General features: G+C 37.2%; 1 protein-coding gene and 1 non-coding gene across 2 annotated transcripts; both read right to left on the reverse strand.

Moving 5' to 3' along the window:
* Positions 1 to 7,452: 7,452 nt before the first annotated feature.
* LOC133813069 (small nucleolar RNA R71) lies at positions 7,453 to 7,559 on the reverse strand. The gene has a single exon (XR_009884114.1). It is a non-coding gene; the product is annotated as a small nucleolar RNA R71 (small nucleolar RNA).
* Positions 7,560 to 19,701: 12,142 nt separating this feature from the next.
* On the reverse strand, positions 19,702 to 24,908 carry LOC133802276 (mitogen-activated protein kinase kinase kinase 3). Its single transcript, XM_062240558.1, has 11 exons — positions 24,259 to 24,908; positions 23,055 to 23,372; positions 22,869 to 22,956; positions 22,508 to 22,570; positions 22,173 to 22,333; positions 22,005 to 22,080; positions 21,612 to 21,671; positions 21,376 to 21,483; positions 21,037 to 21,273; positions 20,428 to 20,477; positions 19,702 to 20,346 (listed from the first exon to the last, which is right to left on the reverse strand). Exons 1-11 carry the CDS (start codon positions 24,708 to 24,710, stop codon positions 20,049 to 20,051), a joined length of 1,911 nt encoding a protein of 636 aa, XP_062096542.1. The 5' UTR covers positions 24,711 to 24,908; the 3' UTR covers positions 19,702 to 20,048.
* Positions 24,909 to 72,089: the final 47,181 nt, after the last annotated feature.

The raw sequence follows: 72,089 nt of genomic DNA on the forward strand, positions 1-72,089 counted from the left end.
CTGCCTCTTCTTGGGCATTGGAGAAGTGGCGAGGGCCACACTTTATGGCAGTTAGTGGCGACTATCATGCCTTGGGGCTTTGTCTTGACATGTCATCATTTCGTGAGCTGTCACATGGAAGTGCCAAATTTTTGGTATAACACTATCAATTTTTTTTTAAGTTTTTTATTGCAAAAATACAACAAATGTATATGATACCAGACAAATAAGGAGCATATATTAAAAATATAGCAAATATCCACAAAAACTCAATATATACAAAAACCATAAAAATATATAATATAAAAACACGGAATTTTTTTCTCTTGTTTATAAAAACCGTAAAAGAATTATTTTTTTTATAAAAATTATGGTGCTCAAATTATATTATTGAGGAAATTACAAGAAATGTGGTTTTTTTTCATTAAGTTATATAAATATGGAGTTTTTAACCTTTTTTTTCAATTTTTATGGCTTTTTAGTATGATTATTTGCATTTTTATGGGTTTTTTCCTATATTAAGGTAATATTATTTGTGTTTACGATATTTTTTCGAATAAGTTTTTTAAATATAATGCGGTAGTAACTGGCTACCACTATTAATTTTTTATATAGTTTTTTAGTGATATAGTAGCAACCAGTTACCACCATCAAAATAATATTTATCTTTTAGAGATATGATAGTAACTGGTTACTTAACCATGTCTGAAAAAAGAAAAATACATATTAAAAAAATAAACTAAACTAATCGTGATGGTAACTTAACCAAGTCTGAAAAAGAAAAAAAAAATCAACCGTTCATGATGGTATCTGGTTACTTAGACACGTCTAAAAACCAAACAGATCTCAAAAACAAATAACAAAAACTAATCATGAAAAAAAAAATCAGTTCTAGACAAAAATATATATATAAACTAATCGTGATTGTAACTAATTACAGCTGGGTTTGAAGAAATTAATCCTCATGGTACCTGGTTACTTAGCCAAGTGTGAAAAGAAAAATCAGATCTAAACAAAAAAAATTTAACTGATTGATGACTAGTTATAACTATATCTGAAGAAAAACAAAATCATATCTAAAATGCAAAATCAGATGTGAAAAAACAAAGAAAAATCGCGATGGTAATTGATTACTTAGCCAAATCTTAAAATAAAAAGATTGATTTGAAAATTCAAAAATAGATATGAAAGAGAAAATCATATAAATCTGGAAAAAAAAATCATACAAATGTGAAAACAAAGAAGAAGAAAAAGAAGCATCAAAGTTTTGTTGAGAGATGGTGTCGTCGAAGGTGGCCGAAGTTCTGCCATTACCGAGAAAGAAAAGGGGGAGAGATGTGAAGGAGAGAGGAAAGACTAAGAGTGGGAGAGAGTTGTTTGTAATTGTTCATGGTAATCTATTTTTTATATTTTATAAAATTGTCATATTTTGAATTTTTTTATTGCAAAATTTATCATATTTTGTGGCATTTCATTTTAATCCATAAATATAAAAATTAGCTTAATTTTTACCATATTTTTGTAAACTTCTGATAATTAATTAGGTTGCACTAGACATTTACATATCTTATATTCTTTCGGGCTTAACCTTTACATTGAAAAATAATTACAAAAATGTTGTAGAAAACATAAGATACTTTAAAGTTTAATCATCTAAAATAATTACAGATTATGTATCATTGGATCTGAAAAAGAAGTATCTTACAAATTACTCTCCTAATATAACAACATATCCAAAATATCTTAAATAATTTATTTATGGAAAACATAATCAAAAACTCATAAATTGGTATATAATTCTAGTAACCCTAAAAGTCTAATTATATAAATAGAATTATAAAGACTTGAAATTATGTATTTTAGTCAGTTTTGAATATATATATATATATTGTAATAAAACTAAAAAAATTTATGATATTTGCCCCCAAAATATATATGTTAACGTTAATTTTAATATTTTTGCTTCCTCAAGGTTTTTATATTTCTCTTAAAATGCTGATACTATTTATATTGTTATAAATATTATATATTATATGGATATCTATAATAATGGAGAATTCCCTTAGTTAAATATCATAATTATGGAGAATTACTAGGATACCCAAAGTTAAATATCAGCATTAATTATTGATTGCATTTGTGGTACTTACTTGATTTTCCTAAATTATATTTATCTAAATAGGTTCAATCCTCATTGAAATAATACACAAGAGTTACACTCTCTCTTTACATCTCTCTATTACTATGCCTATTTATTTTCTTTAAACTTTATATTTCAGCAATCTTAATAGTTGTATAATATGTTATCAACACAATTTTCTAACTATAATTGTTTGTAGGTTCAAAATTTTATCATGGATCTCTAGCGATAATCATTCGTTGGAATTTGAAATTGATGATTCAGTCTTCAACCACTATCCCGTGTTGATACCAAAATTCATTATCAAGTCTCTAGTCATCATAGTTCATTGAGGTAAAAATCTTTTGTTGCGAAGGTATGTTTATATCATTATCATGTTGTATATTTTGATAATAAAACTTGTATATATGAGTTGTTATTTCACCATTGTGATTGTATGAGATGGTTTAATGTCTTGTACGTTAGCATATATATGATTATATTCATATGTATGTGTTCTTACTATCTCACATATTTAATATTGATTTCACTATTGTATTTATTTTATAGATATTTTTAATGTTTACATTAGAAATTGTAAAGTCTAATATCTATGACATATTGAGATGAAAAAAATATATTTATTATAGATCCTTGATGAGATCTTGCCTATATCCTGGAGATTATGCAAAATAAAAATGATATTATTCATTATAATTATTTATTAAGATAAATATTTGTGTTCTTTGACAATATTGAAAAAAATATATAACTACTAAAGATTTGTGAATTTTTAGCCAAATTTCCTGAGTGAATATTTCATATTTGTCAATTATATGAAATTTATGAACGCAATTAAAGAATATTGAAATTATTATGATTGATGCAATTAGAGACTCATTTTTGAAGTCCCAAATTTTTTTTTTAGAAAATTTCATCAAAACATTAAAATATGAAATGATGAGAATATAATTGAAGAAAAAGGAAAATTGATTCAATGAAAATACATTTGATTATTGAATTGAATATATGTTAATTGTACAACGAAGTTAACATGTATTTTAATTTCGTTGTAAATTTAAAATATTTAAATATCATTCCCATAAGAGAATGGTAGAAAATGAACTTTTATTTTAAAGAGTATCAATATTCCATATATTAGTAATATTATCATATATGTAATTTTTCTTGCTAAAAGTAAGTAATGTCTTTTTAATATTATTCCCTGAAGTGAATAATACTTAAATAATTATGGTGATAAGAAAAATATATAGTCACTACCTATGTTAATTATTTTTTCACATTCCCATAAGTGAATGTCTGAATTACTAGTATTATAGTAAACTTTATCATTGGCCAAATATATAATTATATTCCTCAAATTGTTAGAAAAGTTACAAAGATTATTTGAAAAGGTTCTTGATGAAACCTTAGCACAATTGTGAATGTGACAAAAAATGACTTATCATATGTATCAGTCATACATTTAACTATATATAATATATCAAGTCATAAGAATGAGGAATGATTTATTTCATTAATAAATTTGACCACTTTTTGGAAAGAAATGAGAAAAAAAATGAGTGACATATTCACATTATGATTATATATGTTTGGCTACAACAAATATGATTATTATCATTGTGTATTAACTTGAATGAATGATGAAGTTATTTATATTTCAAGAAAAAAAATGTGTTTTTAAGCATTGAATATAGAAAATGGTGAAATATAATGTTTGCTAAACTTTATATTACAAAAAGTTAGAGACTCTTGTAGAGTCAATACTCTTATATGTTTTGAAGAATATTAAAATTGTATCATTTTCTAGTTTAAAAAAAAATGAAACTTATAGCGGTTATATATATGTTGAACATTTTAGTGAAATACAAAGTATAATGAACTTGAAGTTCATTAATTGAATTGTTTTAACATGATCAATCATATGCAATAATTTTCCTAAATTTTAATGAAGAACCAGAAGATTTTTTTCATTATTAATTCGTATATGGTGCTCAAGAAAATATATATATATATTTCACGTGGAAAGTGAAAACAAATTTGAATATATTGTAATTTTAATAAGAAAAACATGTATATTTCAACTAGTTTTCAAATATTTTATTTTCTAAAAATAGTTTTAACTTATGCAATTTTATTATTAAATTTCTCATTATATATAATTTATAAAAGTGCAACCCATTAGAATGTTAATGCATTCATTTCTCAAACTTTTTCATAAATTTTTATAAGTTGATATTATATTTCTTCTAAAAATTATTTTGCCTATATAAATTATTTTACTATATTGTTATTCATCTTGTCCAAGATGTATGAGAAATTTTTTTATATTATTTTGATAACGAATGTTTAATTATATTCTCTTTGCATTGTTGGATTTTATTGCATAATTTCTTATCAATGTGATAAGATTGTATGATCATGAACTTACAAGAATTATAAGCTTGTATATTTTCACTTATACATATATATGACTCATTCTTGAAAATGAAATAAGTTCATAATTATGATTTAATGAACCTAAAATTCAATGACCAAATAATATATATGAGTTTGAGCAAATATTAATTTATTGTGATATATTGAAATCCCTACAAGTTGTATTAATTTTTAAAAATATTCTCTCGACCAAGGGGAGAAAAATGCAGTTGGATCGATGGATATTTTGAAAAATGAGTCTTGCACAAAATAAGAACTAGAAGTTCAGAATGATAAAAGCATACATATATGTATGTCGATAGCAAATCAATTTTATTTAAATTGAGTCGGAATGAGTTTAATAACGCTTGAAGCGTAAGTGAACAAAATAGAAATTATGAAAACAAATGTTCATTTGGTTCGTCTTGAAGATATTGTAAGCAAGAGGTACTCATGAAGATACCTTACTAATATGAAGAATTGATAATTTGAACATTAAATAAAGTACTCCAGAAGAGACTCCATAAACAAGTTATAGACATAACAAAGTTAATAATAATTAAAGCCATTGAAGTGGTTATATAGGTACATATAGATAATATACATGATTGACAAATATGTTGAAAATGATGAGATTTCTATAAGTTATGTCATTATGGGAAGAAATTATCATATTATAAATTATTGTCGACGATATTAAATATTTGCATATGCAATAAACTAATATGAGATAGCAAGGATCGTGATATTAAACTTGTCGAGAACAATCGATGTATATATAGTTTTGGCCAAAATCATATGACGCAATCCAGGCAGTATAAAATTTACTCACATAGAGTGAAGTAAAACCTGTAGTGGTTGATAAACGAGTTTTAGGCTCGTTTATGGTCTAGTTTTAGGTTGGTTTTCGTTAGCAGGATTATTTTATTGCAGTTTTATGCTCATTTGTTCATGTTTCAGGTTTTCCATGCTAAGTTGGTAAAAATAGTGAAAATGAGTGAAAGTGGAAGAAAATATAGTTAAGTTGGAGAAAATCATGTTTTTCGGGGTCGATATGTGCGAGTTTTGATGCTGTCAATAGCGCTACAGTGCTATTACAGTGCTATCAAAGGAGCTTCATAGCGCTAGGAAGGATATGAAGGGCTGTTGAATCTGTAAGTAGCGCCCCAACGCTACAAAGGCAGCGCTACAGTGCTATCAAGAAAAGCATAAGTGCCCCAGAGCTGCATGAAGGGCGCTACAGTCCTAGCGCACTAATTCGTAAGGACATTTGATTCTGACTATAGCGCTATAGCGCTTAAGACATGGCGCTACAGCGCTAGCAACGCGTTTTTCAAATTTTAAACCACTTTTTGAAGGGAAAAATGGTATTTTCACTTGGGAATCTTGGAAGACTATTTAAGGAACATTATTCTGCGATTTTGGAAGCAGTTTTAGTTTTAAAAACCCTAGACTAGAAGAGGTTGCTGTAATTAGTTTTCTTTTTCATCTGAATTCTTGAGGTTAATTTTTATGAACAATTATTTGAAGTTTATTTTCATCATGTTAGCCATGAACTAATTTCTTTTATATAGGGATTAATGTAGTCACTGGAATTTCTATTTAATTTTATTATGATATTCTATTCATACTTCTTCTCTATTCTCATCTATATGATGTTTGTTTAATGCTAGTAAATACTTGATCACTATTTAGTTTTGATTCAAAATTCGAAAGATGAGAATTGAATATGCTATCATTGTATAGACATAGGTTGCATATTGGACGAAAGTACCTGTATGACTTGTGTAGTAATTAGGTTTCCATGTTTAATGCCTTCTGTATGTTCAAGTTTATCACAGAATTGTAGAAAACCTGCATATAGATTGAGATCTTATATCTTGAAAAATAATAGGAATCGATTATATTAACCTGCTATTAGAATAGAAAGAAGAGATTTAGAATTGATTATTAAAATTAATAGAATGAACAGTTGATGAAATTAATTCCTAGGTTTTTTTTTATTATTGATTTTTGATTAGTTGATTCATTGTTTTGTTTCCAATTATTTGAATTATGTTCATAAGTTAAAGTTTTCACTTTAATTTTATTCTTTTCATCATAATTTTAATTCACCAAATAGAAAGTTAAAGAACAATTAGTGGTATTTGGAAAACAATCTTCATGGGATCAACACTCTACTTATCATATATTACTTGATTCGACCACGTATACTTGCGTGTTAATTTTCACAGATCAAGTTTTTGGCACTGTTGCCGGGGACTTAAATTCCAATATCACAGTTAATTGTTATTTGTTCTAATTTGGTTATTTTAATTTTTTATTTCTGTTTAACATTTATTTGGATCAAGGTTCTATTGTGTTTCAGGAATCGTTGGTATATGTGAAGCATTAGACAAAAGGAGATTATACCAATTGATCTGGAAATTGAAAGAACGTGCAGACAGAACCGGAAAACAAAGAGGAGATTGGAGTTTACTATGGCTAACAATTTTGGAAACGATGCTAATAATGGTCAAGGGGCTGCAGAGGTTCCAAGGGAGCAAGGACCAAGAACATTGAGAGATTATGTACTTCCTACTGTTACAGGAGTGCACTCATGCATCCGACCTCCAACCATTGCTGCAAACAATTTTGAGATTAAGCCAGCAATCCTTCAAATGGTCCAATCAACTGTTCAGTTTGGAGGTATGCCAACAGAGGACCCCAATTTACACGTAGCTAATTTTCTAAAGTTATGTGCTACATTCAAGATGAATGGGGTGAGTGATGATGCTATAAGATTGAGGCTATTCCCATTTTCACTAAGGGAAAGGGCGAAGAGTTGGTTGATATCCTCACAGGCGAATTCTATCACTACATGGGAGGAGTTATCTCAGAAGTTCCTTGCTAAGTTCTTTCCAGCGGAGGCTGCAAAGCTAAGGGGAGAGATCAATAATTTTTATCAGATGGAAGGAGAGTGACTGTATGATTCTTGGGAGCGATTTAAGGAGTTGTTAAGGAATTTTCCACACCATGGTATAGAAAAGTGGATGTTGGTGCATAATTTTTACGATGGGTTGAATGGAACAACTAGGAAAATTATAGATGCTGCGGCGGGAGGTGCTTTTATGAGTAAGAGTGCTAATGAGGATTATAAGCTATTAGAAGAGATGGCGATGAATAATTATCAATGGCCAACTGAAATGGGACAACCAAAGAAGGTGGCTAGAATGATGGAATTGGATGCTATATCCATGCTTGCAGCTCAAGTAGCAGCCTTGACAAAGCAACTACAAAAGACTACACTCCCATCTCAAGCTATGCAAGTTCACAACCTATATAAATTGTGTGGTACAACCCATCCACCCAACCAATGCCCTGCTCTAGATATGAATAACATGCCCATGGAAGAAGTACAAGCTATAGGAAATTACCCGAGACAACCTAATAATCCCAATTCCATGTCCTACAACCCAGGTTGGAAGAACCATCCTAATTTTTCTTGGTCCAATAATCAAAATACTCTACAACCTTACCCTCCACCTCAGCCACAATATCATCCTGCCCAAAATAAACCAGCGTATCCACAGCAACATGCACACCAACAACCTCCACCTAGATATTATCAACCACAAAATAGACCACAATAAATGCCAATGAAACCAGCTAAACCCCAACCTGATGTACTTAACCAATTTATGACTGAAACCAGGGTGTCCATAAGGAGTTTGGAGACTCAAATAGGGTAGTTGGCTACTTTAATGTCGAATAGAGCTCAAGGAAATCTTCCTAGCACTATAGAAGTTAATCCTAAAGAGTAGTGTAATGCAATATCCTTGAGGAGTGGGACTAAGTATGAGGGGCCTACAGTAGAAAGCAAGGGCAATAAGATAGAGGAGCAACATGTCACTAGTCCAGCACAAGAGGAGGTTACTAAAGACCTTCCAAAGAAAGAGAAGTCTAATGAAGAAAAGGTTACTGAAGACCTTAACAAGAAAGAAGTGGTACCACCAGTGAGGATTGACCATCATGTTAGAATTCCATATCCATAAAGGCTTCGCAAGCATAATCTGGATAAGTAGTTTGCAAAGCTTTTAGAGGTGTTCAAGAAGCTACATATTAATATACCATTCGCAAAAGCATTAGAATAGATGCCCAACTATGTGAAGTTTATGAAAGAAATCTTGTCAAGAAAGAGGAAATTAGAGGAATATGAGACGGTTTCGCTAACTAAAGAGTGCAGCGCAATACTGCAGAAGAAACTACCTCCAAAGCTTAAAGATCCTGGTAGTTTCAATATCCCATGTTCTATAGGGGTTTAGTAGGAATAAAGACTTTATGTGATTTAGGGGCCAGTGTAAATTTAATGCCTCTATCAATCTTTCAGAAGCTGAATTTGGGAGAAGCTCGGCCAACTACGGTATCTTTGCAGATGGAAAATAGATCAGTTAATCACCCTCATGGAGTGATTGAGGATGTATTGGTAAAAGTGGCTAAATTCATCTTTCCTGTGGACTTAATTGTATTAGATATGGAGGAAGATGAAAATATTCCCATAATACTTGGAAGGCCATTCTTAGCAACTGGTAGTGCTTTAATTGATGTACAGAAGGGTGAGTTAATGTTGCGAGTGCAAAAAGATAAAGTTATATTTAAAGTTTTTGCAGCAATTAAAATTCCAACTTGTTGTAGAGTTGAAGTGGTAAACCAAGAAGGGAACAAGTTGGAAGTCTCTAAGAAAAGCTCCATAGTTAAAACCGGAATGAGAAAGGGGCGTAACCGGTATAAAATACTTTAATGAAAGGATTCGAATGTTATATGAGCGAGGGAAAGTTCTGATAATTTCTAATCACAAGAAACGAGGGCCAACTCATGACACTATGTCTCTCAAGGATGTGAGGGGTGGACTTGATCCAAGTTGAATATGAAAGAAAATAAGAGTCCGGCTAAAAGACGTTAAAGACAATGCTCTTAGGAGGCATTCCTAAGTTTATTTTTTATTTCTCTTGTATTTTAAATTTATGATTTTTGTTTCTATTTGGTTTGGAACAATGTTTAGGGAATTTGTTTTAGTAATTATTTTTAGTTTTAATTAGAAATTTTTTGATGTATTGAATGAACTGTGAAAAACGTGAAAAAAAAATGCAAGATTTTGCAAGAAAAAGGTTAGAAAATGTTAATTTGTCAAGAAGTAGTGCTACAGCGCTTGGAAGGAGGTGCTATGGCACTAGTTACAGAGAAGATTGGAGGATTTTATTCGAGCACCAGCGCTACAACACTATGAATAGGGCGCTATGGTGCTTATCTCAGAGCCTCAGGATTTTTTTTTATTAGAAAGCAGCACTACAGCGTTGGTTTAGTAGCGCTATGGCGCTATTCTCATAACCGAAGGGCCCAGAAAACTCCGTATTAGCGCTACAGCACTCTATTACATTATTTTTTTAAAAAAGAGGGGGTTTCAAATGTCCTTTCCCCAAACCCTCATTTTTCCTTCTCCTTCCATGTTCTCTCAATCCCAACACCCCAAAGCCTCCATAGATCCTCCATTATAGCCTCTTTCTAGAAAATTTCACCATATCTTCCACTTATCTTCTTCATTTTCTTTTCTATCTCATCTCTCTTGTCCATTGTTCATATTTATACCTCTAAAATCAATTTCACTTTCCAAATTCCATTTTGAGCCCTAAAAATTCAGAGTTTCAAATTTCTTGTAGAAGGTTAAAATTTTAAAGGGGCTTTACTCAATCAAGCACAAGGGAGACCATTTCAAGGGTTAGTAAGTGTTTTCAATCCCTTTTATTCTAAGATTTTTTGCTGCATTTGGGATTGGGTTCCATTGTTGATTGTCTTTGGTGGATATTGATTTTTGTTGCTGTGCTTAGGAGAATTTGGGTTTTGTGTTTTGTGAAATTGAATTTATAGGGTGGTTGCGAAGAGGGAAAGTGTTTAATTTAAGGGGAGGTGTTGTCAAAAAATTTCTAGGTTGGTGTTATTGAGAGTGTAGATATTGGCTCCTAAAAGTAGAGCGGGAAGGAATAAGGATAAGGGGAAAGGCCAAGCTTCTGCTTCCCAACAAAGGGATGATAGCTCGGAGCAAGAGTATGATGAAACTAGGTTTATAATTTTCAGGCTCAAGAGTGTTATGAAAAGTTTGTTAGAAAAACATTGATTCCTGAACGTGAGGTGGAATATCAATCTGACCCTTTTGATCATCAGATTTTTTAATTAGTTAGAGCTAATCTCGCAGCTCAGAAGTGGGATAATTTTGTGACAAAATTGGCACAGGAAAACGTATCATTGGTGTATGAGTTTTATGCCAATTTAAGAAATAAACACAATGATAAAGTTTTTGTTAGAGGGAAGCAAGTCCCTTTCACTACGGAGTCTATTAATAAGGTTTTCAACATTCCACATATAAAAGAGCAAGAAGAGGAATATACAAGATTTTTGAAGGGCTATATTGATTATAATGTTGTGGCTAAAAAATTATGTTTTGAAGGTGCTCCTTGGAACTTATCTGGCACTTTACCTAAAAGTATAGCGTCCTGTCAATTGAATATTGAGGCTAGATTTTGGGCTTTCTTTGTTTGTGCTCGGTTTACGCCAGTAAGTCAAGTATCTGACATGACTAAAGATCGAGAACTACTGATGTATGCGCTCATGATAGGAATGACTATTAATGTGGGTTCATGGATTAAGGAAAGCATTGAGTTCATTGAAAAGGGTCATACCACTAGAGGTTTGGGCCATGGATCTGTCATCACAATGTTGTGTTATAAGGCTGGTGTTCCGGAGTTTGTTACTGATATTTATCAGTCATTGCAACAACCTTTGTCGATTACTTTGATGAAGGACTATCCTGAGCCTGCTCTATATGTGCCACATATGAGAAAAAGGGTAAACGCCGTGTCGAAACGGAGGTGGAAGAAAAGGTTGATCCGGTGATGCCGAGAGGTAGTAGTGATCAGAGCATGAAGAACGTCAATGATAATTTGGATTATCTTATCCAGCAAAATCAATATATGGTTTAGCAGCAGCACATGATGAATCAATACATGGGCCAACGGTACGAATATGAGGTGAACCATGTGGCTCGCTTAAACAACCTGGTGAGTCGGTGGTCTTTAAATGAATCAGATCAAACTTATTTTGCTCCACCACCACCATGTCTGTCGTATTCTCCATTCTACTCTCTTCCTCCGCCTCAGTCATTTGCGGGATTTCAAGAACCACAACCTCCGCAGTCTCAACCTTTCGAGGGACCTTCGTCTCAGCCGCCACAACCGCCATACTGACATGGCTGGTCAGGTAAGTCTCTGTTCTCATTCTTTATGTACTTCACATTGGGGACAATGTTTGGTTTTAATTTTGGGGGAGAGATTTATTTCTAGTGTTCTTTGATGCGTTTGCATTTGTTTTACGGTTTGTTATTTTAATTTTCGTTAGTTGTTTGTTTTGAGTCATGTTTTAGAGTGTAAATTAAGTTGATAATTATTTCCATTTGAATATGATTTACTGCTTTGTAGTATAATCCAAAGGAAAAATTGATGTGCTTCAAATAATATGTGTGCTTGGTTAGATTACTTTGTTTTTCACTGTGATTTGTTGACATTAGAGATCTATTGCTCATAAATTGCAAATGTTATAATTACGTTATTTTATACATGTCAAATTTGGATTATGGATTGAAAAGTTTGAAAAAATTCTAGAACCTGTTTGCTTACTATTTGAGATGAAATTTGAAACAATGCACATTTAGGAAAAGGATATAGGCAATTTTTGGATTGGTTGTGCATTTCAAGCTAACCCTATTAAATTTTATCTTTACTCAACCCTTTTGAGCCTTACAACTGTTTTCTTGTTAAAACACTCTTTTGAGCCCGCCGATGAATTTGATTACCATTTACTTCTTTTGACTCATACCATGAGCATGATAATTATTATATAAGGGGAGTGAATGTGTAATGGGATTTTTGTATTATGTGTTAGTCAAAAAATTACTTATGATTGAGAAGAGAAAAAAAAACAAAAAGAAAAGAAAGTGACAAATGATTATACTCTCAAATAGTTATCTATTGAAAAATCAAAGTTTGGGGAAGTTTATTGAAATATATATACATATATATTCTCAATCATTGCACAGAAAAAGGGGTAACAAGGAATGAGTGGTGTGAAATTTTTGGGAAAGTTTGTTTAGTTGGAATGCTTGTGGTATGATTGAACCTAAAAATGTCTCTTTATCTACCTATACCTAAGCCTTCTATTACAACCCTTATAAAGTCCTATTGATTCTATTACAACCCTTATATTAATGGAGAATAGTAAGTAATGCAGGCATATTTAAATATGTGGTTATGTGGGTAGTTGGTGAGAATTTGATGTGCATAAAGTGGTTTAATTATTTTATTTGCGAGTAATGAGTAAATGAGCTTTGGTGTTGATAAATTGCAGTGAAAGGGTGAAGTAATTGAGACTAAAAATCTAGATTAATGTTCTAAATAACATGATTGTTTTTCCTAAGAATTATATATGCATAGCAGTATTGAGTGTTTGAATTGGTTAGTTATGTCAACTTAGTTTGTTTAGGTTTGAGTCTAGTTAGATTCTTTACTCGAGGGCGAGTAAAGGTTTAGTTTGGGGGAGTTTGATAAACGAGTTTTAGGCTCGTTTATGGTACAGTTTTAGGTTGGTTTTCATTAGTTTAGGATTATTCTATTGCAGACTTATGCTCGTTTGTTCATGTTTCAGGTTTTCCATGCTAAGTTGGTGAAAAGAGTGAAAAGGAGTGAAAGTGGAAGAAAATGTAGTTAAGTTGGAGAAAATCATGTTTTTCAGGGTCGATATGTGCGAGTTTTGATGATGTCAATAGCGCTACAGCGCTATCAAAGGAGCGCCATAGCGCTAGGAAGGATATGAAGGGATGTTGAATCTGTAAGTAGCACCCCAGCGCTACAAAGGCAGCGCTACAGCACTATCAAGACCAAAGCATAAGCGCCCCAGCGCTGCATGAAGGGCTATAGCGCTAGTGCACTAATTCTTGAGGAAATTTGATTCTGACTATAGCGCTACAGCGCTCAAGACATGGTGCTACAGCGCTAGCAACGCGTTTTTTCAGATTTTTAACCACTTTTTGAAGGGAAAAATGGTCTTTTCACTTGGGAATCTTGGAAGACTATTTAAGAAATATTATTCTGCGATTTTGGAAGCCGTTTTAGTTTTCAAAACCCTAGATTAGAAGAGGTTGCTGTAATTAGTTTTCTTTATCATCGTGTAGAGTCTCAGAATGTTTACTTAGTTAGCTAGATAGTTAGTAGTAGTTATAGTATTTTAGATTTCGTGGATTTTGGTTCAAACCGGGACTTAGTTGGAAACTCATAGCAACAATTATGGACTTTATAAGTTTAACCTATAGTTTAGGAATATTAATTATAACATAATGTTTGATTAATATTGCTGGTCCTAGATATATTATTTATTATAACCTAAAATTTAGATAGAGTCAATTAGAACATGACACTTGTCGTGTGCAGGTTTATTTAAGGATTTAACTATGGTTTAAATAAAATAAAGTTCTAGAAGACTATAGAACCTTCCAAGACCATTAAGAGCATGACATTTGTCATAGTCTTGTTTATTTGAGAAATTAAGCATTTTTAAGTGGATAATTCAAAAATAGAAGTTTCTAGAAGCTCTAGACTCTTCCAAAACTTGCTGGAATCTCGTTTTACTGAGTCAAAGTAGTTATCCCATTCAAATTATGCTGAAAAAGTGCAATTACATGTTTAAAATATTCACGTATGCCGATATATCGCGGCATGGGAGCCGATATATCGCCTAACGGAGGATAGGGAAAACACGTTGGCGTTGCACGAACGTACGAATGGAGGCTCGAGATTAGGGCAGAGCCGATATATCACCATATAGGGGCAATATATCGCCCTTAGTGATATAATTTTTTTAAACTTTTGTTTTTTAGTTTAAGAATATTAATTATAACATAAGGTTTGATTAATATTGCTGGTCCTAGATATATTATTTATTATAACCTAAAGTTTAGATAGAGCCAATAAGAACATGACACTTGTCGTGTACAGGTTTATTTAAGGATTTAACTATGGTTTAAATAAAATAAAGTTCTAGAAAACTATAGAACCTTCCAAGACCATTAAGAGCATGACATTTGTCATAGGCTTGTTTATTTGAGAAATTAAGCATTTTTAAGTGGATAATTCAAAAATAGAAGTTTTTAGAAGCTCTAGACTCTTCCAGAACTTGCTGGAATCTCGTTTTACTGAGTCAAAGTAGTTATCTCATTCAAATTATGCTGAAAAAGTGCAATTACATGTTTAAAATATTCACGTATGCTGATATATCGCAGCATGGGAGCCGATATATCGCCTAACGGAGGATACGGAAAACACATTGGCGTTGCATGAAAGTACGAACGGAGGCTCAGGATTAGGGCAAAGCCGATATATCACCATATAGGGGCAATATATCACCCTTAGTGAGATAATTTTTTAAAACTTTTGTTTTTAAATTTTTAAAATAAGCTTTAACTACTTAGACCTACCTCTGAACGTTTTGACCGAGTCTTAAGCCTCTAATTGACGAATATTCAAATATTTTCAATTAATATTCATTATTTTTATTCAAATCAAAAAGGGGTTAGTTTCACTCCTTACCTCTTTAAATAGGACCTAGTACCCAACCATTCCTCTCATTCTTCAAGCTGTGATCAGAGCCTCCAAGGTGCTAGTGTTACCATAGAGTGATAAACACTTGGATTGGGAAAAAGTTTTGTCATTCTTAAGCTTTATAAAATACTTGGGAAGTGAGGTTTAGTGTATTTCGCTATTGAAGTTAGACCAATCCATTAGGTCAACTAAGGTATGCCTATTCTTTAAGTCTGGTTCTTTAAAATTCTTTAGTTTTCTTAGTTTCTTTTATTCAGATCCTAACTTTTGTTATTGGTTCTTGATTAGGTTCTTGAAACTTAAAGATCTTTCTTGGTAAGTTTCTTCTTGAAGGTTTAGTTTTCACATTTATTCTTTACTCTTTAGAAATACTCATCATTCTTAATGCTGGTTTTAGGAGTGTTCCAAGTCCCGTATTTGTTCTCAAATATCCCGGTTTTGGTAAGGAAAATAGGATAGTTTTTATATGCTTATATGTTATAATTATGCTATAATATGTTATGTTATGATATATGTGTTTTTTGGGCTTATAGTTGCTTAAATAGCAAACCCCAATACTTTTATGTTTTGGGGGCTTATAGTTTCTTAGCTAGCAAACCTCAATGTATTTTGAGGCTTATGGTTGCTTAGCTAGTAAACCCCAATGTTTACCATGTACATGGGTTAGAATTATGATATATATTTTATAGTATATGTTTTTGTTATAGTTGTTTGTTTATGTTATATGTGTTAGTATATTTTCCTTGTTGGGCATTAGGCTCACTCCTTTTTCTTTTAGTGTGATGCAAGAAACTAGATACGGAGGCGGGAGGATTCTTGGTGGCTTGACTTGTATATTGAGGACGAATGGAATGAATGGGCTGCGAGTCAATCGAGGATGACGTTATTTTTAGTTTTTTTTTTAATTATATTTCTATATATTTTCCGCAGTTAGTATTGTAAACAATCTTCTTTAGTTTAAAATTATGTTTTATGTTTTAAACAATGGGTACCCATACCAAAATTCTATTTTATTTTGTAATTTCCACAATATTATGTTGAAGTTTTTATAAAGTTATTATTATCTTATGTATATGTTCTTTAAAGTAATAGTTATGTTTAACAGTTCTAATGGTCCAAGGTCTTAGAATAGTTGGGTCATTACACATCGGAATTCTTGAGGTTAATTTTTATGAACAATTATTTGAAGTTTATTTTCATCATGTTAGCCATGAACTAATTTCTTTTATCTATGGATTAATGTAGTCACTGGGATTTCTATTTAATTTTATTATGATATTCTATTGATACTTCTTCTCTATTCTCATCTATATGATGTTTGTTTAATGCTAGTAAATACTTGATCACTATTTACTTGATTTAATGGTTTTGATTCAAAATTCGAAATATGAGAATTGAATATGCTATCATTGTATAGACATAGGTTGCATATTGGACGAAAGTACCAGTATGACTTGTGTAGTAATTAAGTTACCATGTTTAATGCATTCTATATGTTCAAGTTTATCACAGAAATGTAGAAAAGTTGCATATAGATTGAGATCTTATATCTTGAAAAATAATAGGAGTCGATTATATTAACCTGCTATTATAATAGAAAGAAAGAGATTTAGAATTGATTATTAAAATTAATAGAATGAACAGTTGATGAAATTAATTCCTAGGTTTTTTGTTATTATTGATTTTTGATTAGTTAATTCATTGTTTTGTTTCCAAATATTTAAATTATGTTAAAGTTTTCACTTTAATTTTATTCTTTTCATCATAATTTTAATTCACCAAATAGAAAGTTAAAGAACAATTAGTGGTATTTGGAAAACAGTCTTCGTGGGATTGACATTCTAGTTATCATATATTACTTGAATCGACCACGTATACTTGCGTGTTAATTTTCACAGATCAATGGTACAAATAAATATTTGTACAAGAAAATGTAACTCTACTGAGAAATTTGTATATTTGTACACAAATGAATTATTGTGCAAAATTTACATAGACAAGAGATTGATTAAAATAAAGGCATATACATATTGTTATGAGAAAATATAATCAAGATTTGATTATAGCCAGTTGTATATATGTTTTATGAGAATTGATATGCGTCACATAAACGTTGCAACAAAATTATTTATTTGGGGCTCCTAGTAAATGAGAATTTGAAATATGACTTACCGAAAAAATTCCAGAAGAATTTAACATGTCTTAAGAGATATAAATTCAAAGTCGAGTGCATTATATAACAAAGATCTTTGTATGGATTAAAGACATGTAGGTAGATAACTATTTGTAGTTACAAGTAAGATTGTCTATGCAATATGAATTTATAATTTATATATCATAAAAGGATCCTGAAGAGCTTATGATTATATCATAAAATTATTGAAGAACAAACTATTATTTGAGGATTATAAAATATATTGTTTGCTCATAAATTAGATTATGAGTAAAAAAATTCTTGAAGTACTTCATATGCATAAAGAATCATAATGTATATGATCACCTGATGTATAAATGAAGCATGTAACGAGAATGCAACAAGTATATGGTCCTGAAGTACCATCTTTATTGCAAATAAAAATTGATATTATCGAAGATATTCATTCATGTGTTCATATTTAAATTTTAAATTTTGGGTTGAACATAATCATATATAATGAATAACCACAAATTGATGCATATTTATAACATTATTAATATGATATGATATGATAATGAACAATGATACATATACATGAATGATCTAATATGTTGGATAAATGATCATGTTACATTCCATACATATGTTGTAGAAGAGTTATAGCAAACATGTGATCATAGATAATTTATGGTGATATTTAAAAGTGGTGATTTATAATAACAATGAAAATCATATGACATGTCTGATCACCAAAGTTGTCATGTATATTTGCATGAGGGGGAGATATATACGTGTTGCACTCTTTTCCCTTAGTTTGGGTTTTGTCCCACTGGGTTTTCCTGACAAGGTTTTTAATCAGACAACTTTAAATCATGCTGAGATACTTGCAATTCATGAGGCAAGTGGAAAATGTGTGACTGAGATCAATGAAACAACATATTCGAGGAACATGTGAATTATTAGCCGATAAAGAATTACCAACAATTCTGTAAGAAGATAATGATGTGTGCATTGCTCAGCTAAATGGATATTACATTAAAGGAGATAGATTTAAATACATTTCACTGAAGTTCTTCTTCACACATGATCTGCAAAAGAGTGGTGATATTGATGTTCATCAAGTTCGATTAAGTGACAATCTTGCAGACTTATTCATAAAGTCACTACCAACATCAGCGTTCTAGAATATGGTACTTAAGATCGGAATGAGCTGAATTAAAGATCTCAAATAATGTCTAAATGAGGGGGAGTAAATGCACACTGCACTCTTTTTTCCTTGACTGGGCTTTTGTCCTACTTAGTTTTTCTAACAATGTTTTTAATGAGGCAGTAATTATAGACATTCAAAGGGGAGTGTTATAAATATTTTATATTATATGGAAGTCTATAATAATGGAGATTTCCCTTAGTCAAATATCATAATTAAGATTACCCAAAATTAAATATCAGCATTAATTCTTGATTATATTTGTAGTACTTACTTGATTTTCCTAAATCATATTTATTTGTATAAATAAATCTTTATTGAAATAATACACAAGAGTTACACTCTCTCTTTACGTCTCTATATTACTGTCTATTTATTTTCTTTATATTTTATATATCAGCAATCTTATGGTTTTATAATATATATATATATATATGTTTTTTATAGAATATTAAAGAGGTATAAAAATAATAAAAAATAACAATAAAGGTGTGGATAATTTTCGAATATTTTACTTAATTTTTTTCTATCTGGTACGTGAGCAAGATCCAGCTTCTGATATAATCAAGTAAGTCACAACTTGATAAGATAAACTAAAAAATAGGATACCTCTAATCTAATCTCGTATTGTAGAAAGATTTTTAGAGATAAATAGTGATAAATAGTGAGCAGAGCCAGAAAAGACAATGTTGAAAGCAACAGACATAAGGTAATAATAGTTAATAGGTAGATAAGGGTCAAGTCCATTTTGGTTGAAAGAGACTCCATTTCCATTTGATGATGATGATGATGCCTCCTTACGAGAAAAGCTACCATCCAAAGGTAGTTGCTTGCTTACTTGCTTGCCACCATTAAGGCATTCGCTTCGCCAGATATTGTGTTGCTTTCTAAGTAGTAGTTGCACGTAATTTTTCTTAGAGCTGTCAGCAGATCACATGGAGTTTGCTTTCTCTCACTCAACCTGCTTGTTCTTTACCACCTCATAAAAATTAAATAAAAAAAATAAAAAGAAAAGGTTGAATATTCCTATAATTACGTAATATATACACTAGATGGAATCTCATTCAAAATCTGACACTAGTTAACGTATTGGTTATATGTAATGAACAGAGTGTGAATACTAGGGTTGCAGAGAAACTGGTTTTGGTATAAGAAATGATCTTTTTGCCATTTAAACTGATGTACAACATTGTTGTTACCAACGTTGATCGCCTTCCATTTACAATAATCAATAAGACACTGTAACAGGATCAAGAAAAATCCCTCTTTTCTCAGCAAAATATATAACACTTGTGTCTCTTCTCTCCCCACCCCTCCCCTCTCCACATTCCCATATACATAAAGAATCCGAATGGTTCGTACAGAAGGAAGGGGTAATCATGTGGATATAACTTCCAAAATCCAACATCAACTTCTGGGAGAGTCGTTCCAGCCCACTGAGGCATTCTCGGTAGTGAAAACTTGTGGTTTGATGGTATATTTACAAACTCAAAGGAATCTTGTTCTTGGGGATCCACCAGGAGGAGTTCGAGCTTTATGCTCAGATAAAACTTCACGAAAGGGATCACGAGTGTAAGATGCGGTTGATGATCTTGTTGGATACGAAGAGTACTCACTCACGTTATATGAGGAGTACTCAGTCATGTTGTATGCACTTTGTCCCATCATGGCAAAAGTTGGGTGAGGTGGAGAAAGAAAGTAGCTCCTCTGTGCTCCTCCTCCATACTGTCGTAATGGACTCGAACAAGGTGACACGGGCAATGATGTAATCATTCTTGCATTATCTCTGCACATATGTTCATTAATGTTATGTTGCCGTATCAGAATCACAAAGCATTGAGAGAACAGTATTGAATATGCTAATTACCTGGGGCTCCTTGCGCCTCTGGGAGGTGTGACCACAGGCTCTAGAATTGGCTGATTGAACAAAAGAGAAGCAATGAGAAATTGCTTAAACATGCATGTAAAAATTGAAAATTTGACATTTAAAAAAAACCAAACAAACAAAGCAAGCCTAGCATTAAAAGTGGTGTTAAAACTCTTCCTTTATACCAATTTGTATTAAATGTGATCGGCAAAAAAATACAAAATTCTTTAAACATGTCAAAGGCAGAACAAAAAGGGCAACTTGACCTAGTTGTTTAGATGGAGGAATGCCTACAAAAATACAAAAGACTAGAAAACACACTGCACTCGGAAAATGATGTTGAATAAAATATAATTAGCGTGAAAAAATGATGTGCAAAAGTAAAATGCAGCAATTTACACCAGTTTACCCAACTATGCACAAAAACCTGTAGTGCAGAATTTTACCCAGATATTTATGACAGCACTTAAGACTTAATTCCAATTATCAACACAACCTTATTGTATACATATTTATCCTCTATTTAATTTATATGCATGATTAATACTTGACAGCATACATGGTTAATATCTCCATTACTTTAAAAATATAAGATTCTTGAAGGCATACCGGCGTCCTGCTACCATCAAAAGCAAAGGGAAATGCATCTTGTGTTATGGTAGTGTTAGCAGCTCTTGACGTTGTTTGCTCCCGAATGAAAGGATGTTCTAGTAGTCTAGCTGCTGTAGGACGTGATAAAGGGTCTCGCTGCAAGCATAGTTTCACAAAACTCTTTGCATCCTGAGAAAGATAATCAGGAATTTCTGGCATATCTTTGCTGTTTCCTATTTTAAATATTGCTGCCACCTATTCAATAAGAAATGGAACAAACATTAGTCCTACAAACACTTTGTAGTGGGTGGAAACATACACAACTATATAAAAATGTGTGTGAACATTATAACGCACCCCTTCATATTGGCTCCAAGGAGGTTTGGATGTTGCCATTTCAAGAACTGTACACCCTAAACTCCATATATCCACTGCAAGACTGTAGCCATTGGTATTCATCACAACCTGAAACAAGAGGAGAAACAATTTTAGCATAGTTACATCAAGAAGAGAGGAGGGTTGAACAAGGAAATAGGTAGGTCAATGGTCTTGTATGTGGTTTTTCTTTTGAGAGGTTGAATTAAATAAAGTACCTCAGGAGCCATCCAGTAAGGACTTCCCTTGAAAGAGAGCATTGAAGAGCAATTTGCTATCTGATTCACAAAAAAGAGCTCATAAGAATCCTCACAATTCATTTAAGTTGCAGTAAGTAAAAGCCTTTATACTACATAAATGATTTTATCACTAAAATACTTTATATTTATGCATCATATGCCCATAAGCTCAAGTTCATTGAGCCGAGTTCGGAAGATGTGAAGAAAGATAAATTCTTGCCAGTTTTGACTCTAAACTGGCCAGTTTCCCAATTCACTCTAATCTTTTATTGCAAGCAACTGGCAAGGTTTTACAAACAATAACCTTGATCAGATTCCCTTTATTATTATAAAAAATAATCTCATCATGCGAAATCTAAGATGAACTATTACATGTTTAGCCATGCCAAAGTCTGCCAACTTGATTTCACCATTAGGATCTACTAAAATGTTTGCCCCTTTGATATCCCTGCCACGGGAAAGACATTAGCTCAAATGTTCAGTGAAAAATCACATAACAGATATACAAATAGAAACGATCAGTTACAAGTTACAACCCACCTGTGCACTGTGTTTCTTCCATGTAAGTATGCAAGCCCTGAAAGAATCTGCCTGGTGTAGTTTTGTATGACAGGTTCCTTGAAGGCGCCATAATCTTGAAGTAATTTGTGGATTGAGCCACCAGATACATATTCCAAATAAACTGAGAGTGCATCGTCAACCTGATACCATGATAACCAAAATTTGTTACTAAATGCCAACATACTAATTTATCCAATAATTAACAATAAAATGATTCCTTCTCACTCATCGTTGTATCAATTTGAGTACATATTGCATTTTCATGTACAAATACTCTGAATCATTGAATTTTTAAGCAAAATGTGAACTCTTACCAATTCACTTCCATAGTATCGAACAATGTTTTGATGTGAGAGCTGACTAAGCAAATTTATTTCCTGTTGACAGTGATAAATTGAGTAAGAGGATCCATCAGTTGCCAGGATATTAAATGAACAATGCCAAGTCAGTTGTTAAATGAACAATGCCAGGATATTAAATGAGCAATGCTAAGAGCTGACTAAGCAAATTTATTTCCTGTTGACAGTAATAAATTGAGTAAGAGGATCCATCAGTTGCCAGGATATTAAATGAACAATGCTAAGTCAGTTGTTAAAATAAAAATTAAGAACTCAAACAAGATATGAAGAAATGTGATGCATGATATAACCAGAGCCAATTAGACAAAAGAAATACCTGGTGCAATTGTTTTAGACTTTCTTTAGATGTATGATCGTCAGAAACAAGTCTGACTTCTTTTATTGCACACATTTGTCCACCTTCACTGCTCAATTTAAGAATACAGCATTAGAAATAAAGAAGACTACAAAGGGAAAAAAAATTGTGGTTATAAGTATAATAAATGTACAGAACCATAGTTACCTGTTAAATCCAATATAAACATGGCCAAAACTTCCCCTTCCTAAAAGTTTTCCCTTCTTCCATTTTGAGAGTGTGCAAGTTGTAACATCCGTGACTCCACAAGATCTAGTGGTGGGCAAGGCAGAAGGACTAGTAGGCGAACCAGGAGGAAGAGGAAGTGGGTGACATTGGGTTTTCCCATCTTCAGGCTTTCCAGTTGGAGACTCCAGACTCATGGCAGACAACATAGGATGAAGAGGCGATGTGGGGCTGGTGGGACCTCTAGACCCTGGACCGGGGCTTCTTGGCCTAACGTTTTGCTTGGCATCAGGATGTCCTCTGAGATCAAAGATATAACATTGATCACACTCAGAGCTAAACATTTGAGCAATCATTACTTAAATAAACATTAAAGCCCGCAATGGGAATGGGATATATCTTTTTAAGACCACGATATCAGACTTGCTTTGTTGTACGATATGGAACAAGCTAAGATCCACCCGAGTATCCGAATTTCTAACTTTCCCTTTTCAAAAGACAAACATGTATCCGAATTTTCAGAAACGATATCGTAAATTATTTTTTAACTATAATTAACTAATTCCCTTATTAAACTAGATTAACTAATGCCGAGTTATCCTCATACCATTACCTAATCCGGAAAGATACGAAATCTATCAACTAGGAAAAATCGGACAGTAGGTAAGAAAATTGTATAAAGTTCCAGAGTGATTCATTCAGTGAAAAGGGATGAAATGTTATGAGAAGATCAGAGAAAAACAGACAGTGAAGTCACATACTGAAGATTTATTGATAAGGAAAATCTCCATTATAAAGCAATCAACCCTGATTAGAAAATAAAACTGATTAGAGAGAGAAAGAGCAAATAAAGCTGAGAAACAGAACAGATAGCAGACCCACGTGTGGAATTTTCGAAATGAAGATCAGGAAATCCCCATAGACAAGGGCAGCAAACTCTGACACCATAGCCTAGAGTAGAGAGAGAAAGAGGGGTAACTTTTTTTCCCAAGAAAAGAATAAAAGTTCCCAAACTCCAAACAAATTAAGAATAGTTCATCCCAAACTCATCAATTATAATAACAAAACCAATATTTATATACCAAATCAAATCCTCCGAAAACCTAGTTTTTCAGAAAACAAAATTAACCAAAACCCACAAATGAAAACTCCAATCCGAAAAGCAGGAGATCCCCCTAAAACCAACCTGTAAAAACCCAATTGACCATTCTCAAGCCCAATCGGATGATCCTCAGAAGAGCCATTAGAGCTCACGCTAGAAACGGAGCCCGAGCCAAATCCCAATCCATTTCCCTGGTCGTTCCCCAAGCTGGGCATCGACGAAATCGAAGGCCGAGGCAAAGGGTGGCACCGAGAGCCATCCGAATCGAATCCAGAAAACCCAGAAGAAGGCCCACAGGGGGGAGGAGGAGGAGAAACGGGGGTGGCGGCGGCGGGGAATTCCCTGCTGAGCCTGGGCGAGACACGAGTCAAGACCTCGTCAAAGCTCTTGGGCTTGTCTTTGGTTCTCTTGGCATCATTTCTGACCGGAGATTTAAGGAATCCGAAGTGATTAGTTCCCTGAGGACTGTGTTGAGTAGGTTGATTCTGAGTTTCGTCCTTGTGCTTAGTAGATTTTCTCCCCCACCAAGCAGGCATTTTTTTTCAAGCTAACCAAACAAAGATCAATAAGCAAAATCCACAGCAGAAGATGAGGATCTATCTTCTCTTGCGTTTCGGGTTGTTGGAGGAAGAAAAGATAGAAGAGAAGAGACGACTGAGTTATTGATTTGAGAGAAAGGAGAGAGAAGGTTCGGGTGAGCTTTTGGATTTTTATACAACGAACAACCAAGGAAGCAAACTCGAAGCAGAATTGTGTATAAAAGAGACTTTTAGAGTAGAGAGAGAGAGATAGGGAGAAGTGGGTCCCACACCCAAACAGTGTGAAACAGCTCAGCTTTAAGCCAAGACATAGATAGAAAGTGAGAGATTATTTGGGTTGGGGGGGACGGCAAACGGTGGTTGGATAAAGCGGGAGTCATGACGTGGCGGTTTCCTAGAGAGAGAAAAACTCGTCTATTTATCAACATCGCATCCAGCGAGGAAGAGAGAGAGAGAGAGAGAGAGAGAGAGAGGAGTTTTTTTTTTAATCTTTTGGTGTCTTTTACGTGTTATTGTACTGTGCAAACGTGCATGTTGTTGTAGGAATAGGAGTGGGAGTGGGAGTAGGAGTAGTTAAACTTGTTCGTAAAGTGAGAAAGAAAGAGAGTGAAAATCTATCTTGGCCATTGTGCTGTGCTTATTATCATCTATTTTCTTTCTTGCCTTTTCCACACCACAGACATACATAAATAAACATAAGAAAATTGAGTGAAAGAGAGATGGAACCGCGGAGAGAGAAACCCACTCCATCATTTCTTTTTTAAGAAAAAGTAAGCAAACAACAAAAATAAGTGGATGAAATTTATTTTATTTACATGAAAATAAACATATTCTTCTTACTAGTATAGTAAATCAGAGTGACTCCACTTCTATCTCTGTTTTCGATTTAATTTTTGGGCTAGATTTTGTTGTATATTATGGTGGATGCTAAACTTTGTTATTATTAGTTTTTTACTTTTCCGAATTTTTAAATATTATAGTTTTTACTGCATTGTTAATTTAATTTTTATGAAAGTAATGAATGCTTAATTACTATTATTATTATTATAGTTAGAAAATGGGAGTGATTTATCGTTGACTTCTAAATTATAAAGAGATAAGAAGTATCATTTGGTACAGGAAATGAAATAATGTAAAACTTGTACTTTCTTATTTTTATTAATAAATTAAGTATTAAAATTACAATATGCATTAAAACTTGTGAACTCATATGAAATTAAGATAAAATACAATCAAGACAGACATGTTTTTCTTATTAAGAAATATAGACTAGTTTTTTTTTTTTTACAAAAATGTTAATTAACTCCAACAATAATATAAAAGTTTTTATTTTCCTTTTAAGTTTATCAATATATTTTCTTCCAAAAGAGGCGTGATTTTATATTAAATATAATAATATTAATGATAATAATTAATAGAATTTTACTTCGCTCCACCAGCCCACTCTAATCAAAATCCAACTTATTAATGACCAATGATTAATAAATAAGGCATTCAATTATTTTAGTATTAAAGCCATTTTGCAATCCCATCTTTATTATTGTTCATAAATCTAGTTGTATTTATATCTTTGTAATGTGTTCGCTGATCCAATAAAGTATTTTATCTTTAAAATTATTGATTTGGGATTTAGCTTTTCAATCTAAATTTGTATTACTCGTCACTGTAGCTTAGGTCATCTCCTTAATTATATGAAATTTGTATTAACTTTCAACTTTTACTTTCCTACCTGCAGCGAATATTTAAAAAAAAAAAAAAGAATAATTACATGTTACAATAATGATATATACTTTAATAATTCTGATCATGTAAATAATTATTTTCAATACAAAAATCCTAACCCGACAATAGTAAATCTTCGGCATAACCTTTAAGGAAATGAGTATCTAATATCGCCACAATGAGAACCAGACATATCACCACTAGCCTAGGAGAAAAGAATAAGCCACCAACAACCAGTATACCAAATAAGACAACCTACAAATGTATACACACAGATATGGACCTGTTAAAAAAAAGAGTCAATAGTATTAGAAAGTAGTGATGGTTACAGCATTTCCAAATGAAGAGCTATACAATTAGTGTATTGCTATTTATTAGCACATCTTGCAAAATGAAACTTCAATTGTGAGGCAAAATGTGTACCGAATTTGGCACATACTAAGTTGTGTCAAATTTAATACAAAATATAACATTAGTTAAATTTGGTCCCACAATAAATATCATTTTTTTTTATTTACTCTTTGCTACTAATTAATGTTGTTTATGTTAATTTAAAACTTTTTTAACTTTTATTTATTAATTTAATAATTTTTTTGTGTGCTTTCAATAAAAATTAAATGAATGTCTTGACTTTTTAGTTGATTTGCACTAAATGCATTGGAGCACAATTGCGAAAATTTGGCTAAATATAGTGTTATCCCCAAAAATTGGAGATCGATGACGTGGCAATAGAGGTGACAAGTGGCAGTACATGGTCTGTAAAAGACACATTAAATAGTCAATAAATACATTGACTCCTCAGAGTTGTGATAAAATTTTGACTGGCTTGAGAAGTGTCATGACCGACCAGGCATGACCTTGTCCGGCCAGTCACGACATTACTACCCAGGAGTGACTTTGCTGCCCAGTGTGCCATGTTGGACAAGAGTGCCATGTTAGAGGAGAGACATGGCATGCTAGACCAGAGTGCCATGTTAGAGGAGAGAAGTGCATGTCCTACCAGTATGCACATGTCCTACCAGCATGCACATGTCCTACCACTTGCATATGTCCAGCATGCATGTGTCCGACCAGCACTTGCATGTCCTACCAGCAAGTACATGTCCTACCAGCAAGTGTATATCCTACCAGCTAAGTGCGTGATTGTCCAGTAGAGGTGTGTTCGACCAGTCTGAAGGAGATATGGGTCGACCAAATAGAGGAGGACTAAGTCAAGATTCTCAGAAATGGCTTCAACAAGAACCGGTCTTGGCACACGCGGGAATATCTCATTTTTCCCACAAATTGGGTGTTCTGTTAAATTTTGAATATTTTTGTAATTTAAATGTAATAAATATAATGAAATATCCCGATTCTAGGGGAAATCAAATGTATGATCCTAAGCCTATAAATAGATGGCTTATGGGATTAGAAAAGGGGTTTTCTTCTTCTCATTAGACTTTTGGGAAATTTTGGGTCTGAGTTTTCTAGAGAGAGAAAGTGCTGGTATCATAAAGAATTCTTGTATTCTTGTAATCTGTACTGAAGAAACTCAGTTGGCGTAGTTCATCTGATCTTGAGTACAGATCTATAATCACAACTCTAAGTGGATTAGTGTAACGACCCAAATTCAGTGTTAAGGCTTAAGGGCCTGGAGTAGTGTGCCTGGAGGGCATGATGGGATTTGGTGTGTGTTTCTATTGAGTTTTATGCATGATTATCATTTAATGCACGTTATATGACTAATTGATTATTTGAGATGCATGACTATGTGAATTAGTATGCATGTAGACCTGATTGTCTTATAATGAGCATGATTGTAATTTGGCCATGTTAGGGCATATCTGTGATAATTGTACTATGTGAATTGTGCCACGTGAGGTGGTGTTTTTATCAGGATGCACGCATCGAGACGGTCCTAGTGAGTCAATTAGTTTAAAAGTCACAACGGGATGTTGTACCCGGCTCGGGAGGAGCCTAGGGGTACTTCGGGAATCTTATAAGTTGAGTTGAGATTTAGTGGTTAGTTATTGGTGATTGGGTAACCATTTGTAACTGCTGTGGGTAACAAGTTTTAAGATAGAAAGTGGTAGAATTGAAATGAAAGTGTAATGACTTAAGTGCCCTTGAAGGTTTAGCTAAGGAGGGATTATTAGGAAGGGTAAATTGGTCTTTTGGCAAGGCAAATAGGCAAGTTGCAGCTGGGTATATGGGGTGTACGGTTTGGGCATTGGCTCATTTAGTGTCTTGATAAAATTAGAAGAGAAGGAAAGAAGAGGAGAAAAAGGCTAGGGCAAGCAAGAAGAAGAGAAGGAGAAGTGGGAGTCTAGGAGGGGATCAAGGACTTGTGTGGGTTCTTCATTTGAGGTAAAGGTTTTATACATATCTAAATATGGATTTTTGTTTTGATTTAAGGAATTTAAATGCCTAAGCTAAACATTGTTGGGTTTTGGGGTTAGTTGCTGAAATTTGAAATCATAGGAGTGGATCTTGTGTGGGTTGATGTTTTGGATTTGATTCTAGTGTTTATGGGGTGTTAGATTGTTCATATGAGGTTTGGATTTGAGTTTTGGGGTTTAGGTTTTGGTTTGGGGTGATTTGGAGAGGTTAAAGCTCGGAAAAAATTGCAGGAAAAACCCAGAATTCTGGGTCTGCGAAGGTGTGCCGCGGCAGGGTTTTTGTGTGCCGCGGCAAGGGAGCTTCTGTCTGATGGGTGCCGCGGCACAAGGATGTGGTGCCGCGACACAAGGCAATTTTCAGGATAGCTTTTTTTGGCAATTTTAGGTCTTAGCTCCGGGGGTTCGGGGGATGCCTCCGGGGTGTTGTTTTAAGGTTTTAGAGGTCCCGAGAGTGCGGGATTGGTCCCGGGAAGTGGTTTTGGGTTTGGTTAGTATTAAAAGTGTTTTATGTGTGTTGTGACTAGGATTTCAGAGAGGCTCGTGCTAGAGGAACGTGCTCGTGACCGTGGTGCATCGGAAAGCACGGATTACAGGTAAGAAAACCGTAACACCCGAGATTAGGGCATGGGCCCATTGTGTGATTGTAGGGCACGGCCCTAGCTTGAATTGTGTGCAAATGTGTAATCTTAGATAAACTATTGTATGTTTGAATGTATGATATGTGTGATTGTAATTGAATGAACGGCAAGGCCGGGAGCGGCAAGGGCCGGGTACGGCAGTGGGGCCGGAAGCAACGCTCAGCACATGGGATGCTATAGCGAGGGTGGGACCCAAGGGATACATGAGTTATCCTACGGTAATGACCGAGACCCCAAGCTTTGGTAAGGCCTCTGGGGCGGCATGGCCGTGCTTGTTTAAATCGATGATTTTCTTATTTATCAGTAAATTATGCCAGTAATATTATTATTGCATATGTTATGTGCTATTTGGGTTTTCTTGCTGGGCTTCGGCTCACGGGTGCTCTGTGTGGCAGGTAAAAGCAAGGAGTCTGTCAACCGGCCATGAGTATGGAGAGCGTGGGGGCAGCGCGTACATGTTCGGCCTGCCCGACTGCTTTGGTTGGGAGCTTTTTTTGTAAATGGCTGTATTAGCTCATTCTTTTGATAGTCAAACCTGTTGTAAATCTATTTTTGAGATGTAAATGTTTTGTAAACCTTATTTTGGGATCCCAGATGTTTTATATCTAACGTTTTCAATGAAGTTAAACATTTTAAAAGAATACAGCCTTAAACTCTGGTTTAATCACACTTTTGGTTTTAGAAACCACTTTGAGTCAATGAAATGCACAATTTCTGTTTTAAACTCACTTAGTAACGGCTCTAAGGTAGTAGGGCGTTACAATTAGGCTATTACCAACATATTGGGGCTGAACCACTATAAAAATTGCTGTGTTATTTACTTTCTGTTCAAAAACCGTCTGTGTCGTTTTATTTCTCTTGAAGGCTTTATTGTTTTTAACGTTCTCACGTCGTTGGCCAAAAACGTGGTCAACATATAGCATAACTCATTTTTTGAGTTAAATTTGGCACAAAATTACATCATCTATTGGAAATGGTCTTAATCATGTTTAATTTTTTTTAAATAATTTGCCATGCTTAACCTATGCCAAGTGATAATAGTAGTTATTAATTTATTAGGGAAATCTCAGTTTTTATGCTTAATGGCTCTTGCTAATTAACATGGATGCTAGGCATTATGTAAATTAAAAAATGATGCTAAACTTTCCCAACATTCCCAAAATACCCCTCTCATTTCCTCTTCTATCTTCTCCCTTGTCTCTTCTCTCTCTCGGTTCACTCTCACGACAGCCACCATCACACCTCTCTTCTCCCACGGCAGCAACCACCACGCCATCCCCATGCCTCCATAACTTCGACCACCTTGTAGAAATCAATACAATACCCAAAATAACATACATTTGAGAATTCTTGGAGTATAAATATATGGGTAAGTAATTTTTTTCTTAAATATAGTGATATTTCTTTCACTAAAAACACTAAATACTGCATTTCGAACAGATATGGGCATGGTTTTTTGGTATTTTTGCGATTTTTTTCATATCTGAAACTCTAAAATCTGTAGAAAATTGATCTTGCTCGATAGTGCTCGATGCCAGCTCGATGAGGCCTTCAAAATAAGGATTTTCATGAAAAAAAATTGACTTTTCTCAATGGTGGTTCGATGGTTTCTCGATATTGCTTGATGGTTGCTCAATAAAATTCTTGCAAGAGAAGTAATTTTTCACTCGGGCGTACGTTTAGGGTGATTTTTTTATTTTTTTTTACTTTTTCGAGATAAACACGTTTAAGATGTGCAAATACATATTTGTGAAGTTTAAAACTTGAAAACATATCAAATCATGTCTTAAACGTGAGGTATGTTTGCATTTTTATATTTTTTTTAAGCTTTACACTTCTCAAATGTGTATATAAACACTTCAATCGTGTAGATCTCAAAAATATACCCAAATTTTAAAAAAAAAATTACCTCAAACGGAAACCCGAGTGAAAAATTACATCTCTTGCAAGAATCGCATCGAGCACCATCAAGCAACCAACGAACTGTAACGCCCTACTACCTTAGAGCCGTTACTAAGTGAGTTTAAAACAGAAATTGTGCGTTTAATTGACTCAAAGTGGTTTCTAAAACCAAAAGTGTGATTAAACCAGAGTTTAAGGCTGTATTCTTTTAAAATGGTCAACTTCATTGAAAACGTTAAATATAAAACATCTGGGATCCCAAAACAAGGTTTACAAAATGTTTACAACACCAAAATAGATTTACACTTGATCATCTATCAAAAGAATGGTTAAATACAGCCATATACAAAATGCCCCCAACCAAAGCAGTCGGGCAGGCCGAACATGTACGCGCCGCCCCCACGCTCTCCATACTCATGGCCGGTTGACTGACTCCTTGCTTTTACCTGCCACACGGAGCACCCGTGAGCCGAAGCCCAGCAAGAAAACCCAAATAACACATAACATATGCAAAACAAATAGCTGGCAATAATTCACTGATACATAGGAAAACCACCATAATAAACAAGTACGGCCATGCCGCTCCCAAGGCCTTACCAAAGCCTGGAGTTTCGGTTCTCACCGCGAGGATAACTCATGTATCCCTTGGGTCCCACCCTGAATATAAGCATCCCATGTGCTGTGTTACTTTCGACCCACGGCTGCCCCGGCCTATGCCGTACCCGGCCTCTGCCGCTCGTTTCATCATAATAACACATATAGTACATTCAAAATAAACATTCACACACATCATGGTTCATTTAAGGTTAAGCATTTGCACGTAATACAATCCGGGGCCACGCCCTACAATCACACAGTGGGGCCATGCCCTAAACTCGGGTGTTACGGTTTTCTTACCTTTAGATTAAGTAGCCTTGATCAACCTGACTCCTTGAGCACGATCTTACCCGAGCCCTAGCGCTTACCTAAGCAAAATCCACAAGTCAAAGTCATCACCAATCCTCAAGTCCAAAACCTAGCCTCGGGACTAATCCCGAGCCCCCGGGAAGTCCTAAATCCCCAAAACAAAGTGGCGGAATCGAGCCCCGAACCCTAGGTCAAAATCCCTTCACAAAAGCCCAAAAATCCCCTCTGTGAACAGTGCAGCGCTACAGCGCTCAAAAGGTAGCGCTGTAGCGCTACAAGCAGAACCACCCTCACCAGACAGGGGCTAGCGCTACAGCGCCCCCTGCCTAGCGCTGTAGCGCTAGTTGCAGCACAACAAAACCAAAAATCGCATCTTGTGATTTTCTTCCCCCATTTCGAACCCAAACTTGTCCAACTCTTTCCCATGCCCAAAAACAAACATATATACACCACACACTCATCCCAAGCACCCCAAGAACTCAATCCCAAGCTCAAGCAACCCACAACTCAAAATCTAACCCAATGAACCCCAAAACTAGAAAAATCAATCAAACAACAAGGATAGGGTCTTAGAAATCATACCGTGGGTGGAATTTCGACCTTGAACTGCACCCTAGACCTCCTTGGCTTGCACCTTTACAACCTTGACCTGTTTTCCCCAAAAACCCCATCCATTTAGCTCAAAAACACAGTTCAAAACCAGCAAAACCCTAAAACCGAAAACCTCAAGAACTTACCTCAAATCTCTGATTTGATCTTGCTAATCTCTTGCAAATCCACAAACCTAGCTTACCACTGAGCTTCACCTCAAGAAAAATCAAAGAAAAAGGGTGGGAGAACCACAAACCAAATCTTCAAAGCCAACCCTTCAGCTTTCCCTCTCTTCTTTTCTCTTCTTTCTTTCTTTTCAGCCTAAAATTTTCTCTACTAAATCCACTAAGTATAAAGGCCTCCTTTATTTTATCTCTTGCAAGCCTAATGACCAAAATACCCTCTCTTATCAATTCTAAGCCTTTATGTCCATAAAGGGCATTTTAGTCATAATACCCAAATTCCCACTAATTCCTCAAGTGTTCCTAATAATTCCCGTTCGCTACCCAATGCCTAATAAATCACCAAATACATTCCCAAATTCTCGATTAACTCCCCAGGCTTAACCCAAGCCTGGTACAGGTTCCCGCTTTGACTTCCCGCTAACCCGCTCGTTCTAGGATCGTCTCGAGTCATAGATCACAGGTATCAACATAGTCATGCCCAACATGGCCAAATTACAAATATGCTCAATCAGGTCTACATGCATATTAATTCACATAATCATGCACCATAATTAATCACATAATCATAAAACGTGCACTAAATCATAATCATGCATAAATCCCATTAAAGACCCACACAGAATTCCATTATGCCCTCCAGGCACGCTATCTCAGGCCCTAAGCCTTAATACCGAATTTGGGGTCGTTACACGAACAGTATCGAGCAACCATTGAGAAAAGTCAATTTTTTCATGAAAATCTTGATTGTGAAGGTCTCATCAAGCTGGCATCGAGCGATGTATTATGCAGATTTCAGAGTTTCATATTTGAAAAAATCGCAAAAAAAATAAAAAATCATGCCTAGATTTGTTCGAAAATGTAAATATTCGTGTTTTAACTAAAATGTTTTCTTTGTTTAAGATTTGAATCATTAAGGAAAACTGGAAAAAATCCAAAAATGTCAAAAACGTTAACTTTAAATGGTGGTGCTTCATGGGTGATGCTTCAACAGTGATTCGGGGTATGAGTAAGGTGCTATGGAGCTAGGGTGTGGTTGGTGCTATGGATGATAGGATTTTGGGAGTGACATTGAGAGATAGAAATTGTTGAAGTGGGAGGGAGAGAGAGAAATGGAAGACCTTGCATTGTTAGAGAGAATGTGAAATATTAGCATGAATATGTAATGTATACATATGATAGCATAGTTTTGATTTAAGATGGTCCATTATGCATAGAAAGTGAAATTTCTCGTTTTTTATTAATAAATACACCGAGTAGAGGTGCCCTACGAACATGGTTTTTTTCTTTGGAATGAATGAACTATGTACATGGTTAAAAATTATAAAATGCCTATTCGTTGTTTAATTTCAATTTCAGGCAAAGAATAACCCCTCCTTATTCATTCTTGGTCACAACTTGTGAGTTTTTTTTTAATGGTGATAAAAACCTTTTTTTATTGCTTGTTATATCTTGTGGCCATACATGTGGCATTGTGGCAATGTCATGTAATGTTTTTTTATAAAAAATAAATTTATTTTTGAGAATATACTCATTTGGTATCATGTGTTCTCGATAATAATCATCAGGTACTCTTTAATTTGAAAATCAATACAAAATGACATCTTGAGCTCAAACTTGGTCACAAATTACAAGAGTGCCAAACAGGTATACTCTCATGAATAATATAGTATCATTTTATACTAATTTTCAAATTCCAAGGTGCTTAATGATCATGTTGACCACAGACTGGGCCAACGACACTAGTCTATTATACGACATATAATTAAATAACAGAATCATAAGATAAAGAACACAAAGAATTTATAGTGGTTCGGCCTCAAATATTGGTAATGACCTACATTCACTTGACACTTTTTTAAGAACAAGATTCAATTGTGTTTCTTAAATTTGAGAGAAAATACAAAACACTAGAGTTTTTTAATGTGAAGTGTGCATGAAAAATAAATAAGTCATTTAGTCTTGTATTTATAGACTTCCTGACCTTACGTAATAGGCATTGGGCCTTAGATAGCCCTTTATCATGATGTTTACATAAAAATGACTAAAAAATACATTCAAAATAGATATTTTTGTAATAAGTTGCTCGAGCTACGTTGTCTTGAAATTATATTCTACCAGCTACATATACAACAATCGACAGTATTCTTGTTGTAACGCTTCTGAAGCTCATTCTTTCATCTTGGTTGTTATATTCGACCAGACTTTGATGTCGTATAGGATTTCATTTTGCCATATGTCATACAAGAGTGTCACGTCATCAGGCTAATTTTTAGAGAAAACATATCAGTTTTGAAAACATAGGATACCAACTGGGACTGAGGTATGTACACTAGGAGGGGGTCTTCCCCCACCCCAACCAATTTTTTTTTAAAAAAATTCTTAATTTGGCCACCTTCAATTTTTTTTTCACTATTTTTCCCTTCCCCCTTAAGTTGTTTTTCTCCCCAAAAAAATATATTTTGCTAAAACACATGACACACAATAAGTCTATTCTCTTTATTTATTCTAAAATTATGATTAATTATTTAAGTTATTAATTATTTAAGTTATATGTGGAAATGAATCGCAATATCAATTCAATCAACTAAATCATTAAATTAATTAAGTAATGTATTTAATAACTATATTAAGAACTTTTTCATGCTTTATGCATGATAATACACATTAATTCTAAAATATGACAAAATTATATGGCATCCCAAATATAGGCTCTTTAACTTTTTTTTTACTATAATGCCCCCCTCATTAACTCTTCTCTCTCTCTCTCTCTCAACCTATCTCTCACACTCTCCATCTCTACTAAGGCGGCACCACCACTACTACGTCACCATTGAATCTCTTTTTCTCACTCAAAACTCATTTCTCTCTTTCCTTTCTCCTTCGGATCTCTACCCATGACCATCCTTTGGATTGAAGCATCTATCCCCATTAACACCACCATTGAAGGACTTGTCAAAATTGTGTGTTCTGTTGGGAATATATGGCTTTAAACTTTGAAAATCAACAATGAATAATAGGAATAATGCAATATTCCAAACTCTAGATGCTAATCAAGATCCAAATTCAAAGTATGAATACAATTCTTGATAATCAAATAAACATGTTCATGATATGAATATTAATATTGAATATAAGAAACTAAATGATTAAATGATGATAAGAATAACTAAGAAATATTTAATCATCAATACTAACAATGAAAACACAATAGAGTAACACAAAATAAAGTTAAGGTTAGATAGATACAACCTTTGATTTAGAGCAACTTGAATCTTCAAACTTGGGAAACTTCTAAGGCTTATACACAATACGAATATTGTTGTCCAAAATCTCTATTACAAGCCTTCCCTTATTTCTTGAAGCTTCAACTAAGTAGAATGAGATTTGGGATTTAACAAGCCTTAAAACTCATGCAAGTCAAGCAAAACTTGATGAGTTTCTTGGAGAAAACTTTGTTCTTTGAGGCCTATTGAGAGAGAGGTTAGAGAGAGAGTTGGAAAGTGTGATCAAGACTTTACAACTCTAATAACTCATATTTATAGTGTAGGCATCATCTATAATGTCCTCCTAATCCAGGACCGTTACACTGTGTACTTTAAATTGTGTCAGGCTTGCTAATCAAGTCATTTGGTTATAAACGTGTGACTAAGGTTAACGTCAAGGGTTAGGATTAAAAATTTTGGTCAAAGGAACTATTGAATTTTATTTAAAAAGTTTCATACATACATGGAATCCCAAAATATTACAAACAAACGTTTAAAAGGGTGTATATACATCAAAAGTTACAACCGACCGACCTAAGCAGCAAAATTAGGGCAACAACCCTAGTTCCTCTGAGATATCCTGAATCGTGGTGGACGAGCAGCCACATATGTACACGCTGCCACCGAAGCTCTCCAATTCATGGCTGGTCAAGCTTTCCTTTTCCCTTACCTGCACCACATAACACCCGTGAGTCAAGGCTCAGCAAGAAAACTTAAACATGTACATGAACAGAAAATACAGATTTCCAGATACTTATCTAGCATGCCCAGCAGTAATAACCTACTCATGCAGGTATGTAATTACAATTAAATGGTCATTGGACCATTCGGGGTCGCTGCTCTGAATAGTTGACCATAGAGTCAACCCTGGGGCCCTATGCCCTAGCTATGTGATCGTAGAGTCACTTGGGGCCCTCGCCCTTAGCTCTGGGTAACTAGTCATAGAGCTAGCCAAACACTTTTGTTTTCCAACGACCATTGGGTCGGCGAACGTAATAGTACATTGTTGATTTGGGCCTAAGCCTTTCGACCAGCGTAGCGCGCTATTGTCGTCCTTGACTAATAAGTCAAGCCCCGAATCAAGTATTTAGATACAGATACAAAAAAAGATATAGATAAGCATACTTCAGACAATACAAGTATGCATACATATTAATCATATAACATCATCAAGTAATTGCAAATATAGTAATAACCATGCTCCTTAACGGGGCCAAGCCCTAGCTATGCAAACCATGCGAATAGTCATGTAACACTTAATTAGGTACAAAATATTCAAGTATGTTTAATCAATAAGCGAAACGATAACTTAAACATATTCATTCTCAGGGGCCCGAGCCCTATTCATAATTATAATCAACAATCGGGCCAAGCTCTAATCACATATCTCATGTATTGGGTGCAGTTTTCTTACCTCAAGTCCGAGTATAGCGTAAAATAAGAACTACCCTCGAGCACGATCCCGATTCCGATCCTCTAGCAATCACCTAGTCACAACCATAATATAGGATTTCGTCAATAACAAGAAAATAAAGGCTTCTAGACCGAGTCCTAGCCTTCAGGACCTCGAATTCTACTAAACCGAGTAGTAGAATCGATCCCAAGCCCTTAGGTTTAAATCCTCATCTCTTAAAACCCACGGTGCCCAAAACAGCCCAGGCGGGCCGCGACCTACCCTTGAGGGTCGAAACGTGCCCCTCAAGTTAGAGGCCCCCTTCTTCCTGGGAATGTAACACGGGTCGCGACCTGCCCTTGAGGGTCGTGGCGCGCCTCCTAGACAGAAACCCACAAGGGCCCTGGGTTCGGTTGGGTCGTAGCACCTCAAGAACAGGGTCGCGACCTGACCCTAGGAACCCAAAATTCCTCCATTTTTCCCCAGCCAAACTCAATAAAAACCACCCCAAATCAACCCTAAAACAACAATTCAATCCTCATAACAGATTTAATATCCTCCCAGCAACAAAACCCAACTAAAAACTTGATGAAAAACTCATTAAAACTCAAGTTCACAACCTTGAGCCACAAGACTCAAGAACAACCAAACTAACACATAAATTCACTGGAAACCAGGGTTTAAAGCTTACCTTAGTTATGATTTGAGTCCTCCTTAATATAGCTAATCCAATTCCCAAGCTTTCAACCCAAAAATCTCCTTAGTTCCCAAGGAATTCCTTACAAAGTTGAGAGAGAATGAGGGAGAGAGAGAGAGAGATTCGATTGGTGTTGCTGCTAACAAGTGTTTTTTTGCTTGGTCCTTGCTTTCTTAAGGCTTAAGTTACTTAAGCTAATCCTGAGGCTCAGGGTACCAAAAACATCCCCGAGGGCAAAATGGTCAAAATCTCTGGTATTCCCTCCTAATCTCACTAACTCCAAATATATCATCAATTATTCATTCATGTTTCCCGATAACCCGATACTGAGCTAAATACCTAAAATACCCCTTGACTTGCCTTGAGTCGGGTATTAGGTCCTGTTGTGACTTTCCCGCTAACTTGCTCCCTATGATCGTCTCGTGCCAAATAACCCAAATAAATACACATAATAATGTGGTCTCTCACATATATCACAATAATGCACATATATACAATTACGCCCATAACGGGTCAAATTATGAAAATTGCCCTTCTAATAAGAAACGGGCCCACATGCATATTTTATATTCCTAAACATGGATAACTAGTTATATTATCATATAACTCACATAATCACATAATCATACACAAATATATCAAATAAGCATATAATTTCATATATTGCCATCCTGGCCCCCTAATCAAGGCCCTAAGCCTTATTAGGTAATTTGGGACGTTAGATCATCATTAGTCTAACAAATAAGATCAGAGCATTTAAAACACATTATTTGGAGCATTTTACGTAAACTGTATGAACACCCGTAACAGCCTAGGTGACGCGTCGCCCAACACCAGGCAATGTATCGCCTGACACGCGATGCATCACCTGTGACCAGGAAATACATTGCATGGTCTGTCTCAACTAGAGTTTTGAAGCCCTAGGCGACACATCGCCGATGCCTCTGATTTGGCACTCCAAGACTTGTCTCAAAGTACCTCTAAATGCTCCCAAACTTTTTGGGAATGTTTGTATATCTCATCGTACCACTTTAGACCCATAAAATTTACTTTTAGATGCCTTCTACACAATCTTATGTTTTCACTTAACCTTAAGTGAAAACCGTTAAGTGTTTTGTACCTAAACGTGTAAACATCTTAACCATTATATTTAACCAATATCAACATATTATTCATCAAAAATCTAAATTTTTATGTGATCTAAACTTGTAGATCTCGAAAAAAAATACCAAAACTAAAAAAAATCACTTGAAATGGACATTTGAGTGTGTACGCCCTAAATATCCACGAGCTATTAGCGAGCTGAGAAATGGCATAATTATATCAGCCACGTGGATGCCACGTATCCAGAGCTGCTGTTACCAGGTCCTACCTCTTTAGCTCGAGGTAACCAACGGCTTAATGAGATTACTAAGGAGTCGGGTCAGAAGTATGGACACCACGAGCTGAGAGTACATCAAGCTCGAGGTGCGAGCCTGAGTTGGCACCTTTGACCCCTTATAAAGTCAACCACGCAATGTAAACATGCATATATCAGACATCACGTGTCTGATCCATCCCTGAATTCTCGGACACGCAGCATAAACGTGCGTGTTCAGGCACCCACGACTGGGTTGGGCCGTGCAACCCATTATCCCCCTTACCTATTGATTAGACCACACTTCATTGTCAGGTTTTAGGAATTAATCATGAATGTCACGAGAAGTGACATGATGGGTAAGAAGGTCACAGGATGACCTCCCTTGCCAACACCCAGGTGCCCTCTCCCTATAAATATGGAGACCCTGGGAGTTGCAAGGGGTTGGATTCTAATCTGCAAAGAAATACCCTGTAAAGAATATCATAAAGATATCAATAATATTGGCTGGTGGACTAGAAGGATTTTAACCTTTGAACCACCTAAAAAAGTATTCGTGTTATCATTTTATTTTGAGATCATTCATCTATTACAGTTCATTATTTAGCACTAATCCCGCTCTTTATTCTATTAAGTATCTGTTGCCGAAGAACCGCGTCAACAGTTTGGTGCTTTCATTAAGAGCCGGTTAGATTGGTGCTATCGCAAATACCCAACCATGGTAGTCACTCGCTCAAGACATGGTAACGAGGCGGACCAACGTGATGGGCAAGAGGCCCATCATCTCGCCATGTCCGATGATCAGAACCCTGAGGTTCTGCAGTAGCCGGGCAAGCAACCAATAGGCCAAGACGACACTGGAAGCTCGGCTCCCCGGCAGCCCAATCCGAACCCAGATTTTTACACGGCGGTGGAAATGGAAAATGCATAGCTGAGAAGTCAGCTGGCGAAAGCTAACCAGCAGATTCAAAAGGTTTTGCCTCGATTACCCCCTCTTACAACCAACGCTAACGTCGGAAAGAGGCAAGGCGAGACTCATAAGTCCCGCCGGGGTAATCGGTCCAGGCCCGGTCGATCAGTCAGACCCCCAACATTAAATTCCACTCCCACATCGCACCACCGGGAAACCACTTTTGAGGAACTACCTAGGGCCGAGCAACAGTACAGCCAATCGGTCCGGACCTCAACTCCCAGGTCACTTCCGCCCTCGAGCGCGCTCAGGGGGGCTCAAGGGAGCTCGCGAAGGAGATCCGGGGAGGGCTCACAATGACAGCCCGCCCCGGCCAACCATCCTGTGCCCCGCTCAGCCCGCCGAGCACAGGACGCGGAGGATGGTAGAGCGGAGTGGCCGCGACCTAACTTGATCCGCCCTGACAGGACTAGGATCGCATCCTCCTTCACCAATAAGATACACGTCTCCTCCCTGGCCAATCCGAGACATTCCGACTCATGGGAGCAGCAGGAGAAATCCTCCTTCTACCGGACCTTCCCATCGTAGTCGGGCGCCTAGAGAAGTCCCGGATCCTCGTCCCCAGTGGCGGGCCCCGAGCTTCTCAAATGGAAGCTATTGGACCGGAAGCCATCGAAGTGATCTATCCGGCGGCGGAGACCTGCGCCAGCGCTTGAGCTCGGCGCAAAGTCCTCAGGCCGCCCCTAGAGACAACCTCCGAGATCGCCTAAACTCTCGAAGAGGAGACCCAGTTGGAAAATGCAGCCGCGCTCGCCAAAGGGAAGACTTGTCTGAAGTATGTGACAGCGGGAACGTCCCATATAACCTATCTCAAGATAGGAGGGACAATAACCCGCCAAACACGCACAATGGATCCGAAGCTGTTGAATAGCCCCGGAACAACTAAGGAAGTCAGGACAAAACCCTTCAGCGTCTGGCTCAAATGGAGGAGTTGATGAGGAAGCTCCTATCAGAAAAAGAAAAAGATGAATATGATTCAGGGGACGAACTTGAGCTCTTCGCCCCCAGCATTGCAGCGACGGCGTATCCACCTGGTTTCCGTATGCCGCACTTGTCCAAATTCAACAGAGACAGGGATCCGTCAGATCATCTGGGTATGTTCAATACCTTGATGATGGCCCACAACATTGGTCCCGAGCTGAGGTGTCTAATATTTCCTTCCACCTTGACTAGGCCGACCAGACAATGGTTCAAACAGAGTAAGAAGTAGTCAATCAGCTCGTGGAAAGCTTTCTCTGCTGACTTCAAGAGAGCATTCCGAGCTTCCCAAGCTGCCCGCGTCAAGGCCGATGCCCTGGTAAACGTAAGGCAGCAACCTGATGAGCCTCTGAAGGCTTACCTGAGTAGATTCGCGAACGTCGCTGCTCGGGCCAGAGACGCAGATGACAGCTCCAAGCTCATGGCTTTGAGGACTGGGATCCTCGTCGGAGGAGGACTCTGGGAAGAGATACAAAGGAAGGGAGTCAGCACTGTAAATGAATTCCTAAATAGGGCCCAGGGATGGATAAACCTGGAGGAGGCGCGAGCATCAGCCGTGGGAACCAGCCAGGCCCCTGAACAGCCCGCTGGAGTGGGAACGGAGGTCGTGATAGTGACCCAAACCGTTACACAGAATAACCAGTTTGGTGGAGGCAAGAGAAAGGGGAGCAGCGAGGGCAATCAGCACAGCCCAAAGAAGAAAAAGTCTGTAGAAAAATTCAAGCCGGTTTACGCGACTTATACCCCACTCTAGAGAGAACATCTTCCTAGAAAATTCGGCTCGCCTCCCCTGGAAGAAGCCGCAACCAAGTTTTGTTGGTTCCACAACGACATTGGGCACAATACCGATGATTGTAGGCACCTGAAGGATGAGATCGAGACTCTCATCAGAGCCGGACCCTTGGCTAAGTATGCGCGGAATAGAGTTCCTGCCGGTCATCCAGCTCCGGAAGTTCCGATAAGTTAGCCCAGATCTCGAGTAGATCAGGATGTCCCTCCTCCTGTGATAGGAGGAGAGATTTCCACGATCTCTGGAGGTCCCCATCTGGCTGGCACGAGCAGAGGTGGCCAAAAAAGATATGTCAACAAACTTAAGGCTCACAATGGAGTGGAGTTCGTCCCTGAGCAGCATCTACCGAAGCAGCAACGATTGGAGAGGCAACCAATCATATTTACTGAAGAAGATGCCAGCCACGTCCAATTCCCTCATAATGACCCTCTGGTCATAGCCGTGCAACTCGCTAATCGGAGGGTTAGGAGAGTGCTGGTCGATAATGGGAGCTCGATAAACCTACTATTCCGGTCCACGCTGGAAAAGATGGGTTTGTCTATCACCGAGCTGAAGGCCACCTCCATGATGCTTTACGAATTCTCAGGAGAAGGATCAGCAGCAATAGGAACGATCGAGCTGGTGATCACCTTGGAAGAGGGACCTCGGACAGTCTCGAAACTCCTCGAGTTTGTGGTCATCGATTGTCCCGCCGCGTACAATGCCATTTTGGGTCGACCTACACTAATAACGTTTGAAGCCGTTACCTCCATCCACCACCTCGCGCTAAAATTCTCCTCTTCCACGGGGATATGCACGGTCCATGGTGATCAACTTGCTGCCAGAGAATGCTACAGCATTTTTATGAAGGGAAAATTAAAACCCGGGCAGTTAATGATGACCGTCCAAGGTGGAAATGAGGAATCTCAGGAACTCGTGCCTAGTCCTGAGATTGAAAAACCTCAGAATGCCGAAGGGGAAAATATCATCTTAGGTGATGATATCGACCCTAGAATAGGCAAGGATAAATCCGAGCTCCAAGCTATCGAAGAGCTCGAGGAGGTAAATATTGATCCACAGAATCCCTCGCGGATGGTAAAGCTCGGGAAAAATCTATGTGACGAAAGGGAGGCAGAGCTGATTAAGTTCCTACAGGAGAACCTGGACGTGTTTGCATGGTCTCATGAGGACATGGTGGGGATCAGTCCGAGCGTCATCATGCACACCCTCCATTTGGATAAAAGCGTGCCTGCGAAATCCCAGAAACAGAGGCGCCTAGGAACAACCCGAGCTGAAGCACTAGAAGAGGAAGTAGCCCGACTCTTAAAGTGCGGATTTATCCGCGAAGCTAAGTTCCCGGTCTGGGTCACCAATCCTGTGTTGGTCCCGAAGCCCAACGGGAAATGGCGGACATGCATCGACTTCTCCGATCTGAACAAAGCTTGCGCTAAAGACTGCTTCCCCCTGCCGAGGATCGACCAATTGGTGGACGCCACGGCGGGGCACGAGCTCATGTCTTTTATGGACGCATGTTCGGGCTATAATCAGATCGCCATGAATTCAGCGAACTAGGAACACACTAGCTTCATGACCCCGACTAACGTTTATTGTTACAAGGTCATGCCCTTCGGGCCGAAGAACGCCGGTGCTACATACCAGAGGTTGGTAAACAGGATGTTTGCCAACCAGATCGGGAAGAACATGGAAGTGTACGTTGACGACATGCTGGTCAAGTAAAAAACTGCCGATAACCATGTTTTCGACCTGGAGGAATGCTTTAAGATACTAAGAGAATACGACATGAGGCTTAACCCGCAGAAGTGCACTTTCGGGGTCGCATCAGGGAAATTTCTGGGTTTCATTGTCAATACCAGAGGAATCGAGGCAAACCCCGATAAGATCAATTCGTTGCTCGAGCTGCCTTCACCTCGGTCGCAAAAGGACGTTCAAGGCCTGACAGGAAGGGTGGCGGCCCTTAATCAGTTTATCTCTAAATCTATCGACAAGTGTCTGCCATTCTACAACCTGCTCCGAGGGAATAAGAAGTTCGAATGGACTGAGGAGTGCGAGCGTGCCTTCCTTGACCTGAAAGCACATTTAGTAGAGCCACCCGTATTGTCCAAACCAACGACAGGAGAGCCTCTTTTCCTTTACCTAGCTATCACAGAAGATGCAGCTAGTGTCGTATCAGTCAAAGAAGAAGACCAGTCTCAGAAGCCAGTCTATTACATCAGCAAGAGGCTTCTCGGAGCTGAGTCCCAGTATCCGTTGATGGAAAAGATGGCTTTCTGTCTCATTACAGCCTCCAGAAAGCTTAGGTCGTATTTCCAATCCCACTCAATACATGTCATAACCGATCAACCTTTAAGGCAGGTTTTTCAAAAACCTGAAGCATCGGGACGTCTATTGAAGTGGGCTATTGAGCTTAGCCAGTTTGAGATTTTGTACACACCACGAACTGCAATAAAAAGCCAAGCCCTGGCTGATTTTGTGGCAGAATGCATAGGATTCCGAGAAGATCTTGTGGAAGATTCAACCCAGGCCTCCTTAGTCCAGGCCTCATGGAAGGTCTTTGTAGATGGCTCATCTAACGAGAATGGCTCCGGGGCTGGAATCATTTTGATATCCCCAGAAGGACATCGATTCCACTCGACGTTGAGATTCGGATTCAAAGCGTCCAACAACGAGGCTGAATACGAAGCTTTACTGGCCGGGCTAAGGATGGCCCAGGAGCTGAAGGCCAGCTCCGTCCAATGTTACAACGAGGTGAATACCAAGCACGGGGAACCAAGATGGCTGCTTACCTGGCCAAGGTAAAGAGCGAGCTGTCTGCATTTGAGCGTGGCTTAATCGAGCAAATACCTCGAGAGCAGAATGTCAGCGCGGACGCACTCGCAAAGCTCGCTACCTTCGGGGAGGCGGAGACTCTGGGGTTAGTGCCGGTAGAGTTCTTGGAGAAACCAAGCATAGAGGAAGTCGGGGCGGAGGTCAAGATGATCGACGCCAGACCGACCTGGATGACCTCCATCCTCGAATATCTCACAACAGGAAAGTTACCTGAAGAGCGAAATGACGCAAGGCGAGTACTTTACCAGGCTCCAAGGTATACAGTGGTAGATGGGATATTATACCGGCGTGGACACTCTCTACCTCTCCTACGATGTGTTCTGCCAGCTGAAGCGAAGACCATTTTGCAGGAAGTGCACGAGGGTTTTTGCAGAGATCACACTGGGGGACAAAGCTTGGCCCTGAAGATCTTAAGGCAAGGATATTATTGGCCCACTCTGTCAAAGGACTCGATCTCCTACGTCAAAAAATGTGACAAATGCTAGCGATTCGCCACAGTTTCCCGAGCTCCCCCAGTCGAGCTGAAGATGATCTTGTCCCTGTGGCCATTCGCGGTCTGGGGAACTGACTTGGTTGGCGCCCTCCCTACTGGAAAGGGAGGAGTCCGTTATGCGGTGGTGGCTATCGACTACTTCACCAAGTGGGCAGAAGCAGAGCCCCTGGCAACCATCACTTCAAAAAGAGTCCTCGAATTCATGGTCAAATGCATTATCTTCCGATTCGGGCTGCCAAAGAAGATCGTATCAGATAATGGAACGCAGTTCAACAACGACCTCTTCATCGAGTTCTGTGAGAGGCACGACATTGTAAAAAGCTTCTCCTCCGTGGCCTATCCCCAGGCGAATGGGCAGGTCGAGGTCGTCAATAAAACGCTAAAGGCAAGCCTTAGGAAAAGACTTGACGAAGCCAAGGGAGTCTGGCCAGAACAGCTCCCCCAGGTACTGTGGGCATACCGAACCTCACATCGAACAACGACGGGTCATACTCCTTTCTCCCTGGCTTTCGGGAGTGAGGCAGTCCTTCCTGTCGAAGTAAAGGTAGCCTTGGTTAGAGTCCAGGCATTTGACCAGGACCGCAATCACGAATTGCTCTGTGCGTCCCTCGACCTGATTGATGAAAGACGAGAAGATTCACAGCTATAGCTCGTGCATTATCAGCAAAAGATCACTCGTTATTTCAACTCAAAGGTCAGAAAACGCGCCTTTGGCATTGGCGACCTGGTCCTCAAAAGGGTCTTCTTAGCCAGTAAGGATCCCAAAGACGGAGTATTGGGGCCGAACTGGGAAGGGCCCTACCAAATAACCGAGGTCATAAAAGAAGGAACCTACAAGTTAGCTCGGCTTAATGGAGTAGCAGTCCCACGAACTTGGAACGCTATCCATTTGAAGAAATATTATCAATGATACCTTTGTAAGGCTTAATCAGAAAGGCCATCTTTTGCTTATTAAGTAATAGGAATTAAATCTTTTTTCATTCTTGTGTATATTTGTGGATGTAATGTGAAGTAACCATAAAAGACCCTTTCCTAATTACTTGGGGGGCATATGTCCTGGATATAACCAGGTCATCTTAAAGACTTAGAAGTTAATTCAAATTTATTGATCGATGTTTTTCTTAAAAAGCACGAGATATCGATAAAGGATTAACGCGAACTAAGTTATATCCTGGATATAACCAGGTCGTCCTAAAAACTTAGAAGTTAGTTCAAATTGATTGATCGATGTTTTTCTTAAAAAGCACGAGATATCGATAAAGGATTAATGCGAACTAAGTTATAACCTGGATATAACCAGGTCGTCCTAAAAACTTAGAAGTTAGTTCAAATTGATTGATCGATGTTTTCCTAAAGAACACAAGATATCAATAAAGGATTAACTCGAACTAAGTTTTCAAAATTAATGTCCTGGATTCAACCAGGTCCTAAAACTTAGAAGTTAGTTCAAATTGATTGATCGATGTTTTTCCTAAAGAGCATGAGATATCAATAAAGGATTAACCCGAACTAAGTTTTCAAAATTAATGTCCTGGATTCAACCATGTCCTAAAAAACTTAGAAGTTAATTCAAATTGATTGATCGATGTTTTTCTTAAAAAGCACGAGATATTGATAAAGGATTGACATGAACTAAGTTTTTAAATTAATGTCCTGGATACAACCAGGACTTGTCTTAGAAGTTGGTTCAAGTTGATTAGCATGTTTTTCCTAGAAAAGCATAAGATGCCAATCACAACACCAACAAAAACTAAGATTATTACCAAATGCATGGAAGAGAAACAAGATAGAGGCAAAAATATGTAAATCAATTAAAATAAAAGTTGAAGAAATTGATTGTCTCGAGGTCAGAAAACCTCATAATATAAATTTACAAAAGAAAAATGTAAAGGATAAAAAGAAAAAGAAAAGTCCTATGCCCCGCCAGGCCGCTCTGATGAGGTCGCCCCCTCGCCATCCTGCTGGGTGGCAGTGGAAGTCTCCCCGGTCTCGGAGGGTGCCTCTTGTTGAAGGCGAGCCTTGAACTTCTCCAAGAAGGACTCCCATGCGTCCGTCCCCAGAAAGGAGAAGTCACCTTCCGGATTGAAGACCCAGCAGTGGTATAGCATAGCCTCCATGGAGGAGCTGGAAGCTGCCCTCTCCGCCGCCAGGGCAGCCTTGGCCTCTTCGGCCTCAACCTTCGCGGTGTCTAGTGCGGACCGAGCAGCCTTGGCCTCCTCGAGCTCGATCTTCCCAGTAGCTAGGGCGGCCTTGGTGGCATCGGCCTCCTGCAGCTTGGTCCGGGATGCCTCCAGCTCGGCCTGGGCGACCCTCTCGTTTTCTCGAGTAGTTGCCAGGGCCGCCTTGGCGTCCCTTTCCTGTTGTTGAGCCGTCGCGAGAGCGACCTGAGCAGCCTGGTGCTCGCCCCTGATCTCCTCGATCCTGGCCCGGGACCGAGATATGCTCCGGTGGAGAGCTAGAGCCCCCTGCAAGACCAAAAGATAATAAGGCAAGTGCCTTAGGAAAAGCAATAATACAAACAAACAGGGAGTACCAGTGGCAAGGCCAACTTACCGTGAGGGTCATCCCCAATGAAGACTCCATCACATTCTCGGGACTCCTTGTCTCGATCTCCTGCAGATCCCTCGAGGTGGCATTGTAACAGTGGTCCACCATGTAAGTCGCGGTCTCGTAGACCGTCCCCTTGAAGACATCGAGGATTTTCTCCAAGGCCCGGGGGTTGACCGGGACGCGCACCTCGGGGGTCGTAGTTGATAAGGTCCCAGTGGGCACCTCCGGTTCCCGAATAGAGACGGGAGCTCGTGGAGGAGGCAGGGGCATCTTCTCCATTGCAGGAGGGGGCGGAGGCACTTTCTCCAGAGCAGCCGGGGCTTGGTTTTTCCCCTTTGTAGGAGACTTGGAGGTAGTCCCGATGGCTTTCTTTGCCATCCGAAGCCTCTTCACCATGGGCCCGGAAGCCCCGGAGGAAGGGTTCCCTCCAGGGAACATGGCTCGCAAATCATTGTTCCCGGACTGAGACATCTCTTCTATTGAAACAGATAGCAAAGCATTAATATACATGTAAAAATATTTGTGCAAAGCAACAAAAGAAAAGAAAGCAGATCTTAAGTATGTATTGAGCGGGGTCCTACCCTCCGATCTAGAGGAGGAATCTATGGTCATGACCTCCGACCTCGGAGCTTCAGTGGGGGAGTCTAAGATAACGACTTCACGGGCTAGAAGAGGCTCTGAGTCCGGATCCACCTCGGGACTGGACTCTTCTACGTACTGCCTAAGACCCGAAGCTACTACACCCTCCAGGAGGGAGGGTGTAATGCCCCGGATTCCCTATTATGGTTAATGGCTGGATTAGTAGGCCGGGAGGGCCATAACTGTTTAATTATGCCATTAAATGTGTTTATGCATGTTTATGAGAATTATATTATAATATGATGTTAAATGCATGCATGTGAGTCCACATTTGTTTACAGGGGTATTTTGGTAATTTGGCCCGTTGAGGGTATAATTGAGTATTTGTTGTATGTTAATGATATATTGTGAGACCACATTATAATGTGGATTGGTTCGAGTATTTCGACATGAGACGATCCTTAAACATGATTTATCGGTTTGGTCATAACAGGTTTGAGCTCGGGGCTCGGGGTGAGTCTCGGGGTGATGTTAAAGGTTATAGCGTTACCGGGGATTTTAGGGTAACGGGTTATGAAATATTGGTGTTAGAGGATATTGAGATTAGTGGGAATTGGGAAGTGTTAATTATAATTAACGGGTTCATCGGAATGTACCAATTTTACCCCTAGAGTAGCTTGAAAGGCTTTAGGAGACATAAGGGCATTTTGGTCATTTTAGGGGTGGATATACTTGCTTTAAAAGGCTGAAGGTTGTAGAATAAAACAGAACAAAACAGAGGCTCTATCTTCTCTTCCCGTACCTTCCCATAGCTTCATCTTCTCCATTGCTCCTTTGATGGTTTTGTGTTCTTGGTGATAATTCAAGCTAGGGGAACTTAGGGCTGGATTGGAGACTTGTTTTAGCTTGTGTGGGAGGTCCAAAATCAGTTCTAAGGTGAGTTTTAGCCACTGGTTTTTATACATGCTCTGTTTTCATTTTGGTTTTTAACTCATGGATTTTGATGTGGGGAGTGAGGATTAAAGGGAGTTTTTATGTGGTTTTGATTGGGGTTTGTTGTAGGTGAGTTAAGGGTGTTATTTGGGGGTTCAATTACATGTTTGGAGGAGGTTTTATGATGGTTTGAGAGGCTAGTTTGAGAGAAAAACGCACAGGGGGAAAATCTGGTTTGTGCGTGGGCTAGTTGCTGAACTGGGCTGGGTGCCGCGGCACGGCTTTTGTGTGCCGCAGCCCATGCGCATCTGGCAGATGGGGCTTGGGGGCGTGCCGCGGCACGGCTTTTTGGGGCCGCGGCCCATAAGGCCAAATTTTGCTAAAAGTGGTTTTTAGCTTAGGGATTCAAACCATAGGCCTCGGGGTTGGACCTAGTACCCAGTTGGGTAGTATTTGAGGTCTCGGGGGCTGGGATTTGGTTTGGGAACCCTCAGTTATCATTTTTATTGATGAATCCTATATTTTGGTTATGACCAGGTGACCGTCGAGGAATTTAAAGGTTGATCGTTCTCAGGGGTCGTTCATATAATTATTCTCACTCGAACCAGAGGTAAGAAAACGGTGTTTGAGTACAGTTGCACCCTGTATAGGTATATGACATGCGTGATTTGATACTTGAGGCATGTTGGTTGATATATGTGGACATGGATTGCATATTAAATGTTGTTGAACGTTGTTTACCTGTTTGAGACACTGACTAGTCAGGGACCGACTCTAAAGTTGAGAATTATGCATTGAATGGCTCTATAGCATTAATGCCAGACCGACCCTAAGGTCGAGAAACTTATAAGCGCTTTCCTGGCTTACAACCAGATGAATATAGCCAAGGTATATGACCCCGGTGACTGTTTGTCACATGGCTAAGGGACGTTGTCCATAGTTTCGACTCCAGAGTCGTGAGGAAGGTTATGTTGGTGACTAATCACCATGCACCTGTCCTAAACGAACTTATAAATGAATCACTATTCAGTTAAGCTCTGGTGACCCTATCGTCACATGGCAAGAGGGAGCGATGCTCATTACTGTGACTTTTGGCTATTGTCACCTATTTGTTGGACTGATAGTCCTGAATGGTTATTATGATCGTTGTTGATATTATATCATGTTTTATTATGTTTTCTTGCTGGGCCTCGGCTCATGGGTGCTACGTGGTGCAGGTAAAGGGAAGGAAAATCTTGGCCAACCCTGAGTGGAGAGCTTGGGCGATGTGATGTACATACAGGGCCGCTTGACCTCCATGGTCAAGGAGTTCTCAGAGGGACTAGGGGTTTACCCTAATTTTTGCCGCTTAGGCCGGCGGGGAGTGTATATTTGGAACTGTAGCAACTCTTTTGTAACATGAACTACTTGTAAAAATTTTAAAAAGGCTCATGAGCAGTTTATTTACTTAATGAAAAGTGCCCTTTCCTTTTTACTGGTTTTACACCTTAACCTAATAATGACACCTAGATCACGTTTTTTTAACCAAAGGACTCGGGTAGCGGGTCAAATTTCCGGTTCACCGTTCACCGTAACTGTTCTGGGGTAGCCAGGGCGTTACAGAGGGCCACGACCTAAGATTGGTCCCGTACTCCTCGAAAAAGGCCGACCTAAAAGCTAAGGTATTATCTACAACTATAGTACCCCTAGGGCGGCTCATGTCATAACATAGCACGAGATGGTCGACGCATTGGAGTAGGTGATGTCACGGTTTGGGTCATTTTGGTGGCGATGAACGGGTTGACTGGGGTTAAACCTAGCAAGTCGTAGGTCGGCAGTGGCCCTATCTAAATCCCTAAACAGATAAGGATTACCTTGGCCGGAGGGGCCGGCTGCTGCCCCGGACTGGGCCCTCTCCATGTTTACTTCTTGGGCGACCTCTAGAGCCCGCTTCCGCTGCACGAGGGGCACCTCGTCGTCCTCGTCCTCATCCTCACCCGTGGCCTCCTCCTCGGGGATGGGCGCCATCTCGTGAGCAGGAGGGAGGCTCCGCGGTCTCCTCAAGGCCAAAGTCTGGCCCAGAGAGATTAACTTGCACGCCAGCATCGTCTCATCGGACACGAGCTAGCGATAATCCTTTTAACTTGGGGGGAGCCCCGCCAAGGTCTCATATTGACCCCCAAGGGTCACTGACTTGGCCGTCCTCGCAAAAATATTTGCATGATAGTTTCTAAGTCAAGAACGAATAAAAAGAAACTAGTCAGCAATCAACTTACGAGCTGAGGGTAAAAGGTACTTACAAGGACGGTTGAAATAATGGTGCTCACAGTTGCAAAACCCCTTTGACATAAAGAACTGGTCCTTAAAGTCGTTGGGGTGGCTGGGCAGCTCGATGACCGCAGCCGAATTTGGAAAATGGGTCAGGTAGTAGAACCCGTCGCCTCGCCCCCGCTGCTCCGGGCTGGCTTTGAGGCAGAAGGAGTAGAGGATGTCTGCCAGCGTGGGGACCTCCCATTCCTGCTTCAGGAATAGATACTTAAACCCCGCTAACAAACGATATGAGTTAAGGGGGAGCTGGAAGGGAGCCAGCTTCACGTAATTTAAAAAATCCGCCAAGTACTGGTCCAGTGGGAGGAAGGCCCCAGCCTTGAGATGCTCGTCGCTCCAGGCGGAGTACTCCTCATCAAGCGGCGCGCAGCTCCGTTCGCCTTCAAGGGGAGGTTGGGCGTCCAGGGCGCCCCTCCCTATCTCAATATTATGGGAAAGCAAGATTTTGTTGACTTTCCCTTGGGTGGTGACCTTCGAGGCGATCCTTTCAGCCTTGAAAAAGGTGTCGAGCCCCACCTCGACCTCCTTCTCCATGGTTGGACCGAAGTTGGGGATCGGGGAGTCCGTGACCACCTCCTTTCCTTTGTTGGATTGCTAGGAAGACGAGCTGCCCGTACTCTTCTTGGGTACGCTCTTCTTAGGTCCCATCTGATCGCCTAACGAACAAAGAAGAAAATTTAGAAAAGGCGACCTAAGTATAAGAAAGAATCTAGCGTGAAGTGTTTCCTTTACACGGGCTGAGGTAATCTCAGCCCGTGGCGAGTGAGACCACGCGGTTCTATGAACACGCGCCTGTGCTCCCAACGGGTCCCCGATTACTCGGAATCCGTGTGTCAGGAGGGTAAGAGTAAAAGTTTTCCTTGGAAGGAAAGTTTCAGTAGGAAACAGTAGGCAACAGTAGGCAAAACCGCCTGTGAAGTGTGTCCCCTAAGCTACCTGGTTTTTGCACCCTAAGAACTGGCTATTCCAAACAGGCATTAAAAATTTTACCCAGAAAATCACCCCAGAAAGTGTATCATATGAGTCATGATCCTAAATGGTTTTTCCTACGGTCGATGCCCCTAGGATAAAAACCTACGCATAAAATACCAGCAAAAAACAAGCAACCTACTGCATGCGATTAAAGAGAAAGTTTAGCTAAGCAACATCGAAGGGAAACATTTAAAACATGCACAAACGGAGGACTTACAGAAATGATTTGCTATGATGAGACTGAAAGGGTCATCTGGGTTGAAATCCTGTTGGGATCGCTGGTACCGAAGTCTCAAAGGAGCTCTCGTGTCTAAATTTCTGGAACGCTGGGAACAGTGATCGGAAGAAATGAAGGATTTTGAGACTAAGAAGAAAGAAGAAGATGAGAAAATGAGAAAATTTTCAAATGAACGAGTAGCCCATGTGAAAGGTGACTAGCCCTTTTATATGCGTAAAAGGCCAAAGGAGGAGGGTCGTTGGATCGCCTTGATGTAGGATATGAGGATCACTACTCGAAAGACGAAATGACGGCCGAATATAGGCTAGGCCATTTAATGCGGTTCTCGGAAGACAGACCATCACCAACCACGATGCTCCACGTATTCGATACCAGCGTAATGGGCGGAATGTGAAGAGTCCGCAAAGAAGCCTAAAAGCCCCCACTGTGGCCCCAGGTGACGTCGTGTGCCACGAGCAGGGGCTTGGGGGGAAAATGTACGCCCTAAATATCCACGGGCTATGAGCGAGCTGAGAAAGGGCATATTTATATCAGCCACGTGGATGCCACGTATCTGGAGCTGCTGTTACCAGGTCCTACCTCTTTAGCTCGAGGTAACCAACGACTTAATGAGATTACTAAGGAGTCGAGTCAGAAGTATGGACACCACGAGCTGAGATTACATCAAGCTCGAGGTGCGAGCCTGAGTTGGCACCTCTGACCCCTTATAAAGTCAACCATGCAATGTAAACGTGCATATATCAGACATCACGTGTCTGATCCATCCCTGAATTCTCGGACACACAACATAACGTGCATGTTCAGGCACCCACGACTGGGTTGGGCCGTGCAGCCCATTATCCCCCTTACCTATCGATTAGACCACACTTCATTGTCAGGTTTTAGGAATTAATCATGAATGTCATAAAAGTGACATGATGGGTAAGAAGGTCATGGGATGACCTCCCTTGCCAACCCCCAGGTGCCCTCTCCCTATAAATATGGAGACCCTGGGAGTTGCAAGGGGTTGGATTCTAATCTGCAAAGAAATACCCTGTAAAGAATATCATAAAGATATCAATAATATTGGCTGGTGGACTAGAAGGATTTTAACCTTTGAACCACCTAAAAAAGTATTCGTGTTATCATTTTATTTTGAGATCATTCATCTATTACGGTTCATTATTTAGCACTAATCTCACTCTTTATTCTATTAATTATCTGTTGCCGAAGAACCGTGTCAACAGAGTGAAAACTTGTGCATCTTCAAAGTTTTCATCAAATTTTAGCGCAGAGCATCGCATTTTCATCGCAAACGTATTGTTTTGGCCAAAAATCAAGATTTCATGAATGATTGCAAATACATCGTTTTGGTTAGAAAAATCAAGATTTTATGAATGCATCACATACGCATCACATTTGCATCCTTTTTAGCCAAAATCAAGATTTCGTGAATACATCGCATTTGCATTGTTAGGCATTGCTTTTTGGTCAAAAATCATGTTTCAATGCACCATTGCACTGGCATTGCAATAACATCGCATTAGTATCGTTAGGCATTATTTTTTTTTATACCGGCATCATTAGGCAACGTTTTTTGGTCAAAAACCATGTATTCAATGCACCATCGCAGTGACATCACAATAGCATCGCATCAACATCGTTGGGCATTGTTTTTTTTTGTTTTGTTTTGCACTGGCATCTCATTGGCATCGTTAGGCATCGCTTTTTAGTAAAAAATAATGTTTTCAATGCACCATCGCAATAGCAACACATCGACATTGTTAGGCATCTTTTTTTGGTCAAAAACCATGTTTTCAATGCATCGTCGCACAAGCATCATAGTAGCATCTCATCATCATTAGGCATTATTTTTTTTTTCCTAAAAACCGTGTTTTCAAGGTAGCATTGCATCAACATCGTTATGCATTGGTAGGCATCGTTTTTTTTTGTTTCCAAAAACCAAGTTTTTGATGGACCATTGCAACTGCATCGTTAGACATCATTTTTCTGCAAATTTTCATTGTTCTAGATCTGAAGAAAAAAATGCAAATAAAACTCAAAAATCTTGTACATAAGTGTTTGAAATCTATAAATTAGTGTCTTAAGTCAATAATTTCTTGGGTTTAGGTTTTGGATTAGATTTTTCATCATGAAAACTTAAAAAAAATGAAGACATCTTGGGTGGAGTGCTTCCATGATGGTGGAGGTGGCGACAACATTGAGATGTGGTATTATTTCATTGTATGGAGGTCGTCGTTGTCGTGGTGGGTGGTGGTATCGCCTTAAAGAGAGAGGGAGAGGTCGTAGAGATAGAGAGAGAGAGAGTTTGAGACTTAATAATGAGATGGGCAATAGAGCCCATTTTTTACAAAATGGCATAGTTTGGGGATGCATTCAAATTTTGGCATATATTTTAATTACACTACACTATGAGGAATATAGTGTGAAATTTCCCTTATTTTAATTAGTATAAAATATGATGATCTCCATACGGATTATGTATAATAATAATAATAATAATAATAATAATAATTGTTTATCGAGTTTTTCGGAAACTAGAATTATAAAAGATAAGAAAGCTTAAAAATAAAGGATTTAGAAAAAGCATGCAATGTTTTTACGTGGTTGGGGCGTTAATGAGCCTTAGTCCACGAGTCAGTTGTATTAGAGCTTAAAGAGCTTTTGACAATGGAGTTTTCTGCAAGTTTGAACAGAGTAATTGCTTACAAGAAAAATCTGGGATCCCTCCTACTGTGCATAACTGGCCCTATTTATAGGCTGTTTGATGCAATGGGCTTGGGCTGGACTAATCCTGGCCCAATAGAGATGTAATCATAGTTTGCTCGCTAATGGAGCCATAATACAAAGGATTGAAATATACAACATATATTAACCAAGGCCCATTGGGCCAGCCCAAACATGATCACAATATAAGACTCGCGACAAACAGATGCTTCGGTCTGGGTGTTATGGGCTACGAGGAAGATTCGAAGGACAAGATATGTCAGTGTAGTGGCGGCGCAGTTCTGAACCAACGCCGTACATTCCCGAGGTAGCCTCCTCTGCAGGTTACTTATGGGGACACAGCTCCACGCTTCTCGAGGACCTGTCAGCTTCAGGGGAGACCAAACTTTCCCTATCCAGACATCTTGTCCGGGTTTATTTACTAATGTCCCAGTTCATTCTCGACAAGGTCTATTCCCAGACTAGTGAGCTTTCCACCTCTATTGGCATCCCAGAGGATATGGGTAGGTCGGGACAGGGATGTCTGGTCCGGGTTCATTTACTAATGTCCCAGTTCATTGACGATTGGGCTATCAGGACTTTCTTCTTCCCTATTCATTGGGCTCAAGATGGGCTTGGATCTCTTGTCATGTATGAACACATGTGGTCATATCTTATTCGTCAACATTATAATTTATTAATTCAAATAAAAAAATCATTTTAAAAAAAATTGTTAAAGAGTATTTAAATGAACTAAAAATAGAAAAATAAAGCCTAATTTATTTAAAAAACTAAGTTTTATTTAAAAAAAATATTTAAATAAAAATACCAAAACAGAAAAGACATTGCATACCTAAAAAAACAAAACCCTAATTTTCTTCTTCTTCTTCTTCCCCTTCCCCATCTTCTTCTTATAGCTTTGGTTGAAGATGGCGTCGGATGTGGATGGCGATGAGATTTGGTTTCCCGGATTTGGGAAATGGAGAAGCTTCACAACCAAGGGATGGCGACAAAATTCAGAGTCGAGGTGAGCAACGATGGCTGAGGGGAGCGGTGGTGAATGAGATCTGGGCAACGACAAAGCTTCATAACTAGACTTTGGAGGAGAGCTTCATGGCAAAGCTTGGCCAGCACGAGAAAGAGATTTGGGTGAGGTTGGAGAAGACAGAAATCGGAGTTCCATTCCATGTATTTACTTTTATGTAAAGTTTTGATTATATATTTTGGGTTTGAATCATCATATAAACAAATCAAGTCTCTATTTTCATGGGTTATGGTCTATTGATTGTTGATGATGAAGTTTGGATTGTAAATTTCTAAATGTATATGTTTGAAGGTGTTGTATTTTATGCCCTTATAAAACCACATTTCTTATGTAATTCATTCATTATCAATAAAGTAGTAGAAATCATTTTGTTCAATCAAATTGTGTTGTTTACGTACCCCAATTCACTATCGTATGGATGGTGAAACCAACATGATCCTTGGAGACACACGTGACGATGATCTGTTGTCTTTCAAACAGGCAATGGGTAGTGCTGATAAGGATCTTTGGTTTGAAGCCATGAAATAGGAAATGGAGTCCATGTACTCTAACTCTGTCTGGGATCTTGTACAAGCACCTAGTAACTTTAGGGTCATTGGGTGCAAGTGGATTTACAAAAAGAAGAGATGAGCTAATGGAAAGGTCGAGAATTACAAAGCTCGACTCATGGCAAAGGGTTATACCCAGAGAGAAGGAGTTGACTATGAGGAAACTTTTTCTCCAGTTGCAATGCTAAAATCTATTCGCATACTCTTATCCATAGCCGTAGCTCTTAATTATGAGATTTGGCAAATGGACGTCAAGACATCGTTCCTTAATGGGAACCTAGATGAAACCATTTATATGGATTAGCCAGAAGGGTTTAAAGTAACTGGACAAGAAAAGAAAGTATACAAGTTGAATAGGTCCATTTATGGACTTAAGCAAGCTCCACGTTCCTGGAATCTAAGGTTTAATGAAATCATTAAAACCTATGGTTTTGAGAAAAATGTTGACGAGCCCTCTGTTTACTAACTCAAGGAAAACAACATTATTGTATTCTTGATTCTCTATGTGGATGATATCTTGCTCATTGAAAACAATGTCAAGAAATTATCAGACATAAAGAACTGGCTGGGAACTCAATTCCAGATGAAGGACTTAGGTGAAGCAAGTTATGTTCTTGGTATCCAGATTTTGAGGGGTAGAAAGAACAAAACTTTGGCTCAATCTCAAGCAACTTACATAGATAAGGCACTTGAATGTTTCTCTATGAAAGATTCAAAGAAAGGACGTTTACCATCCCAACATGGAATCCATCTTTCCAAAAAGCAATCTCCACAGACTCTTGAAGAGGAAGATGATATGAGAAGGATTCCTTATGCATTTGCAGTTGGAAGTCTAATGTATACTATGTTGTGCACTAGACCGGACATCCGTCATGCAATGGGAGTTGTGAGCAGATACCAGTCGAACCCAGGAAGGGAACATTGGATAGCGGTCAAGCACATATTGAAATATCTTTGACGAGCTAGGGATTATATGCTTGTCTGCTCGGGTGGAGTTCTGAACCCGTTAGGCTACACCGATTCTGATTTTCAGACTGATGTCGATGAAAAGAAGTCAACTTTTGGAATGGTGTTTACTCTTAGGGGTGCAGCTGTGATATGGAGAAGCGTTAAGCAATCCATGATCTTAGATTCAACCATGGAGGCTGAGTACATAGTTGCTTCTTAGGCAGCTAAGGAAATAGTATGGCTGAGGAAGTTCTATACATATCTTGTTGTTATACCATAAATGGATAAACCCCTCATTTTGTATTGTGACAACAATGGGGCGATAGACAATTCTAAAGAACCTCAGAGCCACAAAAGAGCGAAGCATATAGAGATGAAGTACCACATCATCAAAAAATATGTGGCAAGGGGAGAAGTGAAGGTCATGAAGATTGCATCTGAGGAAAATCTTGCAGATCCCCTCACAAAGACACTAGGAGAGACAACTTTTCTAAAGCATATAGAGGGAATAGGTTTGAGAGAAATGTCGCATTGCAAGTGGGAGTTTGTTAGGTTTTATGCCCTTATAAAACCACATTTCTTATGTAATTCATTCATTATCAATAAAGTAGTAGAAATCATTTTCTTAAATCAAATTGTGTTGTTTACATTATTACATGATTAATTATTATTAATACAAATGTTTATAAAATCCTAAATATATGTTTAGTTACAATTATAGTGATTCAGTCACAGTGGATTATAACTGTAATTATATGTTCAAAAGCATTTTGTCCTAAGATTAAATCAGTATACTGGATTTTTACTAATTGGGTAATCTACGATAAGATCTACTTACACATATGGTGTGATATCATATCCAGGACATTGACCAAATAGATAAGATCAAATGTATTTTGTTACACTGGACTGGACCAATATTGATTATTGACAAGATAAGTAAGTATCGTTATTATCTAATCTATTCATATCACAATGTTGACCATAGGTCAATTCAATCTTAATTCTGACTGATTAATATTTTGCTAATTGTATTAATAAAGTCTTTTGATTTGTTCGTTACCAGCTTACCCTACGGACTAGCTCATACTTACATATTGGAGATTTGGTAGTATAATTGAGTGAGAGTATTTATCATAGATATGAAATCTATAGCTTCTGTTTATGAAGTGAAACGATGATTTCCTTATATCTTGGTTCAAGTGTTAAATGATAGAGTAATCATTTCTGTAATTAAATTTACAGAAATATCATTTACAATGAACTTTGTGGGAGTTAAGGATAAAATACCAATGAGTGGCAAAACAGTAATTTTCACCCATCCATTAGTAGATCATCTATAGATGATTGAATGGTGGTTATGGTTATAACAATAGATAACGTATTTACATTTGGTGTAAAGCATTCTATGAATTCAATAGTGCAATTCTAAGTCTTTAGTGGAATCACAAGAAATTAATAAGGTAGTGATATTATTTGTTATAAATAAACTCACGGTAACTTATTGGAGCTTGAGTTCATGGATTCATGGTCCCCATGTTATCTCTTATCAAAATGAATCTAGTAGTTTTGAATAATTAATTATAAAAATATCATATTGACTAGGTCAATGAAAATAAATAATGTTAAATTATTTATTGATATTTTGTGATAAAAGAAATAGAAGAAATTTTAAGGTTTTTATTGCAAAGTCTCAAAAAGAGAGTATTATAGTCAATTGGGACAAATTTGTTAATATTGATAGATTGATATTAATATTAATAAAATGAATTAAATAAATGTCAAAATTATAATTGGTTAATTTTGACAAGTATTTAATTAATTATGATTATTAAATAATTAAATTAAGATGGGAAACTAAAACTTATTTTATGACCTAGCTAATTGCATATATAACTTGTGTTATAGAATGCATTAGGTCAGCTGAATTTGACAAGGTAAAAAATTCACTACTAATATTCTATACCTAGCGCCCACTCTCTCTTAGTTTTCTCTCTAGGAATTCTCTTCTCATGTGTTGAGACTTGTCCACACAACCACTAGGTTGTTTTAGAGAAAGACTTGGAAGACTGTGGTCTTGTTTCAAACCAGTTTAAATTCCTGGCAATACCTAGCATTCAACAAGGACTAAAGATTAGGGAATCCAAATGATGTAATCATTGTTTAGCTACGCATCTTGTAAGTACTCTAATTGTTTTGTTATTGTATTTACGTATCTATGTAATATTCATATGTTTGTATGATTTTATATTTTTTACTATGTATATTGTTATGAATATATATTTATAGGGAGCATGCATATAGACTTATATAAATGAGATCCAACAGAAGGAACTACAAAATTTGAAGTTTGGAGCTTGATTTTCATATTTGTTTTCTAGTTTCACAAATATTTTTTAATAAGGCATTATGCGATTTAGGTTATTGTTCATTAGAGGTTTGCAAAATTTTGGGGTAAAATTAATTATGTAAGATTTATGAGTTAAATTTTTTGTTTAGATTTTAGTCTTGGAGCATAGATTTGAAAATTTTATAGGTTTTTATAAGATTTTTGAGTTTATTTTGTTAGTGTTTTTAAGTTTTTAATTTAATTTAATTACCTTATAATTATTATTTAATTTAAAATAATTAATAAGTTATGATGTTGACGAATAATACTCATAGGTACTCATGTGTACTTTGATCACGTTTACTCATGTGTATCTATACTAGTAGATAATGGGAAAAAACTACGAGATTGTGGATTTGCTAAAAGAATAGAATGTAGTTTGAGAGTTATTGCACCAAAAATAAAGATTGAATGATTAAGTTTAAGAAAATATAAACATAATGAGATTTTGCCCAATTACTCGTTAGTGAATGTACTACTAGTAGAGTAGTGATACATTATTTATTTATTCAATTAACCAATGTATGTATCCGTCAACTCAAAGTGAAAACGTGTGGGTGGTTGCTTGAGTTGGACGCTACCTAAGGATTCGGTGATTTTTTACTCGTATTATATATAACATATAAACTCAATTTTACGGTTTATTCACATTATATATCAACTATGTCTTTATACACATATATATCATCTAAAAAAAATGTACAAAGTTACTATTTCTTTATTCTAAAGTTTAATGCTTCATTTATAATTTAATTATACATAATATACATATAGAACTCAAATGGCCACTATCCTTGTATTAAAATTGATTATTATTTTATGATTTTAGGTGCATGTGTAGTTGGTAGAGAAGAGCAGTATTTTAATTATATATTTTTTAAAAGCAAAAAATAAATATATTTATAAATATTACATTTGAAATGCGTCACTTGCCATGTCAATGGTATGTCATTCTCTAAATTTTAGAGAAGAAAATAAAACTTGTTCTAATGTTAAATGTACTAGTAGATGTTCCTTTCACAATAAATTTTTTTATTCCTTATATAAAGTTAATAGAAGTAGTTGTTTTTTTTCTTCATTTTTCCCTTAAATGTCAAAGGGATCTGGATGGCTTTTGGTTTTGTGCAAGTTGTACGCATTAATTACTTACGTATACTTGCAATTTAATATTGACAATGATTTTTTCGTATTAATTTTTTAAATTTTAAGTAGAAAGAATTGGCTAATAATTAAAAAGAAAAAGTAGGAATCATTATCTGTTTTTCTCTTAATAACTTGAATTTCTTCTCATTATCATATAGTTTGACTAATGTATTTGAAAAAAGTATCAAATATTTTTCTTTCATTAAAGTATCACTAAAAACTCAATCACAACATTATATGTATATAATTGAAAGGAAATATTTTTTTTCAACATTTTTCCACATTACTATATCTTTATCTTTTTGTTTATCTTCCGTTTTTTTTTTTAATATTATTTATGTTTTTAACAACTTGAGGGGATCGTAAATGTGTCAACCTTTTATAATATTTAAAGCATGATTTATCTAATTTCAAGAGGTCTAATAAAATATGAATTTAATAATAATGTTAGCAATTTATCAATATATATATCTCATCTATATATCTATATAATAGTGTAGATAGCAAAAATTCTTAGTATTAACAGTTTTTAACTTTTTTTTAATTAATTTTAACGAAATATTTTTATATATAATATAATATTATTATATTTAACAGTAAATTGTAAATATGATTTAAAATTAAATCAAAATAAATAATTAATTAATTAAACAAATTAAAATAAGATATTTTACAATAATAATTATTTAAAAATAATAAAACCATATGTTTTATAACTTAAATAAAATTTAATTAAACTTAAAGTTTAAACTTTACGCAATAGAATAATACCATATTAAACATATAACATAATATAATCTACTATCAACTAGAAACAAACTTATTTAAAAATAATAAAACCATATGTTTTATAACTTAAATAAAATTTAATTAAACTTAAACTTTACTTAATAGAATAATAGCACATTAAACATATAACATAATATAATCTACTATCAACTAGAAACAAACTTATTTAAAAAAAAACTAGCAACAAACTTAAATTTAAATTGATGCATGTATATTATTGTCGACACTATGATTTTTTCTATTGTTATTTTATTCTATTATTAATTTTTTTTAAATATTATTATAATTTATATATATGTCATGTAGCCGTGTAAATATATTTCTATGTCAATGTTGTGTTCAGATGTCATATGTGTAAAGATTATTGATATAAATTATATATATTATAGAACTGTAGTTCATTCTATTATACATTGAAGAAAAAAAGTGAATCTATTTTTATTAAAATTATAAACAATGTTTTGTCCTAATTTTTTAATACATTTAAGTCATACATTATATTAAACATATTTTATTTATTTTTATGATATTATATTAAAAATTTATATAATAATTAAAAATGAATATATATTTGAATAAGAATGTTTATAATCTTAATACTAAACAAAGAAACGTATATTCCACATTATTTTAACTAGTATATATATTTATCTATATATATATATTGTGAGCAAATTATATATATTTGGACATATTTTGGATATTTTAAGATATAAACTTGACTCTAGTTTTATCCTTTGGACAGCTATTTTGGATAAATATATATAGATAAATATGGTATCGTCATGGATCAACAAAGAGATCAAGAAGAAGCGTGTGAAGAAGAAAAAATAACTTTATTGCCTTGTTTACCAAGGTTATTATTTACCAAACGTGGGGTTATTATATAATAAAGTTTGACAAAACATGAAAGATTGTTCTTTTTCCACCAAAGATCATATCAAACAAATTACAGTATTGAGCTCTTCATTCCCCACCACCAATAGGAGATTGGTTCAAGTTGTAAGTTTTCAACTAATAATTTGTATATATTAAAATGTTTGTATTATTCTAATGACTTCATTAGATAATGTCTCATATTTTGTAACAATAACTAAGCAAATATTCTATACGCACCACTTATGATAATAAGTTTGTTTGGAGTAAAAAAGCCCGGTCTTAACTTTATCAATGAATATTAATAAATACTTGTACAAAACCAAAAATAAGTTGGCAAGTCATAGTATATATTTAGCTAGCAAATACATCGCATCAACTTTTTTGATAACACGTGTATCTATTTTTTATTTTTGCATATAGATAGATGTAATCCTTAAATTTTTTATATGACGGTGTACAGTATATCTATCTAGAACATCTTACAAATTTTCAAGAAATTCTGAATAAATTATGCTATTAAAAATAGGGTTCAAACAACTTATTGCACGCATGCTTATTTTTTTGTATACGCATGTAAAAGTTAACTATTTGAACCTTGTTTTCGGCACTGTAAATTATTTGGAATTTTTTGAAATTTTATTGAGTGTCTTAAATAATTACAATATACATTGTTATATAAAAAAAATTAGAAAAAAATTATCGAAGTGTATAAAACACAAATAGGCTGCACCAGTATTATAAAAAAAAATAGATGCACTACCTATATATTATTTATATGTATAAATTAATATCAACTCAAAATGGAATTTTAATTTCCAAAGAAGAAATAAGAGAGGAATAATAATAATGGAAAGGAGTGAGAGACTCCATTGGTAGCACTACAGCTAATTACAAAGTGGCAGCAGGTGCCTACCCACTGCACTATATCTATTGCTATGCACCGTGGGATTAAGCAAGTCAATAAATAAATAAATCGATTGCACCAATGCTAGAGGAGTACTGTGTTTTTTTTTTATTTTTTATGTTTTTTTAAATTTCCATAGACAAAAACCTTGATGAGTTAATTTTTTTTTTTAATATAATTTAACATGAAAGTATAGCCAATTTTACGTTTAATTATTAGTTTACCTATTGAAAACAGTGTTGCTTTGATAATAATAATAAGATCATACATATTAGTAGGGGTATTTTTAATGTTTTCATGCGTTTTTCTCAATGTTTTGGGAGTGGACATTTTAATAAGTTACATTCGCAATTTATATATCAGGACAAAATATGTGGTATTAAAGTTTGTTCATGTTTCATATACTTTTTACTATATATTGTAAAATTGAACACAAAACATAGGAACATATTTTAAAATTGGGAGTACATTATTTTAGTTTCTTGGGTTTAAGTAAAATACTTCCATTTTTATAAATACTGAAATTAATCTTTTGTTTTATTATTCATACTAAAATGATACCCTGAATTTATTTTTAGTCAAAAATAATTTTTTTTTAAAGATCATTTTTCCTTTAATTATATATGATTTTTATACTCAAAACTATTTTTAATTCTTTTAATGAATTAATAATACTTAATTTTTATTTTAAAATCATATAGACTTAAATAAATAATAAAAAAATGAGAATAAAATTGTTACACCTCAAAATTCGCGACAGATTTATTAATCTCGAAATATTGGCTCGCAAGAGAGGGAGCGAATATATAAAATAAGGCAAGTGTGATCATATACACAAATGATCACGAACCCAGGTGTAATGTCACTAGAGCAGATCGAGCATGATTTGTAAGCACAACCAGGACGGTCGACTCCGAGGGTCAACCTCGAAAAGCTTGAAAGATGAAGAAACGGATAGCAATGTGTAACATCCCAAATTCCCTAATAAGACTTAATGACTTGATTACTGTGCCAGGAGGGCATAATTAGATTTTTAGGTGTTAATTTTGATTATACATGTACGATTAGGTGAATTATATGAGTTATATTATGATATGACTGCTTATCCATGTTTAAGTATATTAAATGTACTTATAGGCCCGATTCTGTTAAAAAGGGCATTTTCGTAAATTTTGAACCGTTGATGGTATATTTGTATTATACATGATTTATGAGTGAGACCACATTATTATGTGGATATATTTGAGATGTGTGGCCTGAGGCGATCCTAGTGAGCAATTTGACGAAAAAGTCACATTGGGGGTTAATACCCGGCACGGGGGGAGTCTAGGGGTATTTTGGTAAATTAGTGAATTACCGGAATTTATTGGGTAATGGGAAGTTATTTGGTGATTATTTGAGTATGTCGTGGTTAATTGGGAATTTATAGTGTTATTTGAGGTTTAGCGGGAAAATGAGGCAAATGATGATATTGCCCTTGGGGGCATTAGAGAACCAAAGTAAAGGCTAGGGGTATTTTGGTCTTTTCCCTAGCCTTGGATTACATTAGTTACTAGAGAGTCTTGTAGAAGCTAAGGATGAAATAAGAAACCCGTTCTCTCAGCATCTCTCTTTCTCTTTCTATCTCGTTTCTCTCTTTCTCTCTTGAAGACTTGGATTCTATGAATTTTTGGAGGAAATAGGCTTGGAAATCTAAGGAGCTTGGAGCTAGGATTGGTTTAAAGGCAGTTTAGGTTCGAAGTTCACAGCTGAGGTAAGGAATCGTACTATGTTTTTATTTTATTTTATGAAATTATGTTATAATTTAAGTTTGGTTGAGTTTTAAACTTTAGCTTGGGTTTTGAGTTTTGGTAAGGATTTGGTTTTGTTTTTGTGGTATAAATGTTGCTTATGTTGTGTTAGTAAGAGTTCTAGGCTCAGTTGGAGACTCTGGGGAAACTTTGGAACTGTTTTTGGAGGTTTTGGTTAGGAGGAAATGACTGGTAAATGTTGGAAAAATCTGGGTTCGCGGGGTCGTGCCGTAGCGCTGTTCTTGGAGCGCCGCAACATGCATGAACTCAGAGGCTAGGGTGGTTCTCTGAATCACCTTAGCACAGGGACGCTATGTAGGCTATGCCGCGGCGCGCGTCTAGGGAAACAAGGGTATTGGCTCTCTGACTTGTAGAGAGCTGCAGAGCTTGTGAGGGGCACCGCGGCTCAAACTCGGGATTTTGGCCATATAGGATTTTCAAGCACAGGAACTCAAACCTAAAGGCTCAGGAAGGATTCTATTTCCTGGTTTAGTAGAATTTGAGGTCCTGAATGCTAGGAATTAATATTGAAGCTTTTAATTAGTTTAGTTCTTGATGATTACCCATTATTATGTTGTGACTAGGTTTTACCGTTAGGCTTGGGAGTAAGGATTGTGCTCGGGGTCGCCATACGCTATCTGCTCGGGGCTCAAGGTAAGAAAACTGGTATATGCACATAGAGCTATTGGTTGGGATATGGTATGCTCATTAGCCTTGAATTTGTATGCTTATTAGCTTTGAATTGGTATGCTTATCATCCTTGAATTGGTATGCTTATTAGCTTTAAATTGGTATGCTTATTAGCCTTGAATTACCTGTGAATGTATGATATGACTGATGCTTGGCCATCATATTGAGCGTGAGACCAATCGGCAAAGTGTGCAGAATAGTGGTCGTGAAGGCAAGTTCGTTTGGGGTTGCGGCCCCTACTTGCTCGACATGAACCGTGAGCTGAGTGCCTGCGTACGCACCTCGCTCAGTTGAGCTGATTGGCCGGGCTGTTTTTCCCGGGCCGCTAAATTTATGACTAAGATGAGTATTCTTTGGTAAACTGTAGAATGTGTTTACAAGTTATATGATTGGAATGATTGCATCTGTTATTTATGAAACATGTGATTACTGCTTTGAATATTTGTATTATTGTTATACTTTGTGCAGTTTTCTTGTTGGGCCTCGGCTCACGGGTGTTCTATGGTGCAGGTAAAGGCAAGAATAAGTTGGACCAGCCATGAGTTGGAGAGTTTCAGGGGCGGTGTGTACATATGCATCCTGCTTGACCACCACAACTAGGATTGCTTGGGAGGAACTAGGGTTGAACCCTGTTTTGCCGCTTAGGACGACTAGTTTGTATTTTATTTGTCTTTTATCAGTTTGTAAACACTTTTTGGGATCCCCATGTGTAAACTAAATACATTTAATGAAAAATGATTACTTCGTTGACCAAAATTTTTTAATACCTAACCTTGGTTTAGTTTTTAATTACACATTTAAGTCCAAATGACTTGCTTAGCGAGTTAAGCACCATTTTAAACACACAGTGTAACAGTCTTAGCTAACCAGGGCGTTACACAATGTGACTGTAAGCTCGAACCATGGTGTAAGCTTGAAAGCGTTAGCATGGCGAATAGTAGGCAGTTATAGCGCCTATAATTTTAGGATTAGTTATAGCCGCATTTAAACAATCCTATTCTTAAGGGATATTTGATATTTAATATATCATATTGTATTTTGATTTATTCTTTTATCTTTAAATTCAAATTAGATATTAATGTAACTTTCCTAAAATGAAGGGAAGGGATATTTGTAAACCAGGTCTATAAACAACCTAGATGGTAGTCATTTATTTTCACGCACAATTACTTGTACTCAAGAACTTTGCAAAATTGCTTTTAGGCTTTAATGCAGAGTATTAATAAAAGTGACTCGTGGACTAGGTAGATTTAACTATTGAACTACAAAAACAATCTCTTTCTTTTCTTTTCTTCCTTGATTATTAAAAAACGCTTAATTGCTCTTGTTTAATTTTGGTTGATGAAAACGTCGTCAATAGTTTAGTGCTCTCATTGAGAGCATTAAGCATTCTTTCAAACCTCCCATCCATATTTTTTTTCATTACAAAAATGGCTGCACCTACCGGACACAATCCCGGATCTGGAAGTGGACGACCACTGCCCAGAACCTCAGAGGAAAATACCATGTGGACTAAGGAACACCTCCGACAGCCTGGAAAGCAACATGTTAACGATGAAACCCTAGATGAAGGAAGTGCTTCATCGACACCATGAGACCCTAGTCAAAGTTCTAGGCCACCAAATTAGGACTACTACAATCCTAAGAGATATGTCCCAATGGTGGAGCTGGAGAACTATAGGCTGCGAGAAAGATAAGCCGAAGCTACTTGGCCAAATGAAGAAATGGCAAGAAGGGAAGCTGATGCCCAAGCACCCCCATGGATGTAACGCTCTGGTTACTCCAAGACCGTTACTGTGATCTTTGAACCGTGCTTAACTCGCTAATCGAGTTCTTTGGTTATAAATGTGCATCTAGGTGTTATTAATAGGTTAAGGTGAAAAACCAATCAAAAGGTAAGGATATATTTTAGTTAAAATATAAAACTGTTCATGGGCCAATAAAAACATTTACAAGTTATTTACAATCCAAAATGGTCATTACAGTTTAAAATTACAACCCGTCGACATAAGCGGCAAAAATAGGGTTAACCCCTAGTCCCTCTGAGAAACTCCTTGGCTGTGGTGGTCAAGCGGCCGCATATGTACACATCGCCACCTAAGCTCTCCACTCAAGATTGGGTGAGCTTTTCTTTCCGTTTACCTGCACCACATATCACCCATGAGCCAAAGCCCGGCAAGAAAACTCAATACTACATATATATATATAATATCAAATGATGATCATGATAATCATCCAGGACTTATAGTCCTAAACTGATGAGTGACAAATGTATAAGTCACTAAAATGGGTTCCACACCCTTTACAAATGAGTGATCGAGTCACTAGCTTTAACAGAATATGTGACTGATGAGCGAGTCACCAATGTAAACCAAGTGAGTGACCATGGAGTCACTACTATGGGTTCCGTACCCTTAGCCATGTGACGATGGGGTCACCTAGGCCTTCTGGCCTTGGCTCTAAGTAACTAGTCATAGAACTAGGCAAGCGCTTTTAGTTTTCATTGAACTTGGGGTCGGTCCGGTATTAATGCTTGTAATGAGTCATTCAATGCAGATGTCGATTAGATCTAATATTTCATCGGCTCTGCGTTCATGACGCTTATGCCACTCCTGACTCTTAGGTCAGTAACATACGACCAATGCTCAAAACTACTATCGAACTTGACTAGTAAGTCACAGCTTCACAGCTAGTTTTGACACCATTGCCGATTCTGACTAGTAAGTAAGTGCCATTCACAAGTAAGCGAGATTTGTTAAGAATTTGATATGCAATCACTGTCCACATTTAAACACTCGACATGCCTCAATTTTAACCCTGCATGTCACATATAGGGTGCAGTTTTCTTACCTCAAGTTCGAGCGAGAATTAGTAAAAGAACGACTCTTGAGAACGATCTGTCTTTTAGTTCCTTAGCGGTCACCTAGTCATAATCAATTGGAATCCATTTATAAATTAAATCAATAAAAAGGTTTACAATCTAAAACCTCACTCCCAGGATCAATCCCGCACTCTTGGGACTCCCAATCCACCCAAACGGGGTAAAGGAACCAATCCCTGAGCCCCCAAAGTCATCCCAAGCCCTAAAAATAGGACTTGTTGAAGTTGACCTAGCGCTGAGGCGCTGCTAGGTAGCGCTGGGGTGCTGCCCCAAGTCAGAGAGACCCACCTCCCTGCTCTGCCTAGTGCTGGGGCGCCACCTACAGGACCAGATTTTTCTAGACTTCTCCCCTGCGAATTCCCCTAAAAACCATGCTTCCAAACTAACCCCAAACATCATTCAAACATGCCATTTAACCCCAAAACTTCATCCATACCACAACCTCATCAAAACCTTAGTGAACTTACTCAAAAACTTCCATTGATTACACTTCAAATTTCTTAACTGAAAACCATTAGAAAAACAGAGTATAACTAAAGTTTCATGGCTGAATTCTTACCTCAAGCTTGAATGGAGTCATCTTCAATGGATGAACTCAACTTCTAAGCTCCAAACTTTGATTTCCTAGCTTGGTTCTTCAAATTGGGGTTCAAAAATTAAAAAGGAAAAGGAGGAGGAATGATGATCAGATGAGGGAGAAGAGGTGCTCTGCTTTGGTAAGCTTCTACAACCCAAATGGTTAATATATATCTTAGGGGTGAAAAGACTATTTTACCCCTAGGTCATTTAAAATCTTCTAAAGGCTCCCAAGGGTAAAACCGCCATTTCCTGCCTATTTCGTTAATCATAATTAACACCTTCCAATTCCCGTTATTCTCGAAATTCTCAAATACCAGTAGTTCATATCCCGTTACCCTTTAATTCCCGGCAACACTCTAATCATTAAATCACCCCGAGACTCACCCCGAGCCCCGAACTTAATCCCGTTATGACCAAACCGCTAACTTATACTCAAAGATCGTCTCATGTCGAATAGCTCGAACAAATCCACATTATAATGTGGCCTCAACAATAGATCACCGACATGCATACAAATATACAATTACACCTTCAACGGGCCAAATCACCAAAATACCCCTGTGATGAAATGTGGACCCACATGCATGCATTTAACATCATATTATAATATAATTCACATAAACATGCATATAATAGTTTAATGGCATAATATAACAATTATGGCCCTCCCAGCCTACTAGTCCAACCATTAAATCGCATTAGGGATTTTGAGGCATCACAATGGAGGACTAGGGTGCGTCCTCAGGATAGTACCACAGCTCGAATGGCCAAGCAGCGAGCCCAACTTAATCAGGCAGGAAGAGCTAGGGTGAATGCTGGATTTAACCAAACAAGGGTTGCATCTCGAAACGCAACACACACTAACCAGACTATAGAGATTCTTGTTGATACTAGGAACAATTGAGCTGCCCCACAAGCAACCCGGAGTAATAACCCAGAACCTACAAGGTTTGCCTCGAATAATGAGAGACTGCCACCATCCCCAATTAGGCATCCCCCTTCTCCTATGAGACATCCCTCACCAGTTTGAGGCGTACTGCATCCTGCTCCTGGTGGACCTCGAATTGGCGAGGGGGCACCTCAAAGACCTACCCGAAGTGCTAGAAGTGTCAGTGGAGACAAACAAAACGCTATTCCAGCAGGAGCAGATGAATAATCGTTAGGTCCTAATAGGGGCAAATCAAGGGCACAGATAGCCGAGATAGCCCCAACCTTCAGGGAGTCACATATCGAGATCACGTGCCACTGGGATCAGGGTACATGTGGATAATCCACCGCGAAACTGTAACGCCCTGGATAGCCAAAACCGTTACACTGTGTACTTATAAAAGTGCAGGACTTGCTAATCAAATCATTAATTTGAAAACGTGCTTCTAAACATGTGAGATCTATGGTTGAAAAGGTTTTGGTCTCAAAA

Source organism: Humulus lupulus, chromosome 1 (assembly GCF_963169125.1).
Source record: "Humulus lupulus chromosome 1, drHumLupu1.1, whole genome shotgun sequence".
Classification (NCBI taxonomy): domain Eukaryota; kingdom Viridiplantae; phylum Streptophyta; class Magnoliopsida; order Rosales; family Cannabaceae; genus Humulus; species Humulus lupulus.

What these genes read in the sequence shown, in the direction of transcription:
- LOC133802276 (XM_062240558.1), bottom strand. Translation starts at nt 24,710, where the DNA reads ATGCCTGCTTGGTGGGGGAGAAAATCTACTAAGCACAAGGACGAAACT. An exon ending in GTTTATATTGGATTTAACAG is followed by an intron (nt 22,957 to 23,054) that starts GTAACTATGGTT and finishes TAAATTGAGCAG; the next exon opens with TGAAGGTGGACAAATGTGTG. An exon ending in GGAAGAAACACAGTGCACAG is followed by an intron (nt 22,081 to 22,172) that starts GTGGGTTGTAAC and finishes TTCCCGTGGCAG; the next exon opens with GGATATCAAAGGGGCAAACA.